The sequence below is a fragment of the Elgaria multicarinata genome, chromosome 20, assembly GCF_023053635.1.
Source record: "Elgaria multicarinata webbii isolate HBS135686 ecotype San Diego chromosome 20, rElgMul1.1.pri, whole genome shotgun sequence".
Taxonomy (NCBI): Eukaryota; Metazoa; Chordata; class Lepidosauria; order Squamata; family Anguidae; genus Elgaria; species Elgaria multicarinata.
The window spans coordinates 19,988,871-20,059,697 of NC_086190.1; the positions used below are offsets into that span (position 1 = coordinate 19,988,871).

Consider the following 70,827-nt stretch of genomic DNA (forward strand, 5'->3'; position numbering starts at 1 on the left):
CCAGATGACTGCCTTAGTCTCTGGCAGGGCTCCTCCACTATTTCAAACAAGAGCCTTTCCCAGCCCTACCCAAAGCTGCCAGGGATCTCACCTAGAGCTGTTGGTTTTTGGCACATGAGGGTGGTGGATGAGAGAAACAGAGAGGTGGGGGACTTTGGGCCGTGCAAAGTGTGTTTAGAAGCAGCCACGGTGATTCCCTTCCTGGATGGAACCGCAAGTCAAGACAGAGGTCCTTGACTAATAATTGATTGAGACTGGTGGTGCCGGATTACATCGTTTCTGTGGTTTTTCTCCTGCATCTGGCACAGTTCTGCTGCTGAATAAAATGTTAAGTGTTAATAACACCCACAATAGGCAGGTTTGAGCCCAGAGGGTGCTAAGCATGGGGGGACGGGACTAATCCTGAGCACTGCAGGAACCTGGTACTGAGTGGCAGGGGCAAAGCACTGGAAGAACTCGGAGAGGAAATATTTCTTTAATTGATATTTATATTGCTTACTATATCTAAAAAAATATCTTGAAGCTGATCTCAAAGGTTGCTCTCACAAAAGACCTTTCATATTTATTTTGTATTTTGCTATACTTTAAAAAATAATAATGGATGTGTGTGTTTTCATTGTATTTCACCCATTTTTCATCGTACCCTGACAAAGAGTATCCACTCGAAATCTGTGCACCTTATGAACAATGCATTTCCAGTGCAGCTTGGAGGCACTCTTGTTTTCATGTACACCTAAACCCCATTGGCATACCTAATGGGCAGAGCAATCCTTCAGCATGAGCCAGGGAGGGTCCGAGGCAGGCAAAATGCCCTTCCTTCCGCCCTGCTGGCAAGGCTGAAGATGGTGGGGGTGGCTTCTTATCTTTCCCTCCCCACTTCAGTTGCCTTGTCCAGCTTTCCCCCCCCCCCAGCCTGCCTCCTCTGAATATCAGTTGCTGTGCTATAAATGCCACCTGCCGTTCTCCCCCTACAAGCCAGTGGCTGAGCCTTTCTAGCTTTGGCTGGCTCAGGAGATCAGAGCGCATCTCTTCCCCAAGTCAGGACAAGCCAGTGTTCCTAAACTCACCCAGAGAATAATTGCCGTTGCTGCCGCTTGGGACTAGCTGCATCCCCTTGCCAAATCCACTGCTTTATCCCAGCAGGGATGAAGCAAAACAGACCCAACAAAGCCTGGGGCTTATTATTTTTAGATTGGGTGCAGGCCCCGAGGGGAGGGTTCAGCCTTGTACACTTCAACCCAAATATTTGTCTTGGCTCCTGTAGCAGGTTCTGTTGAGCCACCTCCTGACAGTGTTGATATGGGAATATGTACCGACGCGGAAGAGCCACGGGCAGCTTGTCATGGCCCTTCCCCAGCAAAGGTGCTCAGTGAGCTTTGGCTATAGGGCTAATCATAAATTGAATAAATTACCCTTTTCATTATCATCAAGAGCTATTAGCCACAATAGTTAAATGGAATTCAGAGATAGTGTACCTCAGACGCTGGGGAGACAGGTACAGCTGCCACCTTCATGTGCCGCTTCTTGGTGGGGTTTCTGTTCTTGTTATGTAATTGACTTCTGAGCTTGTTGCATTTATTATTATTATTATTATTGATTTATTTATATAGCACCATCAATGTACATGGTGCTGTTGCTTTATTGTTGCTTCCCCATGGTTACTGTTGATCTATATGTTTTGCATATTGATGGCTATTCTATCGTTGTAGGCAGCCTTGGGTTCTTTCTTTTTCTTTTTAATAGACAGAATATAGTGGTTCCCCGGAAATGGTTTCCCACTGGCATCTGGTTGGCCACTGTGGGAGGAGAATGCCGGGCAAGATGGACCCATCGTCTGATCCAGCATGGGTCTTACGTCCCTTGGGGAGGGGGGAGTTGTAGTTGGAAATTTACTTTTTGTGTTTAGGAGGCACTGCTGGTTTAAGTATCAGGCGAAATGAAACACCCAGTATGTGTAATGCCCAGTACAGTTTGACCCTGTAAATTCTGCTTTCGGCATGGAGGTAGGAGTGATTTCCACTGGGAGCCATAATGATCTCCCTCCCTGTGCCACAGCTTGTGTTCTGCCTCTCAGATCTTTGTTACAGGATCTGTAATTGCTGATGGCACATGCTTCCTTGGAAGTGGGCATTAAAATGCAAAGGAGCTACTTGCTTGGAGGAAGAGGGACAAAGGAGGTTTTAGAGGGAAATGGGCTGCTGGAGCAACCTTCATGCTGGGATCACAGGACAGTCGGAGAACAATGAAGAGGGGGCCGGAGGGGGAAGGGGGCCCTGGCTGCGGAGGGTGGGGAGAAGATTAAGGGAGGCAGAGGGGGTGGGGAGAGGGGAATTCAATTGAGACATTAACCCTTGTGGTCAAGGAGGGACCTACAAATCTGTAAGAAAAACGTCCGTCCGTCACCAGCCCTGGTGCTGGACTGCGTGGGAATGCTCAGCCCTGGGCAGTTCTTCTAGGAGGTAGATGCCTCACTGAGACCCCAAAGTAAAGGAGAAATGGATATCTCCTCTGACCGCAGGCAGGCAGGCAGGCAGGCAGGCAGGCAGGCAGGCAGGCAGGCGGTGGGGCCTCTCCCCCCTATGTTTTCCAGCTAGCCTGCCAAACCTCTGCCTCTCTTCTGTCCCCTCACTGCTGTTTTTTCATCTCCCCCTTGGGTTGCCTCTCTCAGGAGAGTGAGCCTGGTTCAGTGGAGGCCCCAGCGCCTGCTCTGCATGCAGGAACTCCCAGGTTCAACCCCTGGCCGCAGCTCCAATCATGAGAAGGAAGTGGGAAATGGTGGGAAAGACTCTTCTCTGCCTGAGACTCTGACAACCTGCCGCCAGCCAAAGGCTACAATATCCATTCCCCCGTATGCCTCCAGATTTTGCAATCTCCCAAAATGTGACCTGCCAGCAACTGGGAAAGATAAACCACCTCTTGAAAATCCAGCCAGCCAGCGCAGGACTGGCTCAGCAGGCTCTGCGGAGCCAAGCAGCGTCTTGCTCCTGCTCGGCAGCAAAGACGGGGCGGAGGGGGACACGACAAACGGCCTGACAGGGTTTGCGTTGCTGCCATGCCCCTCCGCGGAGAGGATTTGGAACTAATTTGTAGCTTGGCACTCCGTCCGACATGCATCCACCGCCTCCCTTTATCAGGCCTCCCATCTTTTCCCTTCCAGGGTTGGTGTTCACCGTGAAATTAAAACATTAAAAGTTGTTTCACAACCTTGTACAGACAGGTATTGTCATGCAATGGAGAAGTGTTACTATTGTAACATGACTCACAGGTACTGTACAGAGTGACATTGATCCTCATTGCACATGGGGAAGACAAGAGTGATGGGGTGGGGGGGGAGGAACACGGCAGTGTTAGAGAGTGCTTGAGTACAGCCTCATCTCAGAAGCACCCTCCATGTGGAAAGGTAGTAATGGTCAGGGGAGAAGGTTCCAGCCTTGCTAGTTTTCTGTGTGCAGATTGGGAGGAACATTGAAAGATACAATTCCTCCCTCTTTCTCCTCCTCCCCCCCACTTCCAGAAGGGTTGCACTCCCACATGCTATCTCTGAAAATGGACATCTCCAAGTGCTCTTCTTCTTAGTGTCTTCTCCCCCCTGCCCCCCCCCCCCCATTATTACATTCTGTTCATGATCTAGCAGTCAGAGGGGCCATAGCTCAGAGATAGAACACCTGCTTTCCATGTGGAAGCTCCCAGGTTCAATCTCCAGGTAGAGCTGGAAAAACCCATAACTGAAACTCTGGAGAGCCGCTGCTGCCAGTCAGTGTTGACAGTACTAGGCTAGATAGGCCAAGGGCCTCACTCAGTAGCAGGCAGCTTCCAACGTATTGGGAAGACGCTCTAAGCACAGGCATAGGAAAAAAGCAGAAACTGTGAGTAAGTAAGGAGGTACAGATGGCAGATGAACTTAGGTGAAAGGAAGGAAGAAGAGTGGAGTGATGCTCAGAAAGTTTTTAAATTACAGTTGCCCAGAGGAGTCTATTTTCAAGTCCAAATTAAGGCCTGCCAGTTTCCATGGCTTAAAACCCACAAGGGGGTGGGAATATAAAAGGGAAGATCAGGCTGAGGTGGTCTGGTTACTGGACTAATCCCTTTCATAAAGCCAGTATGGTAGCAAGTTCTGTTTAACTCATTATACGTTGTATGAAGATGCCCTTTCATACCATGGGCCTGAGTCTCTTACCACTCAGTGACCACTCTGAATTCTAGTATTATGGTTACTTGCTACCCCCTGGGAGAGGAAGAAGCCCAAGGCAAGACTTGAACCTAGAACCCTCAAGAAGCTGGTTGTGAGGCCTAACAGTGTCAATCACCTGGCTCCTTAAAAGAAACAAAGTATTTCCACCGTGTTCCCTATAATGCAAGTTTACACAGTAACAAAGAATAAAACATTTTATTAAAGCTAGAGAATATTCATGCACATAAAAAGTAAACTTTTTTTGTTTAAGTTGTGCATGATAATCTTTAACAGCAACAAGTCTGTAGTTTTTTAAAACAATAAATATAAAAAAATAAATTAAAATTAAAAAATGGAAAGCAATAATATGAAGGAAGGACAATTGTCAATAAGTCCAGAGTGCATTTCAGGAACGGGGAGGAGGGGCGGCCGTTGGAAAAGATGAATAAATAGAGGGCAATTGCCATGAATCCGTGGAGCATCATTTTCAGTCATCCTCAGCAAAACCACTTCAAAGCTGGAACTCTCAAATGCCAGAGCGGAGTCTGTGTGAGGCCTCATTTTTCATACAACCAGGTTGGGTTTCTTAAAACTGTTAAGGCAAAGGAATAGCCCTTTGTTGCCTGAACAGAGAAATGCAGACCAAGAGGCTGATGGTCCCATAGTTGCGCCAATGGTTCTGTAATCCCCAAAATCCTAACCAATTCAGGTTTGGCTTTAAATCCAAGCTGTATTTATAGAGTTCTCCCATCTCCATTCTCTTTTAAAAAGCAAAGGACCAAGCCACACCTACAAAAACAGCATGGTGACATTTTTTTGAGCCGGGGGGACTTCTGAATGTGGACATCAGCAGGCCGGTGGACCTAGCAAGCTTCCAAGAGTCGATTTGGGTGCACTGGAAATGAAACGAACAGCTCTGCATTGCTTTGGCCAACTTTGTCCAGGCTGCAAATGGAGGAAGTGAGATGGCGGGGAGTGGGTGGCATTATGCATTCGGCAGCCCCCGGATATATCCAAGCTGGGAGTGAGGCAGGAGCAATGAAATGTGGCTTTTGGCAGTTTTCCTTGGCAGCACATGGCCAGGGGTTGCAGCACCGTCTACCACCTCACCCTGGAGACTTCCAGCACCACAGGGTAGCGGATAAGCGAGAACCGAGACCAAGCAATAAATATGAAGCAATGCTCAGGAAGCGCCGGGGAGGACAGGTGTCCGACTCTTCTTTGTGAGGCAGCACCCTTGGTAAGAGAGGTCACTTGGATTCTGCGCTTCAAGTACGTACCAGGAAGTATTTTTGCCACATGGTTCTTGGCCTGGCCACTGGGCAGTTAAATTGGGCGACAAAGCCACCCACGTGTGGTGAGATTTGTCCACCTCAGATTGGAATGCCAATTGTGCTGACTTGTTCCTTCAGTCCCAGGAGGCTGTAGGCAATTCGCTTTTGGTGTCCTGGTAGACGTACTCCAATTCTCTTGATATCACTGGGAGTGGGAAGAAAGGAAGAGGTGGTGAGATTATATTGTGATTTTAGGAGGGAAAAGTTGGGGTGAGTTTCTCCTCGTTTAACATCCATCCCATCCCCTTTTACTCTCAAAACGCATCTTGACATTCAATGCCTTCAAGTTTACTGTAGAAGAAAAGTATAATGTAAAACGCAGCTCACAGCAAGATATGAGAAGCCACAGCTTGAATGCCACGGAAAGGTTCCCAGCAATCCCCGTGCAGAGAAGGTGCGGACTCCCTTAGCAGTGATCCAAGGAGGCTGGGCACCCCATCTGCATTTAACAAGCCACTCCTGTTTTCCTGGCCCCATAAAGTGGCTTAATTATAGGGTGCATGCTTGGATCAGCCTCTCCCAAGAGGAGAGAACAACAAGAGGGAGAAGAAGACTTTGCCAGTGTCACGTGTTTCTGGGGGAGACCCCCATACGCCCCCAGTAATTGAGAGATGATGCTCCCATGCACAGCCACTTTGAGTTTATTTTCTTAAGAAAAGCAGGACATCAATGTATAAATTGATCTAGATGGAAAACTGAGCCATGCGGGCACAGAATGTTCTCACTAGAAAGCAGAGCAAAGAGGGGCTTCTCTCCTTACTGCAAACAGGGAAGGGATCAAGCCTTCAAAATCTTTTGAAAGAGGACTATGGACTCCAGCCACCTCCTCTCTCAGAGATTTCAAAAGAAGCAGCACAAGACAACAGAAGGAGAAAGCTTGCTCGGCTGGCATGTGGGCAAAACTGGAGGAAGAGCGCGAAAGCTGCCCAGGGCTTCTTATCTGTTAGCCACACTCACTCATTGGTCATCTGCGCCACCTTCTCAATGACATTATACCCAGCGGCCATGAAGTGCTCTGTGTACTGATGCATTTTGATGGACTCCAGCCACTCAGCCACAGTTCGGAAAGGGATCCCCTCTGAGCCACTGGTGCTAGGTAGGCGGATGGAGATCCTTCGAAGACAAAAAAGGGACCCTCAGCTCTTTAGAGACAGGTCTTTTCTCAGTATGGGGGAAAGAGGGCAGGTGGCCGGAGAAAATCCAGGAGGACTGCTAGTTGGAAGCTTATTCCTTGGCCTGTTTCCTTATGTGCTTCCATCTCAGGACATGGAGGAATTGTTCCCAATTACAGAAAGTATGTAAGATTCTGAGAGCAGGGGACACCGCCCTCGGTACATGTGGCAACACCTACCTAGGGTCAAACTCGGCCAAAGACTTGAGAGACTCGGGGGCACGGATAAGCTTGTCCAAGATGCTAACAATATCGTTGAACTTGGGCCGCTGGCTTCTCTCCTGTTGCCAGCACCGCATCATCAGCTGATAGATGGCAGAAGGACAGTCCAAAGGTGCAGGAAGCCGGAAGCCTTCATTAATTGCTTTCATCACCTGTTTGGGAAGGAAAGTACCATAAAATGGTGCAACAGGGAAGGGATTCAGATGGGTGACCCTGGAAAGAGCACCCATCTGTCTCTCACGGTAGCACAAAAAGCACTAGCAAAGGCAGGCAGGAAGTGTTGCAAGCCACGTGCTCCAGCACAAATCTCATGTGAGGGACAGTGACATTCAGCACCCACTTCTCTTTGTAGCTGAGCTTCAACCAGAAGCAAGCTGGATTGATGCACAGAGAACTTTCTAGAAAGACTGATGGACAAACACAATCCATATTACAAGACTGCACACCACGTTTGGTGGGGGTGGGGGGAAATCTCTTCATTAAAATGTGGATCTTTGGATGAATGGACCTGCTGGTACTCTGTTTGCTTTCTGAAACTGGGACCATATTTCCTAGAATTGGTTTTCTTCATAGGCCACAAAAAACCAAAGTAAGGAGATCCAGCAACATTTTGGTCACCAATAGGAACACCATCCATTCCTCAGCCAGCACCCATGCAAGAGCATCCAAGAGCTCACCTCGTGGTTAGAGAGTTCCCAGTAAGGCCGTTCACCATAGGACATCACCTCCCACATAACGATTCCATAGCTCCAGACGTCACTGGCCGAGGTGAACTTGCGATGAGAGATAGCCTCAGGCGCCGTCCATCGGATGGGGATTTTCCCGCCCTGCAGATGACAAACAAATAAAACAAAGCATCAGAACCTCTGGTTCCAGAAGTGGCATCTGACTTGGGGGAGGAAAGTATCTTCAAACTCCTGGGCTCTGTAAATAGGTCTTTCCACTTTCCGGCAATGACTGAAGTGCCTGATAGGGAAACAGTGTTAACAAGGTTTAGCTTACTGGCAGATGTTGATGACTGGAAGTCAGATCCTTCCGGTCCCAGGGCAGAGACTTCTGCCAGCCATCTCAGGAGGCCTGGGAAATGTTCCTTCCTTCCTCCCTCCCTCCCTCCCCTTTCTTCAGGTGTTCCTCAAGTCTGGGTTGGTTCCCATTGGCTCCCTATTATGCTGGGCTCTCAACCAGACTTCCTCCCACTGGAGGATGTGTGATAGCATGCATTCCTTTCATTGATCAGCTGTTGCCAGCTAGTCAAGAGTTCCTTCCTCCCTTCTGGCTTCTCTGTTTCTTTCTCCTATGCTACCGACAGAGCTCCTCCAAATGCCAACCCTGGCACTAATTTATTCAGCCATGGTAACTATCCCATCTCTGAAAAATGGATGGCAAAGATGGATCCCTTTCCCACTCTTCGCAGCTTCCTTGGAAATGCAGGGGCACAATAACAACTTAAGAAGCACAACAGCCTGGTATCACTTACGCTAGTGGTGTAGGTCGCATCAGGGTCATCCTCCAGGACACGGGAGAGGCCGAAGTCAGATACTTTGCAGACCAGTTGGCTGTCGACAAGGATATTGCGGGCTGCCAAATCCCGGTGGACATAGTTCATACTGGCCAAGTACTTCATACCAGATGCAATGCCCCTCAACATGCCCACCAGTTGGATGACGCAAAACTCCCCATCCTTTTCCTGTTGAAGCAAGAAGGGAAGGATTCAGGACCATGCAACTTAAATGTTAGGAGAAGCTTTTTTGAACAGATCAGTTCAATAAGAGAATAAGCTTCCTGACCCCTTTCCAAGGGAATTTTAGGATAAGCTCAGGCAGGCAGGCAGGCAGGCATGTGTCAGGAATACTTTGGGAATTTGGAGCAACTGATCTATTGAGAGACAAAGCCCCTTTTAGCTCACTCTTCTACATGAGAAGAGTGCTGGCAGGCACAAGAATTGCACTTACCCGAAGGAACTTATCCAGAGCACCATTCTCCATGTACTCTGTGATGATCATGAAAGGTTTATCTGGAAAGAGAAAAGAAAGGAGAATCAGCCTGTGGAATCTGAACAGGATTCAGTCAGCACTGTAGTTCCCCAGGAGTTGGTGCCTTGGAACTTGCACAGCCCCAGTAGTGAAAGAGATGAAAGAGGAACCCAGCAATGGCCATCAAGGCCCTTCCATCCCATCTAGTGGTCCTTACATTTGGAAACGACTCCCTCCAAGCGGATGATGTTGTGGTGGCAAAACTGCCCCATGATGCTCGCTTCACTCAGGAAGTCAATGCGCTGCTTCTCAGTGTAGCCTGATTTTAATGTCTTAATGGCCACTGGGATCTCTTTCTTGCCGTTTTTCAAGGTTCCCTTGTAGACTTCCCCAAATTCACCTGTTGGAGGAAAGCAGAAGAACTGAACTAATCTTTTCAAAGAACTACTGGGGGCAGGAGGAGGATTGGAGGTGGCTTCAGCCCAAACGCTCAAGTCAGCACTCTCCATTCCCCTGGAAAGATTTCTCCTTCTTGATCCAAACATAACTGCACCAGGAGAAAACATACACACTCCCTCCCTTCCCATCAGTCAACCACAACATGTGAGGTCATTGGGATGTATCCTACCTGCCCCGATGACTTTCTGCTGGGAGATGCATGAAGGATGGATTTCAGTTGTGAACTTCAAAACAGCCTGGTTGGGATCTTCATAGGTGTGGGGGTCCACATAAGTCTTCAGGGGCTTGAGTTGGTCTATGGAGTGAAAAGAAGACAACATGGAACAATGCAGTTAGGGGAAGCTCTTGGCTTTGTGAACAGAGGCCATTGTAAAGCCAGTCCATTCCCAGTCTCAGCCTCTCAAGTCTCAACCCCTATTGGTTTACTCCATTCCTCTCTGGCACTAGGGATGAAGAAGGATCCCAACAGCATGGAGATATGCTGCGTTAGAGACATGCTTCTCTTTAGCTAATAGTAAACTAACCACCCTATTTTGGCTTTTGGACCCTTCCTGTTCTAGTTAACATCCCAGATTTGGCAAACTCTGCCTGGTGTGCAGAGTGCACTTAACTAGCCAGTGACCATTACTCACCAGACTTCGAGAAGTAAACGTCCTCTGATGTCTGCCGGGCCCTCAGGTTCTTTTTCCTAAATGACAATGAGGGGTGGATTGAGACCCAGTGCAATTCACAGCTCTTCCTGTAGAATACCTCCTTCAAGAGACACAACGTCCCTGCAGCTGACTTGAAGAAGCATCCTTGATAAGTTCTGTCCTACTCCTACTCCATTATCAAAGCCTTCTAAGTCACCAATGTACCATATACACCTTGCAGTTTCTTCTACTTGGCAGGAGTGCTCTTATCAGCCTCAGGTACTTCACAATCTCATCTTAAGTGCCTGCACTCCCCAATTTTGGCACACTGCATCCATTTTGAATGTGCTTGCAGGGATAAGTGAAAAAAATCATTGCTTTAAAAAAATGGCTGGTACAAAGATACTCTGATTCAGCAGCAAGTTTCCCTCCAGCTTTTGATGGCAGGCTTTGCATTTAAACACACAAAAAGGAATTAAACCAATGGAAGCGTTTCCAAAGCCCAAGATATTGGGGCTAGTTTGGCAGTGACCTCAGATAGCTGTTGCTAATAACTGAATGTTACATTTCCATATGCTAAATGAAGAACCATTGCAACCCACCCACCATAATTTTGGTGACATCTCAGCAGAGGAAACCCTCAACAAGAAAGGGGTCAGATTTCCCAGGGGCCATCTGGAAAATACACTGGTTGGAAAGGAGGCTGGGGACAGGAAACAGAAGGCACTTTGGAAGCATGTACACTCATCCCAGTTTTGCTTCTGGAGAAAAGAGGCTGCAATATTATTTCAAAACCGGCAAAGCCTGTTAAGGTTGGAGGCAACAGGGCGACAAGAGTCACCTGTAGACACTCCGTGGGAAACAGAGCTTCTCACAACTTTCAGCTCTTTTACAACTATTTTCCATATCCAGCTTCAGACAAACAGAATTTAAAAATGAAATACATACCTCCGGTAAATGAACAGGACAAGCCCCAGCACTAAGACAGCCATGAAGATGCAGCCAGCAATGGAACCTCCAACGACTGCAGCAGTATTCATGCCATCAGAGCCTGTGGAGGAAAGGGGGAAATGCTGTTTCTAGAAAGACAGAGATCGCCAGTATGCCTAGGTTCTCTTCTGGTGACTTTGCCCCAGGCCCCTCCTCCCTTCATTTTACTTTCCCTAACACTCCCCCCCCTCCGCCCCCATGATAATGTTCAGCACTTCTCCTCCCAAGGACTCACGTTCAGCAAGTGTCTCAAACTCGTGCTCCACACTGTGGGTCCCATGGCCCTCCTGGGTCAGTGCCTGGACGCTCACCACGTACTTGGTACTAGGGGTGAGTTTTGGCAGGATCACAGAGTTACTTTCACAGCGCAGCACCGAGTAGCTGTTTTCATCCTTCTGCAAAAAAAAAACCCGGAACACACAAATCCACATGGCTGAGTTTCCCCTATGAAATGTCAGCACTGGCAGTGGGGGATGTAGACACCCCCCACCTGCCCCCAGCATGCAAGAACCTGGGAAGAAAGAGGAAGGGGACTCGCAAGTGGCTGGACGGAGCGGGAGTGAGGTTGAAGTGCCAAGAAGAGAGAGAGACCAACCTACCTTCTTTTTGTAAGTGACCTGGTATTTCCAAACATGGCTCTGTTGCCGAGGTGGGACTGTCCAGGATAGAGTCAGACTGGTGGCAGTGCGGCTGTCCATGGTCACCGAAGTCACTCGGGGAGGTTCTGAACAATGGAGAAAAAAGGAGAAGAAAGAGGCTTCATGAGGTCAACGTGCAACGGATTAGACCCTCTCTGGCAACGTCATTGCCTTTGCAATGCCTTTGAAATGCTCTGATTACTAGTCAATAACCATAAATCCATGTCACATTTGCAGATTCAAAAGCCTCGCCCTATCTGTAAGGAGGCATCTTAGTCCTTTGAGTGTTTGCTACATTAAATAGATAACCATGGGTAGTGAACATCCATCACTACAATGGGCCATTAGAAGGGTCTCTGAGAGAAGCCACAAGACCACTTTCACACGTCTGCCCCATACTTCTATAGCTTCACCAGCTCGTTGGCTTTCTTTTCTTTTCTTTTTAAAGTCCAATATATCTGCACTGTTATATTGTACGTAACAGCAGCTGTGCTTGATCAGACCAAGGTAAGACCAGCAACCTACCAAGTAGCTCTGGTAAGCCCACAAGCAGGGCATGAAGGCAACAGCCCTGGAAAAGATACAGTTGTACTATATACCATAACTGAACAATAGACATTTACATCCCTATCACTTGGGCAAGGAAGTGGATGTCCTCACCTGTCTGGTTGACGCTAATACTGGTGACACCGTAGCTACGCTGTTTGCTGAAGGAGGACACTCCATTCTGGGCCTGTACAGTGAAGGTGTAGTTAACGTGTGGCTCCAAATCACTGATGGTCACGGAGGTGCTGACGAGTTTTTGGGGGTTATCTGAATACCGGAGAGTGGCATCACAGGGACGGCAGTCCCCTGACTCTGGCCAACACTGTTCACACGACACGCTGTACGTAATGTCCTCACGGCCTCCTGTGTCCCGGGGTGGGGACCAGCGCAGTTGTACCTTAGCGCCCAAACCGATTGCTGTGACACGGTGGGGAGCAGAAGGGGGTTCTGCAGAGCAGGAAGCAAAAAAGGTTAATTTGCAGTCATCACATGCTGCCTTCCCCTGCAATGACTGACTGACACAAGCCAAGCAAGACGGCTATAGCTGTGTCCCGATGCTAGTTTCCAGGATCATTTCAATAAATATTGGCAGACTGCCTCTGGACATGGAGGTTCAGATTCACATCATCAGAGTGAATAAACATCAACAGATTTGCCCTCTGTGGGTATATATTGTCCCTTTGTTTCCCCAGCTGTGAAACCTATATACACTTGTGGTTTCCACAGATGCAGAAGTACTCAAACTAGCTAAACAGTTTGGTTACACAAGAGTTTGGTTAAGCATCTTCAGCTCAGCAGTAGGGAAAAACAGAAAATAACCCTTCGTCATTCCCTGGAACACGGATGACAATGCCACTCAGATCTCCTACTTACGTGTGCATGCCATGGAAACAGGATCACTCAGGGCCCGAAAATAGGACTCTTCACAGGGACATGAAGTAGAGCCTTCAGAAGAGGGCAGCGTGTGCAAAGGGCATTTTGAACAGGCGTTATTGGAGATGTCTTGTTTGAAGAACCCAGGTGAGCAAGCTGCGAGGAGAACAGAAGGGGTAGGTGGGTTAGTTAGTCCTCCTGGGTTTCATAACCACAGCCCACATGAGCAACAGACAATGGAGAAGAGACGGCTCCCATAAAAAAGAGCTGGATTCAAATCAGACTGTAGCCGCTAACTCGTCATTGAACGTGAACAAGCCACTCTCCCTTGGCCTCCACAATGGCTCAAGGAAAAGGCAAGCCCAGAAAGATCACCAAGTGCGTTGAAAATTAAAGACTGCTACTGGGATAAACGTAGGATACACACATGCTCAGAGGCACTCTTGACCTTTGAAAACATATTCTGACCTTTGAAACCAGACGAGAAAAAGGAGGGATCATAGACAAAACTATTTACATTCTCAACTTTTGTTTTATTAATTGAGAAGAGAACTGGGTGTATTTCAACTTGACACATACTCTGTACTTACCAGTTTGTTACTATTCTGTTAAAAACACAAAGGAAAGCATAGTGTGAGGTGAAGTGTGCATGGATCAGAGCCTCTGCTGTGCTGCTGCTTCAGTTTTACAGCATGCATTGTAGGTATATACACATCATGGTGAATGTACATTTGTGAAGGGTGGGAGATGGAAGGAGCCGCAGAGGAAAATCCCATCCTGCTTATGCCGACACCCAAGTCAGCCAGTCATTCATTCATGCTTATTTCCTGGATGAGCGCATTCTTCCATAGGAATCGGATTTGCCCCCCGCCCCCCCGAAGTCCCTCGGAACACATCACTTCCTTGAGGGATTCGCAAAGGAAGAGGTTTCGGAAGCTTCTGGCTTCCATTTGGATCCCACATTCCATAACCCATCTTATGATGTGTTTTTCTCTCTACGCCAAGCAGCACAAGGTCTCCCCTTCAGCTCGCAGCAACACCCTACAAGCAACGCTGCAAATGCAATGGTGGCCTTGGGGAGAAGCTCCATTCTGCTTGGGAACAGGGAAACTAAGAGGCAGTCGACTCAAAAACACTCTTGCCTATAAGATGGAAACATCCCCACTACCCAAGCTGGGCCTTAATGCGGAAGTAAATGAGCCAAGCCACACGCTGCAAGGGGACTTCCCAGTCTAAGTTCACTTGTGAGTCTGGCCTCGGAGGCAATTTCTACCAGATTACCAAGCACATCAGACCCTGAGCATGGAAGGAAAACCCTTGCACAGCCTTCCCAAAAGTAGTTTAATTGGAAGGGAGCCCTGTGCCGCCCCTGTCTGGCTGCAGCAATCACAGTGCCAGGGCATGTGGAGAGAGAGAGAGAGAGAGGCAGGAGGAACACCCTTTCCTGCCACCAGTGAGCCATAACCGAGGCCCCAGAATAGAAGCCACAAAATGTCCTTCGCACAATTTACCCCAGTGAACTTAGCAGCTATAATAATTGGAAACCTTTTTCTGTGTTTCCAGATCCTGCCCCAGCTGGGACTTTATTGCCACTCAGAGATTTACAAGAGCAACATACATCTGGGTTGTTACAAGGGAAGAGAGAGGGTCTGGTTCTTGAAAGCTGCTCCTCCAGAAACGGCATCCCCACCCTGAACCTCGATCCATATCGTGTGTGTGGTCTCCAGCTTGCTTAGAAACAAAGAGAGCAGGCAAACTGTCATGTTACTAAAAGGAGGGAGGGGCTGGTGCTCAGAAAAGGTTCCTGTCCTCGTTTTTCCAAGAGAGAAAAAAGGGTGGTGATGAGAAGGAATCTCTGCAGCTCACTGAAGAAAAGGATTTGCAAAAGGAAACGGCAAATGCCAAATATTTGTGTGAGGCTAGCATCACCAAAGCCAAGCTTTGGAATTGTCAGTTTTTCCATCAGAATTTAGTTCTTGAAATATTTATTTAGAAGATGACTTATACCCCAACTTTTTGCTTACAATGAAATAAGAGTTAGGGTCCCTTGGAACATGTGCAGAGTGCATTTATTTCACTACAATGCCACTTGAAACTCAAAGTAAACTACTTTATACAGCGTCAGACCGCTGGTCCAGCATTACACTGATTAGCAGTGACTCTTCAGGATTCCAAGTAGGAGTCTTTCTCAGTCTTACCTGGAGATGCTGAGGACTGGACCCAGAACCTTCTGCATGCAATGCAGGGGCTCTCCCATTGACCCAAGTCCCCCCACAACTGGAACTGGGGAGGGGGTGGCTTGCTGGTATGCCTGAGCCTCAGGACCACTCTTTATAAAACCCACGCATCTGGTAGGGCTATCATGCTCTTAGGAAACACACAATATGTCATACTAGGGAAGTGTAGCTGTGAGGGAGTTGGAACACTCTCTACCCCCATCCATTAACCATCATCTCAACAAGTCTGGAAATTCCATTCTATTTTAAGAGGTTGAAAGCCCCCACCCACCCCAAAAGATAAACAAAGCCATCCTTGGCCAAGTTTTGCTTCCGTGCCTCAAGGCAGAAGGGACCATGTGCAATTAGCAGGCATGTTGAGGCTCTCCCTGGGGCTTCTACAGGCAGGTGTGCCAGCAGCTGCTTTCCTAGTATTAACTGGCGGTGGCGGTGGTGGTGGTGATGACGATGACGAAGGAACTAGGAAGTTGCCCAGGTGTGCACTACCAGCCACCTGGTCTGCAGAGTTTCCACAGCAATCTGAAACTCATAGAAGTCCAATCCACCCCCACAAAGATTCTTCATTTTAGGAACTTGAATTAGAATGATTCTGTGTCATTTATCAGTTTGGAGTGTTGCATACTGGGACATGTAGTTCCCATATGTTGTATCCCAGCATCTAAGGGGGAACTTTATGGGATGGTGATCCCAGGCTGAATACCTCCCTCGTTTTTATGTGGTGTCTTTCCATGAATAGTCCATGACTGTTTTAAATTATTAACTTGATGGGAACTAAAAACAGGCTGCAACCCAATTAAAGAAAATTGTAATCGGTCATGTGAATCCATTGAATAAATTTGCATATGGGTCAACAGCAAGGCTGTTTTCAGATGATGCACAGGTGTGTATCGTAGCAGCCGATATCTTCCCAGAAGAGGCATTCCCTAGTATTTTTAAAAAATAACCTTTTACTTTAAAAGTAAAAATAACCCAATTAACCAGGGGGGTAGGGGGCTTTTAAAATCAGTTACTACAAGCATACATGCAAAAATGTGCATCCCAATAGCTGGAGTGTTACATGCGAAATGGTGGCTGGCCATATCCCTTGACTCTCTCTGTGCGTAGATATGCCAGTGGGGTTTGACTATTTTCAGTAATTCGCCTTCTGGATATAATGGCACTTGGCTACCAATCAATGGCCAACCTTTTGCTGGCCTTAGGCTCTCTACACAAGTGTGCAACAGAATGGGATGCATGCCAAGGAGCGGGCGGAGGGGGGGGAGTGGCAGAGGAATGGGCCTTCTGAAGGGCTATGCTTGAAAGGAGAATCTTAACACAGCCAGCCTCTGAGTTGCCAAGGGAATAGAATCCCCCTTGGCATCTCTCTTGTTGATGGCCAATGCAGGGAGAGGCAAAATAGGGAGGGAGGGAACGGCTGGTGGCAGTGGAGAACCTGGCAGCAGGAGGCAAAAAGGAGGGGAGGGGGCTGTACACAGGAAGCCAAGAATCTCTGTGTTTATTCCTGGAGATAAACTGCCTTTGTTTCCTGCCCATGGGCCTCCCTTTTCTCAGAGGCCAGAGGGATGGGAGGTCAGAGTATCTTTACTCAAAAGGGCAAATTCCTTTTTCCGCCCCGGCTTCTGCTAGAGGAAGCGGCTGCATCTAACTTAACTGGCTGGGGAGGGAGGACAGTAACAGCCCAACGGCACGCGGCAGGGTGCAGATGGGGTGGGGTGGGTGGGGTGGCCAGGCCAGCAGAAGCCTACCCTCTTTCCCTTGGACATTCGCAGAACACCCTGCCCCAACCGCTGCAATATCCAGACTCTGCGTTTCCCCCTTGCTCCAATGTAATTCTGTCTCTCTTGAAAGCCGTTGGCTCCAGCAGCCTCAAATGCCATTGCTGGCACTGCTTTATTCTGCACTGTGAACAGCACCAAGCATGTTCACAGTGCAGAACAGGCCTCTGCTGGAACGGAAGTACTTTCCAGGAATCCAAGGGGTGGGGGGGAGGAAGGCAACGAGCAACCTTGCCACACAGTCCGGTTGTGAGAGGAGTTCGTCAGCTAGAGGCATTTGTGTACCTCGACCCTGAAATACGGATGTCCTGTTAGGCGCCACTGGGGATCCCTCAGCCTTCCTATGGCACAAGCTACAAGCTCAGCAAGAACCTACAAGCTGGACATGGACTGTACCCTGAAAGGCAACAAGAGAACAGGCAACCATTCTTTTTAAGGCCAGCAAGCTTCACCCAGACCTGCACTCCCAGCAGACTGGAGAGGCACGTTTTCGATGCTCTCATGAGCAATGTTGCTGTTGAAAGCACTGAGTGGGCCAGCTCGTGTTACGTAGCGCTCCTCACCAGGTGAACTACAAGAGTCGTGTGGGTGACAGTTCAACACCAACTGAGGTTGGCTTGTCCCATATTGCATCTAGAGAAACTCGATGTCATGACTCATTTCATGGCCGACGGGGGAGGATCCGAAGGACAGACGAGGATGCTTCTGGACAGCAGAGCAAGTCATTTAAGCAGCCATGAATCAAGGCTGGAGGAGCAAGGAGACAGCCAGGAGAGTGCGGCTGAATGGGACAAAAGGACGTGTCAGCCCTCTCCATTCACAGTCCCAACGGCCTGTCTGGTTTAATGAGGGTGATTATTAGCCAGCGGGGTCCCTATCCAAGCCTCGTAGACACATGCATACACACTCTCTCTCTCGCTCTTATGGACACAATGCCTCCATTTAGACAGGACAGAGAACCAGTGTCTGGGAGACACCCTTGTTAAGGGTCCTGGCTGGAATGGGTGGGGGAGGCTGAGCTATAGAAGCAGGCCACCGTCAACCCCATAGTTCCCCTCCCTGCTTGGCCCCTGGTAACGCAGCGGCACAAGGGAGGGAAGTGCCATAATCGCCTCTATCAGGTAAGCCTGATAGTGAAAAACGTGGGGGCGAGGAGGGAAGAATGCTTGCTCAAGAGGCCTGTATTACTCCGTAACCTTGAAGGCTCTTATCTCTCCCTGCAAAACACAGGCACATTCCTGAAGCAAAGCCGCCGTGCCTTGCCTCCACCCGCCCCCACCACTGGGCTCCCTGCTCAGCAAAGAAGGGGGCTCAGCAAGGAGGTGAGCGAAGGCGCAGTGGTGCGGGTAGAGGGATCTTGCTGCCGTCTCACTCCAATCCAGCAGCGAGCCTCACCTTAGATAAAAAAGGAACCTGTATGGCACCTGGTGTCTTCTATATAGGAATTGTACTGTACCATATGGGCTCGTTTTCCAAGGTCACCCGAACCTCTCCCAATCCCACTCTTCAGGGACAACCCTGAGCCCTTTCCCCCAGGTTTAAGTCCTCTGAGCTGGGGTGGTGGGAGCTGTGTCCCTTCTGTACAGCACCTGGTACACAACAATAGCAGCAGCAACAACAGCAGATAAGCATCAATTCCCCAAGGACGCCTCACTGGGCTCTGCCAGGCGCCTGCAGCACCCAAGGCCTCCCTGCCCTCCTCTTCTTGACAGGCAGGAACTCAGCCAGGAGACGGCACACCCGGGCCGGGAGACGGTGCCTCCCTCCTGCTGCGCCACAGCCAGCGGCTTGAGGGGAAGGAGCTGCATGGAGTTGTGCGGCCTCCCGCAGGGGCCTAGAGAAAGGAAAGCCACAGCACACCTGCTGAGCATCCCAGCACCAGACATCCAGGAATGGCTGTGAGGGGGGCACTGATCCTGCAAAGGGATCTAGCTGCTGAGTTGAAACAACCGACACCCTTGATCTCCAATGGCAGATTGGTCCTATGGTCCTTCCACATCCACACAGGATGCTCCCGAATTTGGAAGTCAGGGGCCCTTCTTCAGTTCAGGCAGTGAGGAGCCTGTGATTTAGAGAAGGCGCACCATAGTGCGCCACCATCACTCATTCGGATCCTCCAGTCGCTTGTCTGCCCATCACTGGCCCTGATCCCCCTGGAATCAAAGGGAGGCAGAAGAGTCCAGCTCCCCGACTGTCCTGTCGTGATGGAATCCACTCCAGCTTACAGAACACACAGAAACTGGAATTGGCTCCCCAGTGCCACTCCCACACCTTTAAGTGCCAGCTTATTAATTGCCTGGGCTCATATCCTCTTTATGGTGTCAACAACATGGCGGAAATGGCATTAATGAGATGACTAGAAATGGCTCTTCTTGCCAAAGCTGAACCTATAAAGGGTCTGGGCATAATAGTGAGTGGGGCAGGAGGAGTGGGGGAAGTGGCATGGAAGCAGTCTTTGCCATTGCCAGATCACTGGGGCACAGAAAAATTCACAGACCAGTTCCCTGTCAATATTTGTCCTCACCCCATGGTCCAATAAGGCAACCTTGGGAAGAAAAAGAGGAGGAAATGAAGACATTCCTCGCCCTGAAAAATGGATCAAACTAAAGTTGGAGCTTGCCCTGAACACTTTCCGGGAACACCAGAAGGTTTGGGGTGGCTTTGAATAGCTAGGATAAAGAAGGTGTGGAGTAGCATTAATGCCACGTTTTCTATCCATTCGTAGTTCATTTACATTGATGGTGCTATATAAATAATAATAATAATAATAATAATAATAATAATAATAATAATAATGGGATCTGGCCTGTTGTTTTGTTTTGAGCCTTGGGGCAAAGACAGGCTAAAGATTCAGCAACAACACAAAAGTAAGATAAAAGTAGCTACCTTTGCAGGTGTCCCCGTCCTTCTCGTACCCCGCATGACAAAGACATTCGCCAATGGGCACCAGCCATTCCCCATCCGAATTGCAGTGCATGAATGGCTCCTCGCTGGCCACTGCATCTGGCACGCAAGTCCCGCGCACCTTGGCCAAGGCCTGCGAATCGGCTCCAGCAATGGTCTCGGGGAAACTTGCCATGTTGCGGAAGACTCCTGGGCACTTCTTGTAGTAGATCCGGACAGACAAGAGAGCCACACAAGCCCCAACATCCTGAAAGGCCAGGTAGAAGCCCTGGCCGGTGAGGGGCCCCACTGAGCGCACCTCCACGTTGATCTTAACATTGCGGGTATCAAAGTCCTCGCGCACAGTGATCTCATCAGGGGCAATGGTGTCAATCTTGAGGAACTGACGCTTCTGGAAGTTGGTGCCATAATCCACATCTGACTCCGCATAGAAGAGATTGAAGGTCTCCTTGCACGTGCCCGTCGCGCTGGGGAAGCTGTTGCAATCTCGGACGGTGAACTTGAGCTCGATGAAGATGCGCTGGGCTTCACTGCGATAGATCCAGTTGGTGCGCAGCCAGTTGTCCTGATCACCATCCATGACGTTGCAGACTGAATAGATGTAGATGAGGGACTCATCCATGACATTCTGGAGAAGATCCCACTGGCGGAAGGAGGAGAGCGGCATCATCGTTAAAGAAACAGTTTCTTTATGCAGTGCACAGATAGCCTGTGGAACTCACTTCCACTAGAAACACTGGTAGGCACTAGCAAAAATGGCTTTAAAGGATAGTTTTATATACCATCACAGTTATGGATAGCAGGCAGCTTCAAATGCCATTTATTTATTACATTTATATCCTGCTTTTCCACCAGAAATGGCACTCGAGGTGGCTAATAGTAAAAAACAGCTTTAAAAACAGAATGTCAATTAAAAATGCCATAAAAACAAGCCAATTGCTAAGACCATCTCATTCAGCATCATGTTTTCAATTATGGCAAGCCGGATACACCCTGGGAAATCAACAAGCAGGATACGAAGGCCATAGAGCTCCCCCGCCAGCCCTCTCAAGCGCCAGTTACTCTGAGATACACTGCCTCTGCACATGGAGGTTTTATTCAGTTATCAAGTTTATATTCTTGACCAGTCCCTAACTATGTCATCACAGGTGGGGGCCGTGGTTCAGAGTTGCTTTTATCAACTACATGTGCTTCATCAAGTTCGCCCCTTTCTGTCAGAGGCTTGCAGTCCAGGCCCTGGTTCTTTCCAGACTGGACTATTGCAACCTGTTGTATACAGGGCTTCCCTTGAAGCAAATCCATCGCCTACACGCTGTACAAAATGCAGCAGCCAGCTTGGTCAAGGGGCTTCCAAAGTGGTCTTCTATCACTTTGGTGCTTCAAGAGCTTCATTGGCTGCCAGTGGCTGCTAGGGTGTGCTACAAGGTCTTGTTAACCATGTATAAAGCCCTGCATTGCTTGGGTCCTGGATACCACCTGAGCACGCCTTTCTCCTGTGTCTCACCATTGGCAGACTTGTTCTCAGGGGTAGGGTGCCCTGATGGTCCGCCGCTACAAATTGGAATGTGTGGGGGCCAGGGTTTTTTCAGTGGCTGGCTCCTGGTTATGGAATAATGTGCTACTGGAGATTAGACAGGCTCCCACTCTCAATTGCTTCAAACGCCTTTGTAAGGCATTTTTATTTTCACAAGTGTTTGGGGAGGGAGTGGTTTAAATTGAGGTTGAGGGCTTTTAATGGTTTGAGGGTGAGGGTTTTAATGGAATTGTTTTATATGTTATTGTAAAGCGCCTCGATGCCAGAAATGGTGAGCCGCCACTATAAAAATGCTTTAAATAAAATAAATAAAGGTTACTTTCCAGTCATGAACCTGTCCTCCACTAATTTTTAAAATCCTTTTAAAAGCTACTTGTGCCACTAATGTGCCAGTACTATCCATTATAACCATTACCATATTTCTTCGATTCTAAGACACACTTTTCCTCTCATATAAACATCTCTAAAAATGGGGTGCGTCTTAGAATCGCAGGTGCGTTTATTATTTCTTAGAATCAAAGCTTTTTTTCTGTTGGTGGTACTGAAATTAGTGTGCGTCTTACAATCAAAGAAATACGATAATCTCAAGTTTGCTAAAAAAAAATTTAGTCCCCCCAACCCCCCTGTTCATTTTGTCTCTGGTTTGAATTTAATATCTGCAGTGGATGCAATAATACCATCTGGATTCCCCACTTTACCTGCCTTTTAATATTTGGGAGTCCTATTAAAAGGGTAGCATATTATCAGTTACATTTTTATGACTGCAGTGATGCAGTTTTGAGTACCTTGGAAAACAACATGTTCTAGGACATCAGTCTTTATTCAAGAACCTGGACTTACCCCTTTGCCGTAGGGATGATTGAGCCAGCCCAGATCTCCCTGTGCCTTAGCAAAGTCTAGCAGGACAACTGGAGAGAGAGAGAGAGAGAGAGAGAGAGAGAGAGAGAGAGAGAGAGAGAGAGAGAAAAGAACACACAATACATAAAAGAGGGTTATTACCCAGCTGGATCCCAATCCCACAAGAGCGCTTCATACTATGGAAAAGAGACAAGATAAACCTTTTGATCTCTGAATGCCATAAAATGAGAGCTTAGGAGGAGGTTAAACATCTCCTGGAACACTTACCAAACAGCTGGGGCTTTCTAATGCCAGAACTGGGCAGCTTTGAAACAAGAACAACACCAAAAGTGGGCATATAAAAAGGTGGCCTTGTGGGGTTTTGGACTAGTGACTCACACAGGAAAATGTGTCTTGTAGCCTTACGCTGTTAGGAAGAAACTTTATTGTGCCAAGAGAAAATAGAACATGCAAGGAATGATTGGAGAGGGGGAAGGAAAGTGGCATGGGGGCAACCCTGGTTTGTGAACTGTTCAGGGAACTCTGGTTGTTGGGTGGCATAGAAATGTGTTCTCTAAAGAAAAAAATAAGCCCTGAACCCTTCAGAATGGAGATCTACTTTCTGACTTGGAGAACCTGCCTCTAGATCCTAAATGACTCAGTTGTGGCAGGGAGCAACTTTGCACATGCTCAGAGATATTGCTCCATGTTACTCTACAAGTCTTTAAAGGGCTTACCTCTTGCCCAAAGTTATCTCATGTCCCAAGTCCCACCCAAGTTCCCTTCACTGCTCCTCCATGAACATCAGGTCCTGGGTATTTGCTTGCCTGGGAGGCCAAGGGCAGGGAGCGCAGGCCTTTGGTGGATCTCAGAGCCAGCTCCTAGGCTTGGAGTCCTGCCCTTCCTCGTGTGGGTGAAGTCAAGTGTTCACGCCTGCACAAAATGGGTGTCAGGCTCCTGGAGCCGCCACTGCCTGATAGGATCCAGGTGCGCATAACTCCCTGTTGTGTCAGGCAAGGCTAAGCGTGCCCCAGGGCGCTGAAAGAGCCCAAATACAATTGAGCAAGTTGACAGGGTTTCTTAATCTCCTGGTGGCTGCTGTGGTGCCCCAACTTGAACAGCTGTGCCAATCATCCAAAGGAGTTCCTAGCTTGCTTTAAGACGGCAGCAAGGTGCAATGGATAGAGCAGCAAGATTCAGCAAAACCAGATGCCACAAGAGGTGCTGAAATGTGCCTTGATAAATTAAGCAGTTCTGCTTACCCACTACTCCAGGAATGAGGAGGCCCCCAGCAGCAGTCCTCCCCAATGGCCGAAAATAAAAGCATCAACAGCCCCCACCCCACCCCCAGGAAGGGAGTAAGGACGCATGAGCATCTCTCCCTAATCTGAGGTGCCTGGGGGAAATCCCAGAAGTACCTCCTTTGCCTAGCAAGCAGGCTTCCATCCCCAGCTAACAGGGTGAAGCAGAGGTTGGGGAAGCAAACGAACCAAGCTACTCCGCCTGATGCAGTTTTTAAATGCTAAGTCTGGGAGTTGTGGTTCAAAGCATCTGGAGGGCACCAGGTTGGGAAAGTCTCATTTAGATAAATGCTCCTGAGCCAGTCAAGCTTCTCCACTCAGCAACACTTTAAACATTCCCGCACTCTGCCAAATCAAGAAACGCTTGTCCTCTAAGCAGTATTGCCTTAACTTTTGGGATACACAGAGATAAGCTTGTTCTTCAGAGATCTGTAATTCCCCAACTGAGTGCTGAGACAGCACTGTAGGATATTAAAAAAATAAATAAATTACAAAATGAATATCTCTTGTGAGTCCTAAAGTCCCACCCAGAGGAGGGTGCCTGCCATTATTATTATTATTATTATTATTATTAATTTATTTATTTATATAGCACCATCAATGTACATGGTGCTGTACAGATTACACAGTAAATAGCAAGACCCTGCCGTATAGGCTTACAATCTAATAAAGTTGTAGTAAACAATAAGGAGGGAAAGAGAATGCAAACAGGCACAGGGTAGGGTAAACAGGCACCGGGTAGGGTGAAACTAACAGTATAGAGTCAGAACAAACTCAATATTTAAAAGCTATAGGGAAAAGAAAAGTTTTTAGCTGAGTTTTAAAATCTGTCTGCATAATGTTCTGCTCCTTATAGGGTGGGAAACCTTGCTATATCTCTGCTCCAGCTGTGATCTCCAGTACGAAGGCACAGCAGGTTTACCCTCCTCAGAGGTGCTGCATGCCTCTTGCCTCAACAGGCCAGTGATTCATGCAGAAACACAGAAGTCAGCCTCTTCCAAGGGCTGTTCTGTTCAACACCATTTGTCTCCTTTTCTGTTAAGCCCTTGTAAGCCACCTGCAATGCCTTCTGGTGTGAGTTTTTGTGAGCAAAGCGTCATGGCGGGAAGCTGCCATGCAAAGTACATCGGACGTCCGGTTATCTTATCTCATAGCCAAGCTCCTTTGGTTTATTGTATATTTGTCCCTGTATCTGAGGAAGAGGAGGAGGTGAGTCACCTGCCAAGGCTGTAAAGCGGAGGCCGGTTGTTTGGGAATAGGGTGGGAGCTCCACCATAGAAGGGCAAAGGGCTCCCCAGAGAGAAAGGGGATGGTCCCCACGGAACGAAAGGCCAGCTTAGCCAAGGGCAGGCAGGCAGGGGCTGCCCCCAGAGGGCAATTCTGCTCAACTGGAGGAGGGTGTGAGGGAGCCAGTGCCTGTGGGACGTGGGGCGGTAGGCGCAACAATCCATGACCTTTGGAGGTCCTTTTAGGCATTAGGAGCTGCTGTGAACAGAGTCAGACCATTGGTGCATCATCTCCAAGGCCCTTTAAGCGGAGGTGCTGCCAGACCTTGATCCAGGCAACCTTCTGCAAGCAAGCAGGTGCTCTGCCCAATGACCTCTGACCTCCCCCACAAGCAGCTGCCTTTCTTCCGGCTCCAGCCATCTAGGCAGCTGGTATTGTTGCCCACAGTCCTTCCATTCCCTGCTCTCCGAGGCCGTACTAATGGGAGAGGCTGCTGAGGACCACAGCAGGACAGTGTTCTGCCCACTGATCTGTGCCCCTCACCTCCTGCTCTACCTGGCCTTGGAAGACATCCTCCTCCTCCTCCTCCTCTTCCTCCTCCTCCTCCTCACTGTTTGGGCCCTTCCCCGCTCGCCCCAGGCAGACACTCTGCCAGCCCCTGGGGTTTATTGTGCCTGCCACTCCACTCTCCAGAGATTCTTTCCCCCCGCAAATCTCTTCCAGACACAATCTTTGGATGGAGCTCCTGGGTTTGGTTGCCAGAGCTCCAAGCCTCTCATTAAAGTCACATCCCAGCACAGAAAACAAGCCGGGCGCATCTCTGAGAGGCGGGGGGGGGGGGGGGAGGCATTGGTGCCACAGACTCCCTACAAAAAGAGAGAGAGATTCTTGCTCTTTCAGGGAGGAGCCCTCCTGCTCTCAGTCACACCTGGCTTGGTTCTTGAACTTTGGATTGGCAGGAAGCTCCTTTTCCCAGGCAGGATCAGTGCGCTCCCCACCCCCCTTGCTGAGAAAACAGCCTTCCTTACAACTCAAAGCAATCTCAGGTTGCTTTAATTTCTAAAACAGGAGGAGATACTAAAGCGCAGGCCTCCCAGAGGAAAAAATACCATGCAGTTCTAAGTAAGGAAGTGTGAATGTGAAGTGAGACACATTGGGGCAAAAAACCAAAACCAAAAAAACACCCATCGTAACTTCTTTGTGTACATGCGGATAATGTCTGAGGTGGCGGAGACTGACGGGGAAAGAGCTCTTGGATTTGTGGTGCACAGCTTCATGAAAATTATGCCTGGGATGGAGAAAGTGGGCAGGGAGCAGTTTTCCTCCCTCTGTTATACTTCTTCCATAGCAATAGTTAAATCATGGAAATAATTACTGTAAGATGTAACAATGACTACTAACTTGGATCGCTTTTTAAAGGGATTAGAGAAGTATGTGGAAGATACGGCTATCTGTGGCTACTAGTCGGGATGGCTATATATCACCTCCAGTATCAGAATTAGTATGCCTATGAATACTAGTTGTTGGGGAACAAACACGAGAAGCTTGGCTTCCCATAAGTATTTGGTTGGTCACTGTGCAAAGAGAGCTCTGGAATCGGTAGGCCTTTGGTGTGACCCAGCACATTAACCCAGAAGTTCTGTGCCCAGAGCACAAGATGCATGGGCTGCCCTCAGTTAATGCACAGGGTGTATTCTCCCCAAGTTTTAAGGCATTTCTGTTTTTACATATTCCAGTGATGAGCACAGGTATTAAAGTGGTCCCGGTAGCTCAAGATTAAGCCCCGAAGTTAAATGAGGATGTCCTCTGGCCTATTCCAAGTCCAGACAGAAAGGAGATACAAAATGGCATTCACAGTGGCTCCGTTGCACCTGTAGAAATGTGCATGTCCCCTTGCCCCTCGCGTTCTCAACAAGGTCCAAGCCAGAACATTTCTGGAAGTGCCATAAAACCCTTTTTATTTGACCCGGGCTCCTGGCAGCAAGATCTCTGCTTTTAAGAGCCACAGACAGCCTGGATTCTGGTTTGCCTCCGTCTTATCTTGATGTGTGTCATTTTTAAATTCTTGCATCCTGCCCCAAGGAATGGGAGAGCCTTGGACAAAGAGCAAAAGGGATGAATAAATGAAATACCAACCAATACTGGAGGAGGGGATACGAAGAATGCACATCCAGGCTACCTGAGAGAACACCAAACCCAGGCATAGGGAGAGGTTTGCATCCTTGAGAGGGACTCCGCACCCCTGGCAGATCCCCTTGCATGGCAGGGCTGGACAGAGGGTGTTCCTTCCACAAGCTCAGTCCGGCCTTGCCCGTTTGCCTCTGGCCAGGGAAGGCTGCTGATGGACCCGTCGCCTGTTCTTTTTCAAAACCCACCACTGGCCTATAAATGCTCAAAGATGAAAGACCAAGATGTCATGTGGGGGGGGGGGGGGGCTCCCCATTTGCTTATTCAGTACGTTTATATCTCGCCTCGCCTCCAACAAGCTCAGGGGGGTGTACATGGCCTTGCAATTTATCCCCAGAACAACCCTGTGAAGCAGGCTGGGGTGGGAGAGCGTGGCTAGCCCAAAGTCACCAAGAGCCCGGGTTCCCCTGGTCCTCGGCTGGCACTCAAACTGCTCCCCAGTCCCAATCATCTTGACACAGGAAAGCGGCTTACCACCATCAGAGCATCTGCAGCTACTTTCCCTGCCCCCCCCAAAAAAAGCCCCAAACCCCACCATCCGCCTGTCCTCCAAGGTTTCCTTGAGTTCTCTACTCAAAATATTTGCAAGCAGCATCTGGAACAGCTTTTCTTTCCCACCAACTTCCAGAGTTAATTTTAAATGTTACCCTCCTCCCTTCTCAGTTTTTTGACTGCCTGTTTTTCAGTCACATGGAAAGCCAGAGGGTGGGTTGGGGGAGGTGGAGAAGAGAAAAAACCACCCCACAATTCTATGCATGACTGAGAGTTTATGACAAAGTGGTTCACAGGAATCAGCCAGCCAGTAATGCTGCGGGATGGAGAGCAGCTGAGCCTGATGACCACAAAGCCCAGAGTCAAAGTTCTGGGTTTAAAACACACACACACTATTACCACCACCACCAGAATCTTCCCCCTAATGGCGAAGGGCCAACAAAAGCATAGGAAAGGACACAAAGAACAGAGCACCTCTGAGCACAAGCAGAAGCCTCTCTCGGCATGGAGAAGCCCTAGTTATCCCCAGACACCTCCCAGAGATTGAGGAGGGAGTTCCTTGTACAAGATTCAACTTCTAGGCTGACTCACGCCCTGGCAGCTCCTATCTGACAAATTAAGTGTTTAAAACACTTTGCACTGATTGTCTTATTTACCCGATCCACGAGGACTCAACACAAACCACAGGAGATCAGTAAAAGCTTACTTTAAAAAGAAAGAAAAGGCTTTTGGGGTCCCAAAATTTAACACACACCCCTCCCAACATTTCTGTACATACGCAAAGTGCTTTTGCCTGACTATCAGTAGACACAACCATTTCCTGCAAATCTAGAGTCAGCAAGAAAGGGTCCAGGAGCAGTTCAAGTGGGCATCAGCCCCAAGACCTCTTGTTTCGAAACAAGCACTGACTGGGCTGCAGAGCCCAGTCACTGAGTTTCCCGCCCCACTGGAAGTTGTGGGCTTGCTGTAGGCCTCAAACCAAACATGGTTAAGCAGGGAGAGAAGCCCAGAGGCACTGAGAGAAGGTTCTGATCAGGGCTGTTGTTGAGACTCAGCTGTTTCATCCTGGCCATACTAAAAAGGCAGGGAAAACATCCTTGACTGGTGAAAAGTACACTCTGTCAATTCCATCAAGGTGGAATACCAACTTGGGATCTGGCCCAAGGTTTAATTAATCCTTTGCGTTTGAAGCCAATTACTTTTAGGAGAAAAAGAGAACACCGCATCACACATGCCTCCATTGCCAGAACTCTGATCTTAATCTCATCTTGGCGTCTCCATTTGAGAGATCAGAATAGAAGGAGTGTTTATGACAAGGTGAGCTGTGAGGAGTGCCATATCAACCTCTCAGCGCAGCGGAGCTGAGTGTTTTGGGGTGCTGCATTGGAAAACTGAGCCCCACAAGGGCCTGTCCTTCAGCTCCAGCATCCATGGTCCGAGGAGCCCACAATTAGTGGGTCTGGAGAGGAACTGCCTACCGGACAGATCCTTCCCCTCCTTCCCCGGTCTCTTTCCCCAGCATAATTAGAGCCCAGGCAGCCATCCGTGCCTCTTCATTAACATTCCTGTCTTCTCCTGCAGCAAGCCAAACAGGGCCTTTTGGCTTTGAGGTTTGGAAGAGGCAGCCCCGTGGGGCTGCAGGGTAAGCCTGACTCAGTCTAGTAGCAGCAGCGCCATTGCCGCTCCCCTCCGCCAGACGGACCGACATGCTCCCACTCCAGTGGCTGTTTTTAAGAAGTTGATGAACGTGCAAAAAAACAGGCAGAACGCAATGCTGCCGCCGCCACTGCCTTTTTAAAGCCAAAGGTGGCTTCTGTACCCAAACCCATAATCCACATTTAACTGGTCGGCAAAACTTCCTCTCCAAAGCGGCCAGCTGGTTAGCCCAATTTTGGCTTCTTTGTGCCCTCCTCTCAACTCAGCTGAAATGGTTTGACTGGAAGAAGAGAGGGAGTGGGGACAGGCTGCTGGCAGAAGGGCCACTTCTCTGGCCTCCATCTTGCTTCAGCTGATCTTCTCAAGCTGTTTCAGTGAAACCCGAGTACCCAAATGGACCAAATTTGGTTCCTAGGTAATAGCTGCTAACCAGACTGCAATAATCTTGGGTTTTAAAGACCTATTAATGCTATTTCTGCATGCACAACACACATGTCACCTCATCTTCCCATTTTGGAGGTCCTAATTCGTGGGCTTCCTGTCACACACTAAAGTGCAAGCCCCTCCTGTGGCCAGATGCGCACCGGAATGCTTTTTATCCAAGCCAGAATTTGAAAGACTTACTACCCTTGCATGCAACAAGACACATCTGTCAGGGGCAGCACCCTGAGCTTTAGGCGAGGGGAACATCCCTTCCCCCTCCTAGTTCTGGACTTGTGTATGTTGGGGGCCCTCCAATCCCCTGTGGAATATTTTCCGTCTGTGAGCGCTGCTGTGGCTGCTTCTACCTTAATTCTGCCCAGGTGGAGAGCAAGTTACTGTGTGCGGTCAGGTGCTTGTTAGAAGATCTACTTGAGACAGGGAAGCACAGAGACTCAGCGAGAGGAAGGCAAGGAGGGGAGCTGTAGCCCACTGGTGTGGGTGGCCATAAGCCCATTCTAACTTCCTAGCCACATCCCAGGAGCACAGCCATCCTGCCCAGGTTTTATAGGACCTGGCTGTATTGACTATAGAAGTAAGAGAGCCTTCTGTGCATGCTCTAGTATGACTAAAATATTAGCATGACTTCACACATTCCAGAGATACCTGCCATTGAGAACAGTCTCTTGGATAACCCCCCCCCCCCCCCGAAATACCAAATCCTGGATTTCAGCTCAATAAACTACACACCCTAGGACATGTCTGGACTTGTCCAACGGAAGGGCTTAACCTAGAAGGCTTTTGCTGCTGGCGGGTCTCCACCCCATGGCTATGCTTGGGCAGGAGGGGGGGGACTGGCCATGCCATGACTTGGCCAAGGATAGAGGCCCATGGGCTGATTCAGCCATGAAGATTCTCATTGTGGCGTAGTGGTGAGAGTGCTGGACTGGGAGATCTGGGTTCTAGTCTCCACTCGGCCATGGAAACCCACTAGGTGACTTTGGGCCAGTCACAGACTCTCAATCCAATCTATCTCACAGGGTTGTTGTTTTGAGGATAAAATGGAGAGGAGGAAGAAAAAAGGCGGGATATAAATGTAATAATAAATAAATAAATCATGGCGTACACTAGTAACCCACCCATCTGACTCAGAGAGAGGGCAGCCCCTTGAAATCTGAAGTTTCAAAACAGGTCGGGGATTTCAGGGTTCTGCCCCCCAGTCCACATATTCCTGAGCACGCAAAAGCAGGCACGGCTTCCCCAGTGCTGTTCAATCAGGCCCCACTTTGGGAAGCGTACACTGAAGGGACTAGAGTGATGTCCCCAATTGCTACGCATCTCCGCTTGATAGGGGAAACAGACATTCTTCACAGAGTCACAGGCCTTGTGGGGAGGGGAAGCCAAATGTTCACCTGTTCCTCATAGCACACTTTAAAAAAAATAAAAAAATCAAAGTGAACGAACAGCCTTCCCAAACAAGTCCAGATTTCTCTCTCTTAAAAAGGGGAGGAACTTCCCATGAAAGAGGGCAAATGAACTGATCACCCCTTCTCCCAGTGTTGATTCAGTGCCCCTCCCTGACTCACCCTTCTTTTGTGGCAACCAGAATATTTGCCTCCATTGCCCAACCTGGCATGAACCATCTCCACAGCAGCAGCAGCTCAGTTGTGTAACCAAGGTGTGTGAATCACACTTCCCGGCCCTGAATCAAAATCCCAATCTGGGCAGCGGCATTTCCTATCCAAGCACAAGTGGTTCGCCCCCAAAGAATGGGAGATTCCTCCTCTTGGGCCATCAACTTTTGAGTGCCAGCTTCCAAGTTCCACAGCATGCTTCTTTAGTCACAGGTCCCTTCACTATCAATTGCTTGATCTCCCCAGAGGAACATCTGTCTGCCTGTAGCCAATTCCACATTCCATAACCACAGAATAAGCCACACAGAAAAAAGCCGCCTCCATTAAACCAGCTCTGGAATTTTCAAAATGCCCTGTAACTATTTGAGCCTTCAACCTGTTCAAAGAGTTATACAAGCTGTCTAGAGGATGCAGCGCCTTCTGCTTAAGGAACGAGAACCGACAGAGAGTCGCCAACACCCCGAGTGCTCAAACTTGCAGAACGACTAACGACCTGACGACACGTCCTCCGGAGGATCCCGGAGCGCAGCGCAGCCACCCAGTCACGCACGCCAGGCCCGGAGGAGGAGGACTCCCGTTCCCAAGAGGAGCCGGCTAGAAATCTGCAGGAAGCTCAGAAGCAGGCCGTGAAGGCGGGCAGCGGTCTCCCTCCTTGCTCCCCGACGAGCGCCGAGAACTGCGGGGTAGAATGCATTCCGGCCTGGAGGCTCCACGGAGCGATCGACAGACCTACCCCACCTCCACCTCCTCCTCCTCCTCCAATCTCCGTCCGACCCATCTCGAGAATGTCAGGAACGAATTCTGCGTTGTCTGCGCAGACATTTCTGCCTGCCGATCCATGTCGCTGGGCAAACCCGAGTCCTGGCAGGATTTAGGCTGCAATCCTAAAAACACGCCTGGGAGTACGTCCCATTGCACTCATGGGGACTTACTTCCGAGAAGTCACACCTCATTGCACTTAGATTCCCATCTCACCCTTCTAGTGCCGAGGCACCCTGGGTGGCTTGAAATCAATGCGAGGGGAGAACCCCTTCCAGACACCCCCAACGCACCCGTGGTCCCACTTACGCACCGCGATTAAACCCGGGCAGTTCTTTCCATGCATTTCAGCCACTGCTTCCCATATACACTGGCCCATGTGAGGGGGGTGGGCGGTGTTAACGAGGTTAAAGGAAATTCGGGGCAACTGCGTGAACTCTTCAGAGGACGGGGCGGCCTCCTCGCTCCTCTCTTATTATTTATATTATTTATTTATATAGCACTATCAATGTACATGGTGCTGTACAGATTACACTCTCCCAAACCGCCCCTCGCCCCCACTCTCCAGCTCCCCATTCTCACTTAGCTGCCGTGCGATGTTACAGAGAACACAACTTTTAACGAACTACGGGGAAACCTCACCACTACCTTCGCATCCGCTTTCCGAAGAGCAAGCGGCGGAGCCCAGAGAAGGTCGCAACTCAAGCCCCTTGGGAAAAGAAGGGCAACTTCGCCCGATGCGGGGCGGGGGAGAGAAGAGGCGCTCTTTCTTTAGAGGGGCTGGGACCCGCGAGGCGGGGGCAATCAAAAAGGGAGGGGTGCGCGCCCCTCTCTTGTCCCATCACGCGTCCGGGCGGGCTCGTCCGAACAGGGCGGCGGGGAGCCAGCAGGTGGCAGAGAGAGGAACGATGCTGCGAGTGGGGAGGGAAGAGCTCCCCCCTTTGCGGGATGGCTTCCAGGCGGTCCTCACTCACCTTCGTGGGTCTGGGCGCCTCGGAGCAGGACCAAAAGGGGGGCGAGGAGAAGGAGGGGACCGCCGGCCCTGCGGAGGCTACCCATACTGCTCCCGGAGCGCCCGGCTGGCTGCTCGCTCGCTCGCTCGCCTTCCTGCCGTCTGGGAATGCAAAAGCAGCCTCGCCTTCGCCGGTCGAAAAGCTCAATGGGAGCTGGTGGGAAAGTTCTCGCCCTGTTCATTCATGCCCCGCACTGACGTCACCTCGACCACGCCCCTCGAGGCAGCGCGGCTCTGGGCTCTCCTACCCCGCCCCCCTCCTTCGCCTGGTGGGGCAGAGAAGAGCAGCAGCCGGTCTCACACGGGTACGCGCACAAATGCGCGCTCAGGCTGGGGCCAATGCCAGCCAGCTGGGCAGCTAGCGGCACCTGGTTGTTGGCCACTGTGGGAAGTGAGGTGCTGGGCGGGAAGGTCCCTCCTACAACCGTTCCTGCAAAGCAGCACGTTGGGGGAGGTTGATCTAGACAGAGGGCAGGACCCCCCAGACTGGTCTCCCCCATGATGCTGTGCTCTAGCACATCAAAGAAGGCTTGTGCAAAAGAACTGATCTTGGTGGATCGTACCCAGATTCAGCACAGATCAAACGCAGCGCTATTACCCAGTGATCCAGACATTTGGTATTGCACTTCCCCCACAACCAGAGACAGAGGGTGTAGGGATCATACCCTTCCCACCACACACCAGGAATTTACATACTGGATGTGTTCGCTGAGGAAAGGGTCCCTCTTGCAGGTCGGATCTTTAGAGTTCCTTTCACCTTCATGCCATGTTCTCAGCTCCCAAGGGGTTGGCTGTGAAGTAACCCACCCACCCCAAACACCTGTATGAAAACCTGGTGGATGTTTGCAAGGAGCCAGATGGAGAGTGGATTAGCTTCCAGGACAAAGGCTGGCTCCACCTACTTCTCATCTAAAACCCTTCACAGGGATGGGTAAAGCAAGAAGTGTTATTTAAGCCATTTCCTTATTTATTTGGATGCTTTGTGATGAGCCAGTCCCCTAGGCATCAGAGAGGGTGTTAGTGTGAGAACATCCACACTGAATATTCAAATCAAAACCAATCTAAATTAAAACATCCTAACAGGCCTGCTTTACCAGGTTGTTGCAAGGATTACTGAGATAATGTAGTGGATTACTTTGAACACTTGAGATATGCTGTTGTCAACGTCACAGATCAGTGGCCAAACATTTACCTGGTTAATTCAAATCAATGTGAAATTCAGGGTGCCCTCTGGATCCTACATGGCAGCTGCACTGCCAACATTCTGTTGCTGGCACTTTCAGTCTGAGCAGTTGGAATGTTTGTGAATGTTCTATGACATCACAGCCCTTCAGCAAATGGCAGAAGAAGCTCTCAGGCAGCAACATCCAGTTTGAGCCTTAAAAATGCCACATCCTGATACCTCCTCAAAAGCCAAGGTCATCTAAGTTGCAATCCTATGCACATTTATTTTATTTATTTATTACATTTATATCCCACCTTTTTTTCTCCAAGGAACCCAAGGCGCCAAACATAATCCTCTTCCTCCTCTCCATTTTATCCTCATAACAACAACCCTGTGAGGTAGGTTGGGCTGAGAGTCTGTGACTGGCCCAAAGTCACCCAGTGGATTTCCATGGCCGAGTGGGGACTAGAACCCGGATCTCCCGACTCCCAGTCCAACACTTTAGCCATTACGCCACACTGGCTCCCAGTCCTAAAACTCTCAGCATTCCCCAGCCAGGATTGCACCCTTCATTTTAAAAATAATATTACAAAGTATAAGCAAAATTACAAATGGCAAGTTAAGTTCCAAACAGTGTAACTATGATAATAATAATAGTAGTAAACTAAACTAGGTTCATCTTATTTAGATCGTATTACTTAATTGTCCTTGGCACTCAGAGGCAAGAATAAAAATGGGCTTCTTTGGTCAGTCTAAGAGATGGCGATGGGTCGCTTTTAGTGAACTCTCTCCCTCACGCAAACAGGAATTCCCCCCCACCCCAATTGCAGCTGGACTCTGCACAAATAGCTCTACACACACACCACACACAGGATGACATCAGTAATCTATTATTCACCTCTAAAAGAACCTATTTCGTTTCTCTTCCTCTTGGGTGATCTAATGCAGAAACCGTTTCCCCAAAGAATTTTGCTAAAGGGAGGTATGGAAAGAATTTTTCACAGCTTCTGTCAAGGTTTGGCTATCAGGCTCCATGTCTTATCTAAGGGGGGAAATGGGTTGAGTTCCAGGAGCAGAACACAGAGACATTTCTGCTCTCCTCAAGCTTTTGGTTTTGACAGAACACTAGGGAGCTAACCAGTTCTGATTGAGGTCATCTAATCTGACCCAGGACAATTTAAATGCTTCTTCTCAGTGATCCCCTGTTTATAAAAGCCCTGCGAGGTAGACCAGTATTGCAGATGTGGCAATTTAAAGCAGGAGTGCTAAACTGGCCTGAGGACCAGTTTCAACTTCAAAGAAGTACTCAGGGGCTGCATTCCAGTGGTGGGCGGAGCCAAATACCCCAAATACCATCCTATTTCAGCTGCAAGTTCTTACTGACAGTCACTGAGCCTCTGGAGACACGCTTCAACCTTTTGGAAGGGGAGGAGGACCTGCACTAAGCCAGGAATCCACCAAACGCGCTGTGTTTGGGGGAAAGGAGTTTGACCATCTGGGAAACCCTGGAGGAGCGGATTGGGACCCTGGGCCTGAGCTTCTCCACCCCTGCCTTATTTACAACTGCTCAGGCTTTTAGCTGCTACGTCTGAAATCAATTCCGCACATGCTCAGAGATGCTCACTCCCACCATTCAAAATAGGTCCCAAGGCTGAAGCAGCCCAGACTAAAATCCATTTTGCTTCCTCTTCCTGGTTTAAAGTACTTTTGATCTTATATGTTTGAAGTACTTGGGCTGATTTAAGAAGTTAAGAACACAGGAAGAGCCCTGACGCAGGTCCATCTGGTCTCACATCTGGCTTCCCACAGTGGTCACAAGGATGCCTCCAGGAAGCCCACTGAATGGCAAGAAGGAGTCAGCCCCCTGCCAGTCAGCCCCCTGAGCAAGGGGTTTTCCATGGTGGAATGCCTCTAAACATGGTGGAACGCCTCATTTAGCTACGATGGGCTAAGAGCTTTTGACACAATTCTCTCTTCCTCTGTGGATTTGATCTGCCTTGAAAATTTATCTAAAAGGTGAGGAATAAATGATGCAATGCAGAGCCAAATTCTATTTTAGATTCTGTGTTGTGTGAAGGAGGACTTCCTTTGGTCTCTCCTGAACCTAATACCAGATCTCCTTTGGATTTACAAGAAGTCAATAAAAACTTTACTTCCTCCACAGCAGGCATAATTTTACAAGCTTCCATCATCTCCACTCCACCCCCTTAAGTTGCTTTTCTCTCTCTTAACAACATATCAAAATACACTTAATGTTACATCACACAACAGTTGAAAGATCTAAGAACATATTTTATTATTATTATTAATTACATTTATATTCCGCCCCGTAGCCGAAGCTCTATCATTTAATTATCCATATAAATAAATTGACGTATTGACGAGACATAAAATTATATACTTGCTGCTTCAACGTTATAATCTTTGCCCTAAATGCTTGAGCCTTTCCTTTCCTCTCACGGAAGGTGCTCCAACTCCCCTGGGTTGCCATGTTCTGGGCATCTATTTAATTCCTTCCCAATATATTTCCCTCCTTTTCATTTCACCGTTTGTCTTCTTACAGGTTGTGTTTAATTATCAGCCCCTGTTCCCTGAGCAGCTGCTATATGCCTTTTAAGAATCATCCATGTCAAATGCAAAGATTCATTGAACTCAAGTCCCATTTGCCTCCTCCTTTGCCTTCATGGAACACTTTGGGGAAATGATTGTTTCTCTTCGGCTCTCTTCCCCGGCCCTTAGGCTCACTTCCCGCCCCCCCTTAAGTTCTAGGTGACCCTTATTAAAATATTAACCAGCCTGGTGTTTTGCCACCATAAACCTTAACGAAGGAGGCACCAGGCCATAAACTTCCAGAGAGGCCCGCAGGCCAAACGCCATCCCAAGAAGACAAAAGCGAGCAAATCGCTCGTAAAAGTTCAGCCATAACTGTAACAGCAATTTGTTTCTACGAGTGCAGATGGCAAGCAAGAGGCGATCAGAGCAAGGTGTGAATGAACGCCAGGGAAGCTCTACAGCTCCCTTTTTCCAGCTGTTGGGGTGGCTTCTGCTGCAAAGAGCAACAGCTGCAGGCCAGAATGTCAGAACCCTTAGATACAGTGGGGTTAAAGTTGTGCCAAATCCCACAGAGTGGCTGCGGGATAATCCCCGAGCTGGGATGACTGAAGGCGTTTTTGTGCCTAGGGCGGAACATCCAAATGATGATGATGATGATGATGATGATGATGATGATGATGATTATCCGGCTGGCAATTTTTCGTCCCAGAAGTTAATATGCATCACAGTCGACAAGGGCATTTTCCTGCTCTGAAATTGATGTAAGATACACGTGAGATGAATCTCCGCCTGGTCAGGCACCTGTCGAGGGGCCCTCCAGCAAGAGCCTCCTGGACTTGCTCCCCATCGCAACCTGCTTCTTCACCAGCCTTTTGTGGTGGGCCTACTTGCTGCCTGCCTCCCTGTCAAGCAAGGAAGTGGTTGCAAAGATGAGAAAGAGGAGGAGGAGGAAGAGCAATGGCAGCTCATGACCATGGCTGCAAGAAGCTAGGTTCCCTGAGGGAGGGGACGGGGCCTTGCCCAAGGGCTTTCCAAAACTTGGAGCCGGCACTGAGCAGCATCCTGATTTGGGGCACCTTTGGTTAATTTCTGTGGGTCACCTTAGCCCCACAGGCTAGATCTGTTTGTCCTCTCTGCAGCCATCCCTTAACAATGCTTGGGGTGAAGCCACCTCTGGGGCCACAATTCCAGATGCACAGGCAGGATATCAAGTCTGCCAGTACTGGACGCCGAGTGAGGCTGGATGTAGTGGCAGAGCAATATATTTCCTGCCGAGGGGTTCCCTGCATGGTAAAATAATTTCAAGGTAGCTGTGTGTGGCGCAATCCATCAAGATGCGCCTGTCACAAGGCGCTTCCTCCTCAGAACTGTTGGGCAACCCTAGAACGAGTTACTCAGGGATGATCTGGAATCTTCTTCCCTGGAAGGAGCCAAAGCAAGTTCCTGCTTGTCTGTGTACTCCAGCTCTTGTGAGGAATTGGACTCCCAAGCACCTTTTGACCCCAGCTGCTCCACAAGGCCGGCCCCAGTTCTCCGGCTGTGAAATGGGTGAGGGGGTTGTGCTTGCTCTACCCAGCATGACTGTTGGGAAGAGCTTCATAAAACCAGGCTTGAAAGGGGTTTGGAGTAGCCCAAAGCCTGCGGTCCCGTTACGCAATTATTACAGCGCCAACATCGTACGTGACAGAATCCAGAGACACATGCCCCTGGCCCCAGAGGGCTTCCCAACCTTGCTAGCATTTCAGAAGTACCTTGAGACCAGCAAATGCTCTTTTCACAGATGCCACCCTCAGCAGCCTCTCTGCGTTTCCTTGAAGATCTCTTCCTTCTGAGCAGAAGGATTTCCTGGAGTTTGCATCAGAAAATAACCAGTTCAGTGTGTTTCTTGGGTCTTAAATCTGGACAGGGTTTAGACCCAGAACCTGTTTAGAATGTTAGAATCATAGAATCATAGAATAGCAGAGTTGGAAGGGGCCTACAAGGCCATCGAGTCCAATCCCCTGCTCAATGCAGGAATCCACCCTAAAGCATCCCTGACAGAGGGTTGTCCAGCTGCCTCTTGAATGCCTCTAGTGTGGGAGAGCCCACCACCTCCCTAGGTAACTGATTCCATTGTCGTACTGCTCTAACAGTCAGGAAGTTTTTCCTGATGTCCAGCTGGAATCTGGCTTCCTTTAACTTGAGCCCATTATTCTGTGTCCTGCACTCTGGGAGGATCGAGAAGAGATCCTGGCCCTCCTCTGTGTGACAACCTTTTAAGTATTTGAAGAGTGCTGTCATGTCTCCCCTCAATCTTCTCTTCTCCAGGCTAAACATGCCCAGTTCTTTCAGTGGACTCCCTTCTGGAGAAATGAAGTAAAAAAGAAGAAGAAGAAGAGGGGGCTTCAGAGCATATATAGAGTGCTCTTTCTATTGCCACTAGGTAACACCTTCCTCCTATGCTCCGGGATCAGAGAACAGAGCATCCAAGGCAGAGGGTGTTTGCCAAGGAGCCTTGAGCCTTGAGATTTGCCTTGAGATGCTCAAGTTCCTGCACATTTCTGCTTAATTTACGACATCCTTCATACCTGCAAGGGGTGATTTCTGCCCTCTTAATAGTTTCTTTTCACATAGCATAACCCTTGGTGAGCCTTCAAGGTGAGCTAAGGGGGGCATTGAGTCCACATGAACAAACATTTGCACAATCTCCTTATGAAGTTGGTTTTTCTGGTTGCAGAATTGTTTGCTTTTAACCTTCCGCCTTTCTAGAGGCCTCCACCAGACTGTTTGTACAAAGGAGGCCCTTCCGTTGGCTCAGAAGTGGCTGCCTGCAAGTGAGGGGCATCTGGGAACAGGTTGGTGTCCATCGTGACGTGTGAAAGTAGGCCACAAGGCAAAAGCCGGATGCATCGGCGGCATAAAGAGATAAATGATCAGTGGTACCAGTTTGTTCCCAAGGCAGGATGGATCTCCCCACCCCATTTCAAAATAGATACAGTGAACAGGAACCACTTAGGTCTAACTGGTGGCTGCTTGATCTCTGGAGGCACCATGCAGGCCGCAGGAGGGTGGGAGGCAGCGATAAACCACTCGGGCAGCACCCTGGGCTCCCCAGCTTGAGAAGGGCCCAGAATGAGCAGAGATGGAGAGCCGGCGACTGTCCCCTTTCACAATCTTCCTGGCCTCTTGGGCAATCCCTCGTTCCTCATCCCTCCCTCGCTTGCCTTCTCCTGCTGCTCCCATGAGTGCTCTCTCCCGTGTATGTATGTGCGCACTGCATGAGCTTGCACCTGTTGAGGGCCTGCACCCCAGCAGGGGCTCACTGACGAGAGCCCTCTGGACTGCTTCTCTTCCCCATCGTTGAGCTCGTCCACCTGGGCAACAGTGGTGGTGGTGGGAAGGAGGAGCAGGAGACGCCCACGGCCTCCTTCCTCCCTGGCTGTCTGCCTGCCTGCCTGCCAGGCAAGCAAGGAGGAGGAAGAGGAAGAAGAGTAATGGCTGCTGGTGACCATGGGGGTGAGGGAGGGTCCTCATGGAGGTCGTCTTGCCAAAGGGTCCTTCGGAACCTGGAGCCAGCACTGCTCCCACCTTGATGGTCAGCTACCTTCCAAGTACCAAGAGGGCCCCAGAGCTTCCAGCAGTCCCTGGGTCCCAACGGCATGCCGACACGGCAAGCTGCCTGCACAGGAGGCGCTGCTTCGCGCCTGGTCCTACATTCACAGCAGCTATCGTCCGGATGTGGAACCTAAAAAGGAGGGTCGAATGAATGTTCTGTTTTAAGCTGGGGGAGGGACTGCGCAGCACCGTTCGCCTTCAGTGGCTCTAGGTGGCCTCCAGGATGCCTCTGGATACCAGTTGCTGGGGAGCAGGAGGAGCAGGAGAGGGCTGTTGTGCTCCTGCCTTCCTTGTGGGCTTCCCATTGGGGCATCTGCTTGGCCAGTAATAAATGCTATGCTGGCGGGGCCGTGGGATGGTCAATCCATTGGCAAGTCGACTGCTTCTCTGTCTCTGTCTCTCTCCTTCCCCCGGAGGGTTTGCAAGCGTCAATGTCCAGAAGGACATGGGGTGGAGGTGGGGGTGGGGGGCGTCTGGCGCAGACACAGATCTTCTTGCCTCTGGTTTCTCTGTCAGCTGAAGGTGCCTTTTTGGCCTGGGTCAAATCTCGTCATACCAAAGGCCACTCTGCGTCACTGGTGTGGCCAGGCCAAGAGGTCACGTGCTTTTTCGGTGCAATCAGCTGCTGCCCAAAGATCAGGTTCCTGGTCCCCTTGGGTGGATTTTGAGCGACATGCCGTTTTTGTTAGCCGGGTGACTAATTTCTGCCGTTCTTCCTAGTGCACAGAGTGCTTTACAATTTCCTCTTCTTAATCCTCACAGCAAGTCTGAGAAAACAGGTTAGTGTAAACAGGCTGTGGCTTGCCCAAAGTTAGCCAGGGAGTCTCTCCTGGATGAGGAAGGATTTGAATCCAAGTCCAGTTATTGCCTCAGTAGAACTGCACCCTTGGTGCTAATGGATGCGACCCCCAGTTTCGGACTGTAAGCAGCTCCAGTTGCAGTGTGTGCTACAGGCTGGCTTGCAGGGATGTGGGCCTAGCGTGGTTTTTGGTCCTGCTCTCATAGTACGACGCATTCCTGTGCGGGACTTTCCCTCGTCTCGTCCCATCACCTCAATGGGAAGCGGGTTCTGAAAGAGTCGAGGCCCCACCAAAAAGGCTGCCTCTCTCTGTGCCTTTGCTCTCCAGAGGTGCTGGCACACAAATGGAGAACCCAGAGGGCCTCCTGGGATCCTGATCAACCAGTAGCTGCTGGCTCCGTCACCGTCCCAGCTGTTTCACCTCAGGCTCCGTCCCCTGACCCTACCAGTACTAACAAACCCCCTGGGCCGCATGAGAGGTCACCAGAGAAAGTGCCAGAATCTTGGGGTCATGGGATGAGTGCATCAGACGTGTCTGGAAGGAAGGGCAGGCTGGTGTGGGACCATCACGGGGGTGTCTTCCTGCAACCTCTTTTTGAGGAGGAGGGCTGGCTGCTCCTGCACTGTGTCTTCCACCTTCCAGCCCTGCAGGGAGGGAGGGGCACCTTGAGTTGGAACTGGTGGTGTCATCCTATGGAATTCACCCTCCAGGCTAGGAAGTTCTTTGCACGGGGGAACTTCAGCCTCTGGAGCATTCCTGGCAGTGCTTGTCACCCCAGCAACAATGCCGTGACCCTTCCCCTGCTCCGGATTGGGGAGCTCACCCTTATAGTAGCCCCCCCCTTCACATTTCCCCGTACACTGCAATGGACTCCCCACTCCTGCCCACCTGTCTCCAACCCAAGGGGGACCTTTGCAGCTTCACTCTCAAAAGGACCCAGAGTGGACGGGGAATGAATGCCACAAAGAGAGCAGGAGTCCTGGCTGTGGGATGCGGCCCTGAGCTCCAGTGCGTCATGCCACACTGGCACAGAACTTGTGAATGTCCCAACGAGATTTCCCAGATGAAGACAGATGGTCTCCTGTGCTTCCGGCTTCCCCAGCCTGGTACTCTCTGGATGCCTCTGGATGACCCATAGCTCTCATCATTCCCAGCAAGCATGGCCACACTGGCTGGGGATTATGGGTGCTGTAGTCCACCACATCTACAGAGCCCCATGCTGGGGAAAGCTGGCTATAACTCCCCTCTTTGAACGTTGCTGCTGCTGCTGCTGCCTGAACCCCCTCCCCTCCACAATGACACATCCTCCTTCTCTCCCTGTGGCACACTAGAGCTCACTTCCCCCCTTCCCCACCCCAAGCATAAAGATATTAAATACACTTTTTAATGCTGAAGGGATCTGGTTGCACGTTTTAATAGAATAGCTGCCGCTGGAACACAGGCAGCACATTCACTTCTCTGGATAGGCCGGTGTGGTGGGAAGGCGTGGCTGGGAAGGAGCCCGCTGGCCCACATTAAAGATCTCTGTGCATGCGCTGACATGGCATGTGCAGTGGGGGGTGAGAAGCCTCCTCCCCCTCCCCCTCCTTTCAAGGATTTAACTGGAGGGGGGAGCTGAAATCCGACTTGCTCTAATGCAGCCTCCTTCAAGGACGTTCCCTCCAAATGTGTTGGACTGCAACTCCCATCATTCCCAGCCAGCTTGGCTCTAACTTATGAATGAGCATCCTGGCAGGATTTTTAAAACGTGCCCCTAGCTTCTCTCCACAGGGGAAACAGGGACTTTAAGCAGGGCAAAAAGAAGGACAGCCCCATCAGAAAAGGAGGACAGCCCCATCAGAAAAGGAGGACAGCCCCATCAGAAAAGGAGGACAGCCCCAGGGAGCAGGGACAGTTGAGGCATGGGAGCAAACTCGTTAGCTCCTGCTCCTGCTCCTGGATGGCTCCCTAGCTTTCCAGACACAATGAATGGGGCTGATTTCACCAGAAATGCTTGAGAGTCACAGATTCACAGCTACGTGATCGCCTGTGGCAATCAAATTCCCCCCTCCCCAATCCGGGCCAACATTGCAAATCTATTCAACCCTCTCCGTCTTTTGTCCTACCCCTCTCCTGCTTCCCACACCTGCATTTGTCAGGGACGGATCCCTCTCCTTGAACATCTGTCTCAAACCCTCATTTTTAATCTCCGCTTGCATCGTTTTTCTTCTGCTTGGAGATGGGCCAAGGAAGGCATTTCTGCCGGGACAACAGGTCTCTCATCAAGAGCCAGATAGAGAACGAAGAGGGCAGAAGGGGGAAGAGAGCAAGGCGAGAAAAGGAGATTCCCCCCTCCCCATGAGACTGAACAACAAAAACAAGAACAAAAATACATTTCCGCAAAATTAATTCCTTTAATTAGAACACCGGGTGTCCCTCGCCCCATTCTTCTCCTCCTCCTCACATTAACTGTACTTAGAGTCAGTGGGGAAGTTGGGAGCCCTTGTGGCCAATGTCTGAGGGACAGCTTCAAAAACGGGGTGCCGTTGAGGGGACTCCCCCTTCCCTCTGCTCATCTGGAGCCCTTTGGGAAAGGCGTGAGGGGCAGGACGACTGGAAAGCACCAGGCTCCCCCAAGAGAGAGAGAGAGAGAGAGAGAGAGAACGTGGTGTCCTCGTGGCCTGCTGGAACCTGGGCAGAGCAGAGGTGGCCAGATCACTCTCCTGGATGCCAGGGGCTCCGGGGGTCACGGCTGGCGGTCCACAGCCCTTTCACAACAATTAGCAATTAAACAGCTTGTTAACCTTTTAAAAAAACCTCCCCTCCCTCAGCTCCAAAATTTAGGGCTCTGGCAAGAGGGAGGCGGTGTGTCCTCTGGGCAGGCCACAGCAGCTGTGCACACACCTCCTGCACTGCAGCAACCCTAAACCAGTTTCAAATCAGTTCAGTGGTTATTAAGGCTGCCTGCTCCATTTCCGCCTTTGGTCACCTTTCGTCGTCGTCGTTTCAGTTCCCCGGCTTAGTGCTGCCCACACTGCCTTGTTTGTTGCTTCACGACGGCTGCTTAACATATTGCCCCCCTACCATTGTTTTGGCAACTTCTTGGGGTGTGAAAAGGAGCACCTCAAATGCCCCCCCCCCCCACTGAGGGTCTCTTAAAAGTGTTTAATTCTTTCAGGGGTGACAGAATGGACAGATGGATGAATGCTGAGGACAGAGAGAATGCCTAATTAGCTGTCCCAGTATGCATTGGGCCGCTCATGCCAGGCTAAACCAAGCAATGCATGCTGGGATAGGCCACCTTCTTGTGGTTCAGCATGGTTTGTTTCATGAACCTGTTGAGATGTGGGAGCGGCTGTCTGGCCCGATGGACATGTTGCCACATTGCTTGCTGCAAAGGGATTGTTCTGAGCTGTGTCGACTGCTTGGCGCATTGATATCGTTAGGTGCACCGGTAAATGGCACCTGGCATTCAATGTGCGTGACAGAGCAGAGGATTGTGGGACACCCCCCTTTTTGTACAATAAAGTCCAGCCACACGGGACGGCAGCCCCTCTGGGGCAACTTTGGATTTCAATCCATCACCCCTCGTACGTAGGGCAGATCATCCATTCTCATTCTGGAGCCCTTTCAGGCCCCGTTCCCTTTCCTCCCCAGTGTGCTTGCTGGTTTCTGCTGGTTATGGGGTGTCAAACTCAGACTTCCCCATGCTAGGATCCTCCAGGAAAGCTGGGCTTCAACTCCTATTATTCCCAGCCTATTTAGCATGATAGGACTTGCAGTCCAATATATCTGGAGGGCCCAAACTTGGGGAAGCCTGGCCTAACTCATACTGGGACCTTCCTCTTCAGTGCTCTGGCTCCCCCCAATGCAGACCCCCCTCCTTGGGGGGCCGGATCTTTCTGCTTCAGCAATAACAAGCCCAACTTTGAAATTCTCCTGTGACAGGGCCTGGGCGGTGAACGTTTTACAAGCGTGGGTTTCTTCAAAAGAAGAAGAAAGCACCCCATCCTCTCGTAAAACCATTAAGGGGGCCCCTTTGAGAAGAGGGAGGCCAGGAAGTGTCCTTATTAATGGCTGGGGGGAGCAAAAAGGCTTGAATGGCTGGGAGGGGGCATGGGCGGGGAGGGGGCTAGAGCATCCCGGCAAAGAAGGCTGTTTCCTTGGTCATTAAACTTCCACAAAGCCACAGCTCTGCTGGAGGGCCAAAGGTGCTATTGGGGAGATGGGCAGGGGGTGGGGTAGATGGGGGCTGCCCCCTCCTGCCCTTTTCACATGCAGATTACCCCCTCCCACTTGCCCCCTCCCACTTGTCCCTTGGATTTACACACACAAACACTAAAGGCAGCACTGTCTCTTAACTGCAGTGCAAATTTTCCTGTGTTGATCTTTGGCCTTATAGAACCAGAGCTTGGGCAAATTTGTTATTTCCAGAGGTCTGTGGCTTTGATGTTTCAGGAAGGGGAGTGTGTGTGTGTGTACACCTCACACACACCCCATGGTTAACTAGGCACTAATTGTTCAAAAAGGGGTTTTCTTTGATGCCTAGCAAAACGATACCGTTCTTCATGACTCCTGTTATCACTGGGGGGAGGGGGTGGTTCCAGCAGAGAATGCCCCCCCCGAATGCCCCCCCCAATCTCATGTTTTCCTTTTCTTTGCACCCATTCTAGGGCTTTCTTACTAAAACATGAGGAGTCTGCCTGTGCTCAGAGGCGCTTTTTGCCATTCTTGCTGCTGTGCATGGACCAGGGCTGAGGGGTATCATGTGCTGGTGCTTCCACTGTTATGACTTACTGACTGCATTTTTATCCCATTCTCCTTGGACAATTCTTTTCTCCTGAATAAAAGAAAGAGGGAAAGCGAGGCAGGTCGTCTGCCATCAAGCCTACCAATGAAAAAGGCCCAGAGAGGCAGGGGAGGGGAAAGGTAGACGAGGGAGATCAGTTCTTGGGGCCCAGCTTGGGCCCAGCAGATCCTTGCTGGCTGGTGTTGTGGCTGGAGTAGCCCTCAGTGTCTCTTTGGCTGAGGGAGGGGCCCAAGCAGCTGGAGCTGAGCGTCCTTTCTGGCAGGGAGGAGGAAGCGAGCCCCTGCAAGGCCTCCTTCTCTGGTGGATGGATGGGCCAGGCTGGCCTCTCCTTCTTGGCTTGGCGTTCTTCCTGGGAAGTCCCGGGTGCAGCCTCCCAGTGGCCCTCAGTCCTGCAGAAGGCATGGTGCGCTTGCTGTCTGCCCTCCAACCCCAGGCTGCTTCCCAGGGACAGGCTAGGGTCCTACGAGTGCTCTGAGGTGCTCTATGAAGGTGCCTGTAGAAGTGTGGAGGGTGGGGACAGGGTCTTTTCAGTGGTGAGCCCACAGTTGTGGAATTCCCACCCCCAGGAAGCTGACCTTGCCCCCCTTTAGGCACCAGGGGACAAAGGCTAGCCTCCAGCACACGGCTGGACTGCTTGCGTTTCGTTTTCTGCTTCAGTGTTGCATCCGCTTGTGCTGGTCTAGTTTTAACTGTTCTGCATGTTATTGTTGAGAGCCGCTTCAGGGGAACCCATGTTGGGCCAAAAAAAGCAGGATGGGAAGGGTCCCAAATCAATCTGAGCGGCTGGGCCGCTCCGTTGCCCAAGAAGGTTGATGCCGAGTGCGACCTGCCTGGAATGGGCCGCCTGTTCCCGCCAGTGCTTCCTGCCCCGGCAGCTACGGAACTCAGCGCTTCCTTCCCGCACTCTGGAATGGAAAAACGGGAGTGAGGCCCTGGGGAGAGGGTGGGCGGGGCTTTGGTCAGCCCAGACTGCTGCTCTGCGCTGCTCTTTCAGGCCAGCTCTTCGGAGTGGCCCAAGCGACCCAGGGAAGGGAGCAGCTGGCTCGCTGGCTGGGGCCCAGCAGGTGCTGAGGCCTCAGCCGGGCTGCATCTTGGCCCCATGGCCTTAATCTCAGATGACAGGAGACGTTGGAACCAGGCTCTTGGCCAGATTCCCCGGTGTGAGTGCCAGGGCTGTGGGCAAAGACACCCCCCCTCAAGCCCAGGCCTGGATCTTTGAAAATAGGATTCGGCTCAGGAGGCCCCAAGAGTCTCCCAGCCCTTCAGGCCTCGTTTCTGACTCGTCCTGCGTTCTTGGCTTTAAATCAGGTGTCACTTCGTTACGGAGATGTGGTGTAAACTCAACCAAAAGCTGATAGCAGGGTGGGGGAGTCATTATCTGTTCGTGGTGTTGGCTACTTTACTGGGCGGAGTAGGCCACTCTGCATATGCTCAGGAACTCTCTGTGCTTTATCATTCCTGGGCTGAACCTTTGCACTAAACCTTGCTCAGGAAGCCTTTGGTCCCACTAAACCCATTATCACTTCAACAGCTCTCTAGTTGCATCCAACTTCTTAGCCCTCAAATCATTTTATTTGCCCAAGTCTGATTTCTGTAAAATAAAGAGATAGCAGCTTTTATGAGTGAGTGTGTGTGTGTGTGTGTGTGTGTGTGTGTCTTTGATGTGCATTTATTTAATATTGCCTTTGCACTGTTTAAATCAACAAAGGACAAATGGATGCTTATTTGGGGCAGTTTTCGCCCCCTTGAGTGTCATGTTTTCCTTGACAACTTCCAACAATTCTTTTAAGGAAAAAAAGTTTATGGTGTATTTTAAAAATTCTTAACTGGGGAAGTGTTGAACATTTCTGCATTAAAATTTAAATAAAATATAACCGCATAAATATAATGGAAAACATTGCATTAAAATTTGATATAAACAAAATTTTATTATTTCATTATTAACATTTATATACTGTCTTATTTGCTAAAAAGCCATCAGAGTGGTGTCGTGCAATTTAAAACCATCAGGCCTTTATTTTGAACATTTGCAATTGCATTTTCATTAGCGGGGCTCATTGTTCCTCCTGGGACTTGCAAGCCGTTTTTGCCAACTCACCGGAGGCCGCCCAGAAACATCTCAAAGGGGCGACAGGAGGCCGGCATTCGCGGGGCAGGGCGAGGCGAGGCGAGCTGAGCAAGCAGGACGCTTCCGGATTGTCTCATCGCTGCCAAACACCAAAGGGATTAGTAAGGCATGAGGAGGGACGAGGCAGGCTCACGCTTATCGCGGTGGGGAAGGAGCAGCCGCCACAAGGCCACGTGGGCAAAAGGCAGGGCGAAAGCACCCGGTTGCCACCTCCCTTTGCCAGCAGGGCTCCTGTGCCGTTAACATGGGAAATCCAACAGGCGCAGTGAACTGGCCCTGGGGCGAAGCTTCATTTATTCAGGCAGCCTAGTACCCTGGCATTTCAGTCTGGATTTTCCAAGTGGGGAGGGGGGCACATTATTTTCCTGGAGTTTCAGCTGCATCATGTCTGAGTGCATTAAAAACATGGGAGCGGGCCCAAGAAGTGGGGAGGGGGGGAGGGAGGCGGGCGACAGAATGATAACGAACTTTGGATCCAGGCATTTAAAGAAAAACAACACTCGGCAGGATGCAAGTTTTCATCTTTTGATAGTTAATTCAAAGTGGGAAAATGTGCCTCAGGATTTCCTCCGGCCCCCTTCCCTGTTTCAACGTTTTGTTTTTTCATTTTTATTTTTATTTTTAAGAAGTATCTTGTCTTTCCCTCCAGGAAAAAGAATGTTGTTTGCTTTAGATAATTATTGCATTGCTGTGTAAAATTATACCAGTGTCCGACGCGGAGAAAACCACTGCTGGGAGAAGGAACACCCCACAAGAGTGAGGATGAAGGAGATGTCATTTTTATCCCATGCCGTGGAGCTCTGCGCTTCCCCCAGCCTGCCTCCCTCCCCTTCTCCTGCACACACAGGCCAAGAATGCCGGCCACATTCCTCCCTGAGGCGTGTCAGGTCCCCAGGGCTGAGCAAGGTGGACTCTGCTTCTGTTGGCAAGAGGCAGCCGGTTGCTAAGGAACGAAGCCAAAGAGGCGGCAGTGTGGTGTGGAGGACTGTGGGGTGAGACAGCCAGACAGGCTTGGCGTGAGTCAACGGGAAGGGCACTGTGTCACCTGCGGAGGATCCTGACAGGGCCCTGCAGGTGCTGGGCGGGGCAGCAGGTAGTGGGAAGGGAACCGAGAGAAGCTGCACCCCGACGATGTCTCAAGCACCCAATCCAATGCCAGAAAAGAGAGACGGTGGTCTGGCACACATAACTCAACAGAAGATCGCTACCGCTTTAACCATCTGAAAGTGTGCCGAACCAGCGGCTGGGATTGGCTCGGCATTAATGAATGGGAAACATTTGATGTTGCGAACACAGCACACAAGTATAATTTATTCCTGCCCTGCTGCGTTAGCAAATGTACAGCAGTTTTGCATAACATCAAGGGGGAAAACTTCAAGGCCTCCCAGACATGCAGGAAAGTGGTGGACGGTGAATTCTGGCAAAACGTCAGGGAGAACTCTCTAACGGAGCAATACTGTGCAGATTTACTCAGATGTATGTCCCACTGCGTGAACAGGGAGAGATCCCCATTGAAGCATGCATAGCATTACATCCGCAGTGTGTGTACATCTATATTCTCAATTTAGCACAGTTTTAAAGCAGTTTTAAAATGTCACAGCATTCAACAAGAGCTTCCGAAATACGGATGAAGAAAGGGTGAAAGCACCGTGCTAGAGATCACAGCTCCCTACCCACAGGGTGGCGGAGGGCTGGCGGAAAACGACCGCCAGAGGAATGGCAGAGAAAGGGCAGGGGAGCTTGGGGAATCCTGCCCTAAGCCAACCTCCTGTTTTTTGTCAAGCTGACAAAGCGTTCAAAGCCGTGGGGGCTTTAGGCCTGAATGGGAGAGCCAGTTCCCAGCACGGCGCTGAGCCAAGGCCGGCAGCGAGTGGCCAGGCTGCATTATCGTCCGGACCTGATGAGCTCGGCACTTCCTTTTCAGCATAGCCCTGGAGACGGGCCTTAGCAACACAAACGGGAAGTTCAGGGGTCGTGGGCCTGAAAACCCCCGCTGCCCCACCAGGCTCCGAATTAAGTTGGCAGGGGAAGGAAGGAGGCAGAACAGCCCCCAACATCTGCTGGAGTTCAGCCCACATGCAGAAAAAGAGGCCCCGGTCCGCTTGGGAGGCAGCCACCTCTGGGGTGGAGCACTGAGGACAGTCATCTGGGCAAGTTTCGAGGAACAAGAGCCCAGTTTTCAAAACAGGTGTGTCTATGATGCATTTGCATTTGGAAAAGACTCAAGGCAGCTCACCGAACTGGCATAACGCAAACACAATACACAACACCAGCGGAGCAATGCCCCCCTTCCCCCCACCCCAAAAGTTACAGGATTCCTCACAGGAGCCCTCAAAACTGGAATTGAGATTTTTTATCAAGGCAAGCAAACGGGGAATAGAGCAGATGTCCTTTGTGAGGGTGGCCCATGGTCCTAGTGGCCTGAGAGGAGCCCCTCGACACTCGTGCCCATGGCCCCGCCCTCTCTACCACCACTGGGCAGGACATACAGAGCAGGGGCTACCCCTGGCACTCTCAGCCATTGGGCAGGTCCACAGGGGAGAAGAGCCTGTTCCATTACGTTTGGGCTGGGGAAGATGAGGCCGAATCTGCCTCCCCACCATGGTCCCAATCCAACCCCTTGGAGCTCCCCAGATAGACCCCCCTCTCTTCCCCTTTGCCTCCAACCACCGATGATCATTGGGTGGCTTCCCAGCATATTGTGTGTGTGTGTGTGTTCCCCCCACCCCTGTTCTCAAAGGCTGAGATCATAGAATCATAGAATAGTAGAGCTGGAAGGGGCCTATAAGGCCATGGAGTCCAACCCCCCTGCTCAATGCAGAAATATTATTATTCCACCTGCATCCCATTAGGAATGTCTCTCCTAAAGCTTAGTTACTGGCAGGAGGCGCTTGAAGCTACAATAGGCTGATATATTGGCCCCACCCATCCTTGATCGCAGTTCTTGGCACGTTTTCCCAAGATCAGTTTGGCCCTCGAGTTGGAAGAGGCTCCTCACTCCCCCCCCCACCCCTATATTAGCTTCTGCATCGAGATCCACAGATGATCTTCGATGAGCAACTTGGTCAGACTCAGTCCAACCCCCAAATTCTCAAGATGGGGATAATCGTTGTGGCCCGCCCTGCAGGACTGTTGTCAGGATGTATGGAAACGTGTGCTCATGCCTTGCTCAGCTGGTGCGAGAGAGCCTGCCCATGGATCATGCCCCACGTCCCCTGCCGGAAAGGAGCAACGGGGGTCTACTGGGGTTTCTGCCTCAGGCAGCAAAATGCTCCATGCTGGCCTTGCTGGAACTTGCCGGCTGCAGGGCTCACGAAGGCCGACTCCAGGGAAGAGAAATGCAGCAGCACGGCAGAAGAAAAGCTCATGGCCAACCGCTCAAGGGGAGACGGGGGTTGTACAGAGCTGGGGTGGCAGGACAGGGCGCTGCATTGCAGGTGCCCAAGCTTCCTCAGAGGCTGGAGCGCATCGCCCTGAGAGCAGGACAACCGTGGAGCCCAAGTGAATCACGTTCCACGAGTTCTGCCTCCGGAACAGAATGTGCCAAAGAAGAAACTGGGCAGAGGTTTGCCTAACGGAGCGTGATTCCGCCAGCCAAGGAGAGTCAGACAGAAGCAAACCAAGAAGTGCTGGGGCATAACCATCAGTCAGGCCACCCCGAAAGCCAACTCACGGCCATCAGGGCAGGCTGTGGTGACACTGTGTGGGAGAAAAGACTGCAAGCACCTCCCTAGGCAAGATTGGCTCCCTTGGCTGTGACTTTGTAAAGCCCCGAGCCGGGTGCTACATAAATAAGGCTGTTCAGAAGTGTTCTCCTCATGGTTTATTATTATCGATGAAAGTTGTCAGCCACTTCCCAGTTGGTACTATCACACCCATGAAGCACACAGCCAGGCCAGTCAAGGACCCCTGCTGTGAGAACACTGCGTGGGCAGGGCCAGCAACTCTGCTTAATGTGGCACTACTAGTCCTGATAGTTCTAGGCTACCTGCAGTAGCAGAGGCAATAAGCCGATGTGCATCTGCTGCTGGGGAACATGGGTGGGAAGGTGCTGTTGCATTTACGTCCTGCTTGTGGGTTTCTCCATTGGCATCTGCTAGGACGGTGTAAACAGAGCGATGGGCTGGGCGGACCCTTGGACTGATCATCTTTTAAATTGGTTCCTCTTCTTCGTGTGTTTAGGACACCAGAAATGTGAAGTAACACAACTGCTGAGAGTTCCTCTGAGCATGCGTAGTAAGCATCTCCCTCACTGCCGAGTAACCCCAACTAGGTCCTACACATCTGGAGTGGAGGGCCTGAGCAACCGCCTTTGGGGGCTCCCTGCGAGATGTGAGGAGCCCACATCCAGAGGCGCTTGCTCTGTGCCCTGGCTGAGGTGGGTGATGCGTGCGTCTCCCAAATGGGCTGTTTCCCCCACTGAAGAGCCAGGGGAATTCCTCCTCCGAGCAGGTGCCAGGAACTAAGCCCCACAGCCCTGAGCCCCGGATAGACCAGGATTACAGCAGCTGCTGGCGCTGGGACCTCTTTCCGGGTGGGGCTAACAAGCAGGTGTCCCGTGTGCGGATGTGGCCCAGGCCCTGCGGGGGAAGCCTTTCTGACCTCTTCAGCCCTCTTGGCCGCTGGCAGCCCTGCTCCCTCCTCCACAAGGCAGCCGAGCCAACCGCCACAAAACAGGCATTAACATTCAACAGATATTTTAAAACAAGAGCTGTCACCCACTGGTAGTGTTTTTATTTGGATCCCCACCCGCCTCTTAAAGGATTAACTGATCTACGCTTTGATTAAAACTAAAATGTACCTTTTAACATCACCGCAGTCAGTGTAGGTACCATTTTGACATACAGAAGGGAGAGATCAATTTAGAATTCAGTAAGCAAAATATATACAAAACAAATAAATATATTATTATTATTATATCATCACTTACTCTCCCCCCCCCTTTTCTTTAAAAAAACAACATTCACTGTTATTTTGCAGGTGATATTGCAGCAACACACCAGAACCAAAGTAGCTCCAGATTTAGCCCCTGGGCCTGAAGTTCTGCACCCCTGGATTAAACCCCTCATTAGCACATCAACAATACTAACACACACACACCCCTCTGGCAGTATCAGCAGCCTAAAGAGAGCTTCAGCTATGGGGTGGTATAGAAAAGAAATGGATAAGGAAATAAATAAGAACATAAAGAGAAGCCCTGCTCTCCCTCTCATAAAGGGAAGTCCTATTCACTTTAATGAGAGCTTCCCGTGGGTTGTGCCCAACCCCGGGCCAGATCTGCTTCTGTCTGATCGCCTCCTGAAACAGGGTGCTTCTTCCTTAAGAGAACCTTGTTAGCCAAGCTCACTCTGTGATTGATTATTACATGATATCCTGCCTTTTCCCCCTCTTGCAAGGGACCCAAGGTGGCTTACAAGGTCTTCCATTTTATCATCACAACAAGGAGGATAAGTTTAGATCTGGAGGGCAGATGGCTGATGCACAGCTGTAGTCCCTGGTGAAGGAAAGATGGCACTCTGTACATGCTTAGAGGTGCTTCTTTGGAAGTCCATTGCAGGTCATTGGCTGTGAGATCCCTGCTGATACATATCAGGCTCAAGTGGCTAACCTGCTTAGGTGTCAAATTGTGCACAAGTCTTCGGAGTATGTGTCTCACCCACACACACCTGGTGTCACTTCGTGTTCCTGGGAGAGAGGAGAACGGGGGAGCCAGGCTGGTAGACGGACGAGGCTGCAGCCTGTGTGTTTGAGGTTGAAATCCAGCCTCCCTCGGCCATCCCCCCACCCGGGCCTACTGGCAAGGGACTAAAGGGGAGGACGAGCTGGGTGGCTGCCAAGGCTTTTGTGGTGGTTCTTGCCGTCTAGGATTGCCAGATCTGCATTTCACAAAGGAAAAAACGTTTTGGAGCAACAAGCCCCTTCAAGGGTGTGAGTGAGTGGGGGTGGGGTCCAATAAGCTCTGCAGGATAGCTTTGGGGAGAGGGCCCTTCTTTGGACAGATCATCTGTTACCAGCCCATGGATGCCATCTCAAGGGAGAGGTCCCCCTTCCACCACTTTCTCCCTGCAAAAACCCAGCCTGGATGATGCCCATGCACTCTTGTTCCTCTTGGGTTCCCCCCCCCCCCGACTGATTCTCCTTCCCATCAGTTAGGCCTGCTGCCTTTCTCACCCTTTCGAGGAAGGCCACACAGGAGGGAAGGCGACACGCTACCCACTGCTCGGGGGAGTGGCCCGCTCCGCGAGCCAAGATTGGGAAATGCGTCTATTACCAAAACAGGAGAGGAAGGCAACCCGTTTCACAAAGCAGCACTCCTAGATCATCACCGCACCTTGCTGTAAAATTAATATCTAGCAATTAAGGCTGAAGGAGGAGGATCCCTCTCCTGGGGAGGGAACGGCAATGTCTTGTTCCTCTAGGTGGGGAGCAGAAAGCCACCCCGTGTGCTTTCGGATCTGGGGGCACAGAATTAAAGATGAATTGGGTATCGGAAGCCCACCCTGTCTAACCATAGCCAGAGCCCACAAGGGCTACCAACCTGTTAACTGCCTTTCACATCCCCCTTGATCTGCTGGCATTCGTAGGTGATGCTTCATATATCTCCATGCCTCAGCCCCGGCTTTGTACATATCAAAGTTGCTGTTTTAAAGGCACAAGAGCAGACCAAGGTGGATATTTCAGATCAGTTGGCAGCCCTAGGCCCAGGCCCACTCCATGCCAGCCCCAGCACAAACTGCTCCGTTCAGTCCTCGGCAACTAGTGCTCTGTAGGAAGCTTCTTGAAGTGTAAAATATCTCAAGCCAAACTTGGGGATACTTGTGAAAATGATGCACAAATGCACAGAACCTGTCTGTGTGCACATGCCTGGGTGTGTGTCTCGCGGTAATGTGTGGGGGTGGTGGAGGAACTCATATATTTATATATTTATTTATTTATTTAAGGATTTTTATGCCGCCATTCAGCCAAAAAAGGCTCTCACGGCGGCTTACAAAAGTATTTCCTGACAGTCCCTGCCCACAGGCTTACAATCTAAAAGACATGACACAAAAGGAAAGGGGATTGGGAAGGAGGAGGAGGAGGGGGAAATGGAAAGCAAACTCAGGCACTACAATCTTAGTTGGAAAGTTCAGCAGTTACAGTTGGTAGCAGGAGGGAGGGGGCTCTCAGCTGGAGCTGGACCCAGGCACGGTGGAGAGGTGCCTGGCTGCTGCTTCCTCCCTCACTGGTGCCCTCTGCAGTTATAGTTGGTAGCAGGAGGGAGGGGGCTCTCAGCTGGAGCTGGACCCAGGCACGGTGGAGAGGTGCCTGGCTGCTGCTTCCTCCCTCTGTACCTAAGCCCCAAATACATGATTGGTTGGAGGCTGAGCATCAGCAAAATAACATGGAGAAAAGGGCTTCTCAGAAGGAAAGAGGAGAAACTCAAGGAAGAAAAGGATATTGTATGTCAGTCATCCCCAAGCTGATGACTCCCAGGCGTGGGTGTCAGACTGCAATTCCCATCATTCCGAGACAACATGGCCAATGTCTGGGTTTGAAGAGAAGGCTGCCGGGTCTTAAAACTATCGAGGGTCCCTTTCAACTTCTTCTTCCTGCCACACGCACACACTTTAACACAGAGAACAGCTCAAAATTGCACATTTCATCTGTCAAGATAACATCTCAGTCCACTCATGTTTCTCACACACACACAAAAAAGGACAGATAAGTTACCTGGTAAGGGGGGAGAGACTGACTCTCCTAGCATAACAAGGAAGAAAAAAACCCGAACATGGCCTGCTCAGCCCCAAGGAAGTCAGAATCTTGCCACATCCCACCAGGTCTGTCCTGACTTTCGCAGGTATGTTCTGGAGGGTGAAATAGACCAGACCAGGCCATGTATTTGCAGGAGGGGGTGAGAACTGTGCGTGGGGTGTGTGTGCAAGTTGGCTCTAAGCTAGAAATACCACTGTGAATACGTGTTATCTCACCCACCCACCCACCCCACCCACCCACCCCCGCTGCCGTGGTAAACATACCACAGATACCAAGGTTTGTCTTCCTGTCCTCCCTTCCTCTAGAAGAATCTGCCGTGTCCTTCCAGAGTTTGATAGGACACAATCAATCATGATGTTACTGAACATGGAGCCTCCACATTTAGGGGCAGTTTACCAGAGTGGCCAAGTAACTCTGGGGACAGTCTTGGCCGCTGCGCTCTGTTGCCTGTGGCTAGCCAGCTGCTGAGGACAGGGTGCGGGATGAAACAGACCTTGGATTAATCTATCAGGATTATTCATGTGTCCTTAGGAATTTGTTTTTGTACTAATTTATAACCCTATTTGAAACTCCAGCAAATATGTGTCTGCCCTATCGTGGAAGTCAGCTGCAGAGGGCCATCCCTATGTGCCCTTCTAAGAGAACCTTGTGGTGGTAGGGAGTTTGGGAAGAGGCCTTTTTTGTGACAGCTCTGCTTTGATGGAACCAACCCTCTCCCTGAAGAATTTCTTTTGGCACCAGGCAAAGGCTTTTTGTGGTGGGAAGCAATGCATACATTTAATAATAATGAATAATTGATTTCTTTTTACCAGTCCAGATTGGTCAGTAAGTGTCCTTATGCAGCTTGGCTTGCTTGCATGAGCCATCTAAAAAAAATTGCCCTGCAAGCACCCCCTCCGTAACTTTTTCTCACCTGCTCTCTGGTGATGGCAACATTCCTGTGGCCCAGACTGGAGCAGAAATGGTTCTGAGGGGCGGGGGCTGTTTCTCATAGGGCCCATCCGAGGGCTTTGGCCTGCTGCCAGTTCCTCTTTCAAGATCAAAGTCAGGGCTCTTTGTCTCCCCCGTAAAAAATCAAAGGCGCATCCGTTGTTGGTCTGCCACATTCCTTCCACTTGTCAGCCAGAACAACTGTTGCAATTATCTTGCAGAGAAATGTGACCAAGATGGATGGGAGACTTAAGGAAGCCGTTCCTCCAACGGACGATTCATTCCCAACGGGGACAGGAGGGCGGGGGATGCTTGCTCAGCAGCAAAATATGTGTGGCAAAGAGCCACGGGAACACTCGGCCTCCGGTGCCTCGAAGGAACCCTGGCCACGTCAAAAGGCAGCCTCTGATCCCTAACCTGAAGGGAACCCGTTGGCTTTCCACCCCCCACCCCCAGGAAGGACAAAAAGGAGCGGTCCTGTCAGCTGGACAGGGCAACCTTCTCATCCAGCTCCCGGCTGAGCCAGAGAGCGTTAAGCAGCAAGCCGGTGGGTGTGCAAGAGAGCCAGCCAACCAGCAGCCCGGCCCCCTTTTACTGCCGCCCTTGTTAATTTTTTTAAAAAAGACTGAGAATTAAATATAATTAGAGGAGAGCTGTAAATACAGGTGTGGAGAAATACAGGCATTATGCAAGGGTGGCCGGGGGGTGGGGGGGATAATGATGGAATGCCCAGCGATGGTATGTGATCTTGCTGAAAGGTGGCCTGTCTCCAGGGGGTCTCCCTTGCCCACCTCCAGCACCTGTGCTCGACCCTGCTGGCTTCCTGTCAGCCGGGCTGTCAACGTATAACCAGATATAAATCCTAGCATCTCTATTTGAAGCAACTGCACCACAGCCAGAGATGCTGTTCCTACAGGGAATTCAAAATGAACCAAAACAGGGTGCTGCTGCCCCCCAGTGGTCAGGAAAGGGAGAGCAAACGCACGGTGACAAACTCATTCTGCAATTACATAGAAACTGGCCTCTTACAGCACGGCCCATTCAAGATTGCAGCTGCCCTTTAAGATGTCTTGCTTTGTGGGCGGCACCTAAACCAAGGGGAACTATGAAAGTGTGGAGTTCCACAACACTATGCATAATCTAGCGTTCTGTGAAACCTGAAAGCTTGCGTACTCGCTGCGCCACTTTACTCTGGACGAGGGATAGGGATGAATTTCATTCTCTAATTCTTTATTCCCAAGCCAATACAACAACTGAAATGCAGTTATACTTCATTTGCCCTTTTCTGAATTTTTCAATGAATTTTGCTTATCAAAAAATGCAGTAAAATGGGTATACTAAGGAAAACAGAAAAACATGTAATTAGCAGGTTTGTTTACAAAAATATGTATATTAGGAAAAGTAAGCATGAAAATGTGCATGAATTTTATGTGGACTTAAAAAGCAAATGCAAAGTGATATGGAAACAGTGTGAAACAAGCTTATGGTTAGAAAAATGAGAAACTGAGCAGAACCTCCGTCCCAACCTTGGACTAATGGGAGTCCATTGCCGAGTGCTGTCCTCTAGAACTAAGCACCTTTTGCCAAGGGGGAAATATTACTGTATTAATTGTTAGAAAAGGGAAGGATGTTCCTTGAAAATGGGCTAAGGCGGGCATACCTATCTGAAGGGCCAAGCAGCGTACTTAAGAGGGGAATTTTGCTTCCATCCTATCTTCTTGTGGCTGTTCTACCTCCTTAGCTTCAGTGTCTCTTTCCCACCTCTGGGCCCAAGGCAACGGGATCCCATGCTACCAACTTGAAGAAGACAAGTGGACACCTTTAACAACATGGCTGATATTTTATTTTTAAGCAAGGATAGGGTGGGGGAAGTAGAGACAGAGCCTCACAGTGCAGAGGCAACAGATCCGGGAGACAGAAACAGCCCACCCACCCCACCCCAACCCTCTGTTTCAGGACCGGTTCTGTGGTTGGTCCACTCCCAAGTACAGGTAAAACCAACGTGCCTGCAATGAGACAGGATTTTAAAATGTTATTTTGTCACAGTGGAGACGTAGACAAAATAGCTTTAAAGTCTGTTTCAGACCTATTTAACCCTCCTGACTCCCAGCTTTTAGTTTTGTTCAATACAGGGGGTTGTAAGGAAGTTTTAAAAAGTGCACCCTCCAAGAACGACCAAGGTCCTTTTTAGGGGTGTGCAGAGAGAAGAAGGAGGTTGAGACAGTTTCCAAGCTAGACTGCGTGTTCCAAAAGCAGCCCATAGATAGATCAACCTCACATGCAAAAAGAGGCGGCGCAGCCATTTGGTAGCATGGGCACATATGTGTGTGAAGAGAGACAGCACCGAGTACAGGGGAAGATGGCAGAGAAGGCACAGCCTCCGTTCTAGCCCCTGCAAGTCCTGCAGTTTCTATGACATCATTTTGGACACATGGTCTGGATCTCAAGAGATGGCAAGACTAATGCAATGCAATGCAATGCAATGCAATGCAGGGCAAGGAGACGGGCACGACCACCGGGCATCACCGGAAGAGGAAGCCGTGAGCTTTCCCAAGACCTCCTCTTACGCAAGCCCCTCGATCACGTGGTTGCACCAGTGCTAGAGCCCTCGTCTTCCACCCCCACATACAGACATCTCCCAAAGCATGCATTCCTGGCTCCTATGAAGAGAAGGTGGAAGAATTAGAACCCTTTCCCCCCCCCTTTCATTGGGCAAATGCATTAGCTGTGGAGTGGGCAAAGACAGAGATGGGGTGCAGTCAACAACAGGGTCTTGATTGCAGGACAGGAAGAGGAGACCCCTCTTTCCAGTGAGGAGCGTGTGTTTAGAAACCAAACCTACTTCTGCTCCTCAACTAGAGAAGACAATGCACTCAAGGCCCGTACCTCCTCTATTGCCAGCCAGCCAGCCAGCCAGCCAGCCACGCACAGTTAGCCTGCTTCCATTTATAGTACCTCAGGATGGAAGGGGAAAGCCCCCTAGACAGCCCCACCAGAAGGCTCCCAAATGGAGCACCAGAACCAATCTGGGGCTCCAACATCCAGTGCACCGAAGTAGGACTCTGATCACATCTCCTGGGGAAGATTCCCCCATCATGGCCTCTGGAAGCTCAGTTGCCTGCTAGCAGAGAGATCCACTCCTGTCTTTGGGCCCTAGGGAAAGCAGAGGAAAGAGTCACACACTGGGTTGCACTCACACAGGACTAGAACCTTCAGCCAGTTTAACCCAAAATTAAGTTCAGCAGCCATAGACAGCATCATGGGGATTAAACTTTGCACCAAGATGAAGAATGCTGCCATTTGAGAAGACACTCTAGCCAACTCTTCTGATAAGGAGGACCAAAACAATTAAGAATATGAGAACATCAGAAGAGCCCAGAGGCTGGATCAGATCAAAGGCCTGTCGATTCCAGCATTCCGTCCAGATAGTGGCCAAGCAGCTGCTCCAACGGGAAACCCTCCAGCAGGACAAGAGTGCAATAACACTGCTGCAACTGGTCTACGAAGGCATACTGCCTCTGATATTGGAGGCAGCACACAGCCATCAGGACTAGTAGCCACTGATCGCTTCCTCCTCCAGGAATTTATCCACACCCCACACCCCGTTGGGTGACTCTGTGTGAATGCAATGGTGGCAGGTAAGTGCAGTCTCTTTGCTGCCTCCATTGCCATGGAGCAGGCTTTCAAATGAGCTTTAGCTCGTGTTTGATCGGACTTCTTCTGACCTCGATCTAGTCGATGTCCCACTCATTTCATGGCCCACAGTGCCCTGGAAAACCAGGGGACAATTTGGCTCCACTCCTTGGGAGAAGACATGAACTACCTGAGCCGTTCCTCCATTCCAGAGATCAGTCAAGGGTTTGACAGAATAATTTGCCAAGCTGACAGGAAAATCCCCAAGAGCTATCAGAAAGCCATCCGGATCCATCAGTCTCCTGGGGTTGAGCCTATGGATCGGTCCCTGCCCCTGCAGGGGCTCTGAGTCCCAGCAAGGCTAAACCCACCATGACAATGGAACTATAGAAAATCCCTCCCCTCCAGATCTCCATCACCCCCCTGCTATGCAGAAGACCAGATCCAAAGTGTGCCCTGCTGAATGAATGTGGCCAGATACTAATTGGGCAGACCCATGGCTGCAGCGGAGGCCATGAAGTCCTGAGCCACTCCCGGGAAGGTGGCCTCAGCGTGTACGTTGACGTTCCCCAGCACAGCAAGCTGCGGAGATTCCAGCACCAACCCCAAGGCCAGCTCAGGAAGAGAGGCTGTTGGGCAGCGGGGCGGGCGGGACATCCACACAATCCCTACTCTGTCCCAGACACCCACCTTCAGATGCACACACCCCATACCTTTTCACTGCCAAGCCAGCAAGGAAGTCAGCTCTGGCACCTCCTGCTCCTCCTCCTCTCCACCACCATTGCCTGGGCCAGAGTAAGAGGCAGGTGAACAAGCAGGCTGCAATGGGGAGGAGGAGGAGGAGGAGGAGCAGCAACTCCTGGGACTCTTGCCAGCGGGGTGGGGGGCTGCAGGGGGTGGGCCCTGAGCAGGTGCCTGACCTTAACGCTGGTGCTGGATAGCGGTTCTCCAAGCCCAAGACACTCACTCGCTGGCTGCTTTGAGGACCAGCTCTGTGCTGCCCCCCGTGTGGTTCTGGGAGAGGGCGAGGCGGAAGGTCCAGCCTGCCAGCCCCGAGGGCGCTGCTTTAAATTGCTCGGCCTTGACATGAGCTGTCTGGGCATAGTCCTTCACCAAGAAGCGGCCGTCCCTGTGGGGGGAGAAAGGCGAAGGTAGTTTAACATTCCCAGCGGCATTAGATGCCATCTTCCCCAGCAGCAGACGGTATGCTCTTGGCATTCTGGTCCCCAAGTCTTCAGTTGAAACAAACTCAGCCTCCACCCAACTAAGTGGGGCAGGCTCCTGTTGTTTTGGACTACAACTCCCATTAACCCCAGCTAATATGGCCAGTGGTTGGGGTGATGGGGGTTGTAGTCATAACACACCTGGAGGTTTCCAGGTTGGAGAAGGCTGTAGTAGGGTGAGAATTTTAGCTTGCTGCCACTAGCCATCAGTGCTCATTTCAGCATTCGGCTGGGCCCCTACCTGCCCTTTGTCACACAACTCCAGAGCGGTACATGCAACACTTACAACATAAAAAGGCAGTACAACACAACAGTGAAGTGGCCGGCTGCCCCAAGGGGCCAACTCTAGGCTTGTGTCCCAGCACCTTCGGCAGGTGGAGAAGGGGCACTTACTCCTTGCGTTGGGAGAGCAGCAGCAAGTCAGTGAAGAGGTGCAGATGGAGGGGCTTGACACTGGCCCGGAGCCGGTAGCTGAGCCCTGCTTCAGGGGCCAGGACCTGAGAGAGCTCTCCTTCCCGCACCAGCCAGCGGCCCCGGCTGATCAGAGGCAGGGCCTGGAGACAGAAAGGACAGGTGGTTAGTATCCTCCAGAAAGACTGGTAAGGGTGTGTGTGTGTGTGTGTGTGTGTGTGTAAGGGTCAGCCCTATGGCACCCTTGAGGGCCCCTGAAGAAGCCCCTTGTCCTCTAGAGAGAGGCAGATCCTGGGTCATCTAGCAAGCCTTTACTTATTTTTTATTTAAAATGTTTCTTGGCTGCCTTTCAGGACAGGAGCCGTCCCAAGGCAGCTCACAACAGTAAAATGCATATAATAAAAACTATATGGTTACAACAGAGCCAAGGTCCCTAAAAACAGCAAACACCAGCATAATAGAAAACCCACAGCACAATGGCAGCTATAACCCAAACAATCTGGTAAACCGTGATCAGGGTACAGAAGCCTTCAGAGCCTTCCTAAAAGCCTGCAATGATGGGGCCTGATGCAGCCCATTCCAAAGGTGAGGGGCCACTGCGGAAAAGGCCCTGTTTCTTAACTACCTAGCCTGATAAGGCTGGCAGGAGCTCTCCAGGGTGTCAGGCAGAGAAGGGGCTTCTCCATCACCTGCGACTTGGTCCTTTTTTAACTGGAGATGTTGCTGGGGGACTGCATGCAAAGCAGGGGCCTCCACCACGGAGCTAGGGGTCTCGCCCGACCACAAAAGCCTGCTCTCCAGGAGGGAAAGGCCTCGGAATATCCACACAAACTCCTTGCCAGAAGCCTTTTGGAGATCAAAATACTTCGCCAAGTATCCGACCCCTGGCTTGGAGGGGTGATGGATGGAAACGCAACACATCTCACTGGGACCAGCAGCTCCATTGCCTCTCGCCACAGAGCAGACAGGTAAGCATCAGAATGCCAAAGAGCAGGAGGACAAGACTGCCGTTGCCACCTCGTCCTGCGTCCCACCGTGGCGAAACAGACACTTCCGGGAAGCCCAGGAGGAGGACATGGAAGAGGCAGCCCTCCTCCTGCCCCAGTGTTTGAGAAATGGAGATAGACTGTTCCTGAACATGGAGGCACCATTCACCTCCCGTGGCTGTTCTCTTCCTCGGTTTTCTCCAATCCCTTAGTTCTAGCATTATGAGAGAGGAAGAAAAATACCTGCCCACACTCCCTGCACTGCGCATAACATTATGAATGTAGCCTTATTCCTCTGGGGCTTCACCTGACAAACCCTTGGGCATGGGGGGAGGGCAGAGACACCTTATGCGAAGCCTGAACGGGAGGGGAGGGTGGGAGGAGGCCTCCTGACTCACCTTGACCCTGGCAAAGTCCATCAGTTTCTCCAGCATCACCAGCTCCTCCGTCTGTTGCATGAGCCGGACGTTCTCGTTGCACCGGCACACGATCTGGGGAAGGAGAAGGTGTGTGTTCGTGAGGAGGGGGGTCTCTTCAGGGGCACAGCAAGAGGGTGGAATTAAGCCCCCCGTCCATAAACAAAGGTGCCTCTGCAGCGTGCTGTACTGAGGGAGAAGAGAGGGGCAGGGGAGGCAGGGCCATCCCACCAGCCCTGCTGGAAGACTTGAATTTCCCCCTCCTCCTTTCCCCTCCCCATCCGTTTCCCCTTTCGCATTTGATGGCACGTCTGTGGGCAGGGACTGATTGTTTTACTGATTGCATGCAAGCCTTTTTGGCTGAGAAGCGGGACAGAATACTTAAGCAAGAAAGATAAGTAGGAGAAGCCACCACCACCACCACCACCACCCAATCACTGGGGGATGCAGACATGGTTGTCTGTGAGGGTGGGGGTGGGGGGGAGCTCTTGGGCCCTGCCTGCAGACTGTGGCACTTACCTCCCCCACAGCCTTGTGGGCCAATTCGATCGCGTTGGCCAGATCAGAATCGCCTGGCGCCAATTTCAGGATGTTCTGGAATGGCAAGAAAAGCAGAGAAAGGGAGTTGTGGGGTGGGCATTTCCCAGGGAGGGGTCCTGTGCCCCAGTTAAACCCCAGACACGTCCCCACCACACACACACACACACACACTGCTGCCCACCTGCAGCAAGATCTTGAGCCGGGTGATCCTCTGGAAAGGCAGCACCAGGAAGGACTTCAGGGGCTGCCGCTGGCAGATGGGTTGCTCCTCCAGCTGGCGCAAGACCTGAAGGAAGCAGCTGTTCTCCTGCCTGGTCGGCGCAGGGGAAGAAGGGCAGAGCAAAGGGAGAAGGGCTGGAGTTGGGCACTCCCAGAGGCGGCCCCTCATGCTGCGGAACAGGGGCGCAGAGCCTGAGGCCTGGAGGACAAACGTGGCCCTCCAGGGAGGCCTCTGGACAGCCCCGCCCATCTCTTTGAATCACCAGCTGTTTGGTGGCTTCCTGTCTCTTGCTCAGTGCCCCTTTCCCCCATTCTCAAAGATGGAAATGCCTCTCCTAAGGCTGAGTTACTGGCAGGAAAACCTTGAGACTAAAATAGGCTGGGATGTTTGGCCTCTTGCCCCGCCCTCTTTGCCTCTGGCCCCGCCCACTACTGGAATGTGAGAGCTTCTCCAGAATGGAACTCGGCCCTCAGGATGAAAGACGTTAAGACACCCCTGCTCTAGAACAAGAAATCAAACCATCCTGTGCTGCAGGAAAGCTTGGCTATCTATGTGCATCAATTAGGCATGGAGCTGGACAGAAGACGAGCCCTGCAAGACCAGGCTGAAAGGTCCAGCTAATCCAGCTTCCACCACAGTCCACCAGTTGCCTCCAGGAAGCCCACAAGTGGGACACGATTCTTTTTGACCCAGTGTTGGGTTCTCTGAGGTATCCTGCCCTTGAAGGCGGAGGCTTTCCATTCATAGCTACCCATCCCCACTGGTAGGCCTATCCAGCTTCATGGCATTGGTTCCCCAGCACTTCCAGCCCTGGTTTTGCTTCCTCCCTTGCAGCCCTTCAACCCGCCCCAACACAAGTCGGATGCCCCTCACATCAGCTGCTGCAGGAGCTGCTCCTGGTACATCTGATTGGTGACGTAAGGGATGTAGGCGCGGTGGAAAGCAGGGCAGTGCCTCAGCACCACGTCCCCCAGTCCTGGCAGGAAGACGTCCTGGTCCAGATGCTCCTCCAGCTCCAGGAGAAACCTGCAGGGGGGAAGGGGAAGAGAGTGGGGGCGTGCAGGTCCGCCATGGACTGAAAGTCCCTGCTCCTAGAATTCCCAGCGCCTTGAACTTCTCCACCAGGAGGGCTTCATGGTGGTCAGGGCAAGGTTACCTCTCGCTGACATCCTTGACTTGTGGCAGGTTGGAGAAGAGCCGGTGCAGTTCAGCCATGCTGAGCATCCTCTGCAGCACTGGAGAATTCTGGAAGTGGAGAACAGCCACCAGGAGGCTGCGCAGATAGGAGGCCTCCGAGGTGATCATCTCAAACATGGCCTGCCGCGGAGACAAAGGCAAACGAACCCTCAGAGGGGGATCCAGACCATGTGGAAGCAGAGAGGCCCCCTGCCAGGTCAGGCCAACCCCCCCCCCCACCTGACCCCCGGGGCAAAAGCAGACTGATTGACCATGGGAAGTGACACGCCCGAGAGCCAAGCTGGCCAGACTGAAGCAGAGCATGTCAGAAGCCACGCTCACGTTAACACCTATGGATATACAAACTGCGTAGCAGCTCGGGGGGGGGGGGGAGAGTTTGCAAGCCAAAACATCTTCAGGCAATGCCCAGTTTGCTCCCTTCCTATCAAGCTACGCAGGAGGTGCCTAAACTATAATTTACCAGCGAAACTGAGTAATATTTCCATGGGCTGCTTAGCCTTAAAAGCAGGTCGTGCAACATTTAAAATACATAGCGCTTGAACATCCAAGAGTTTGGTGCCTTCTGCTCTGGATCCTGACTGGAAACCAGTTTGGAGCCCTCTGAATTCCCACAGCCTCACAGAACTGCAATTCCCAAGTTTCTAGTTGAGAGAGGAAGCCGTGGCCATTATGCCACAGGATATTGCGCCGTCGGCAGGTGGCGCACACCCACACCCGGAAGTACACTGCAACAGCAGCACTGATACAGATGTGGCCAGATGTGGCGACCTGGCTCTGCAAGCAAGTTGCACAGATGCCCACAGTGGAACAAGACCCTAGTCTCCAGCCCCCCAGGGTCACTAAGCTTAGGGATAAGCAAATGCAGAACCTTCTTTGATCTACCTTTGTCTCTGTCCCCCCCCCACCCATTTCTCTGTTCTGTCACCTGTGGCAATTTGCAGATGGTGAGCTCCGTGGAGCAAGGACATGACCACTTGCACTGTGCAAAGCACCATGCATTTAGCCTCGATGGCATGGGACGTGTTGCACAAACACACACACACGCCCATCTTGCAAGTACCTCCTGCAAATGGCGCTGCCGTGGCGCGATCCCCTCCAGCAGACCTCTGGTCTTCACCTCCGGGAGCTCCTGCCAGAAGGCAAAGCTGTAATCGCGCTGGGAGGCATGCGAGGCGGCGCTCAGCAGGGAGGAGGAGAGGAGCCCAGCCACAGAGAGGCTGGCGTCTACCCGGAAGGCCTGGTCCCGGGGCTTGTGCTGCACCGCCTTCAGCCGCTTCCCCCAGTAGTCTTGGTAGAGGGGCTCTGGTCAAGAAGAGGAGAATGGAGCAGTAAGAGTAGATGTGGGACCCCGAGTCTGGGAACTCAAAGGCTTGGATCCAGGTTTAGACAGAGGTAGAGTAGACCGACTGGCATCCATAGGACTTGAGTTAGTCACTCAAGACCCCGTTATTTCAGTGGGTCTAGCTATGGCTCAATCTGGATCCAACCCCACATTCATAGCGATTCATTTGTAATCGCGGTTCCCAACAATGTGCCCTCTAGGTGTACGTGTGCAGGTCATATGTCCAGAAGAGGGAACACCACCGCTCAGCTTATTCTAAAGCAAGAAATGGGGGCGGGGGGCGGGAAGGCTTCTATGCTTTAGCCCGCAGAAAAACCCTCAGGGAGCCGAGAGACTTTACTGATTTATTTCTTTGCCGAAAATAACAGCTTGGCCAAGGCTTGGATGCCCAGAATTCATTTCTGCCCAAAATAGGTTCTCACAAAGTGGACGCACGATGCCGTTTAGGGCGAGGAACCTCCCTCCTGCCCCCGAGGAGCCCTATGGAGAACACCTACAGACTGCGCTGGCTACAGATTCTGGAGGGCCTTTGGGCGAGACTCCCTCCGTGGGGGCCCTCCCACAATGTATCCAGCTTCTCACTGCTGCCCTTGCTGCTCCTCGTCATTGCTCCCACTTGCTTGCTTGACTGGCACACAGAGCCAGGGAGCAAGGCGGCCGTGGGCATCTCCTCCTCCTCCTCCTCCTCCTCCTCCTCCTCCTCCTCCTCCTCCTCCTCCTCCTCAGCTGCACCCTTCCCTGGGCCAGAGCCAGAGGCAGGTGGACAAGCAGGTTGCCATGGGGAAGCAGAGGAGCAGCTCTCAGGGGCTTTTGTCAGTAGGCCCTTGCTGGGGGTGTGGGCCCTCGATAAGCGCCCGGCCATGCCTGCTCTTGGCACTAGCCCCAGGAATGCCATTTTTACACACTCACGGGTCTGGACATATTTTGACTCCTTCCGCCGCTGGTCTGCTGCTTTCATCCCTTTCCCAAAGGTTCTCCAGAACATTCTAGAAGCAAAGGAGAGAAGACTTTGGGGGTCTCACATGGGGCGTTATGCACCCCCCACTGGAGAGGTCTACCGACTGCACTGGGAGCCCAGCATGACCAAGAGACACACGGCTGAATTGGTGCTTGCATCTGGATTGCGATGGCTTCAGGAAGAACACTCTGCTTCTCAAGGCATACTTTGAAGCCTGGCTGATCAGTATGAAGGCAAATGCTGAAATACTAACCTGGCAAAATAGAAGTGCCCAGCGCAGCCAGAAATTTGTACATGGGTTGTGGGGAGGAAGCGGAGGGGAGAAACGAGAAAGATGAAACATTCAGATGTTTGCGAGCCAAGCTGAGCCAGAGAAGAGGCTTGAAGAGGATATCCCCCAAATGAGTTTCCAGAGGGCAGTGGGGTCGGTCATTTGCAGCAAAAACAACGCAGCTTGCGGCACTGTAAATGTGTTCGCTTTTCAGGTGCCACAAGACTCTTGGTTGTTTCCCCCCCAAACTAGTTTGTGGCCTAAGCAAGCCCAGAAGAGCCGTGGGGACTTGTTCCAATCAGAAAGGAGGCCCGTGCGGTTACCTGGGCTCTTGTGGCAGCGGTGGCACAGCCCCAGCTGTGGGCAGGCATTCGATGGAGGCGTGGAGGGCCAGCTTCTTGTGGGGCAGCAGCTGTGGTTCCATCATGGGCTCCGAGGGGCCTGGCAGCCGGGTGCTGGCAGAGAGGGAGGCTTTCTCCTTTGAAGGCTCCTCCAGAGCAGCAGGGTCAGCTGCAGCCAGCTCAGGAGGGGACAGCGACGGAAGGGACTGGGCACGGAGGGGGATCGAGGCCTCCTGGACGGCTCCTACAGTGAGGGCAGAAGGAGCAGCCTGTGTCACGGAAAGAGCCTGACTAGGAGGACGAAGCTCGCCCTGTTGCCAAAACACAAAGCCCTGCGAGATGCCTCTCTTGCCTCCGCTGAGCTCATCCACTCTCTCAGCAACGGAGCGCCAGGAGGCCACCAGCTCGCCCCCGGGGGCAGGGGAAGAAGAGAGGCTGCATCTGCTTTTATCGGCCCCTTGAGAAGGCACCACAGCGGAAAGGCATGTGGAGGAAGGAGGGCGGCACCCTCAAGAGGCAGGAAAGGAAAGCATTCGAGAAACCCATCGCAGGCATCGCACGCTTCCTCTCATCCCAGTCAAGGAGGGTTCCCAGCACCCAACAGCATGTGACCTTCCCCTGCCCAAAGGGGCAGGTGTGTTGGGAGGGCACCCTTTGGCATTCCCAGTTAAGCCTTTTGCATACTGCCCAAGCCCCAATGGGGAGTGGCTCAGGGTGGTCAGTGACCATCAGATCCAGTTGGGCTTGGGATTCCCTGGAGCAGCTTGACTTGCTTACTCAAGTCACCTAGAGTCACCAAACTCACAAGCAGCCCCCAGACCTGCTCCCAAGCGCCTTTGAATGGAGACACTGCTAAGGATCGAGACAAGGCCCTTCTACCTGCAAAGGAGCTGCTCTGCTGGAGAACCAATGGGTGCTCACCAAAGGTCTTCCCCCCCCCCCCGAAGAAGCCAGCTCTGAGCTTGCCATCCAGATTGAGGGGCAGCCCTGTTTCTGGCTTTGAACTCTTCTAACTCTGAGCCTGAGCCACTGCTGGGGTTCAAATTACCTGCATCTGGCCTCGTTCTTACCTGCCACTGGAAAGGGTGGCTTCTCTGCTTTTCCTTCTGCCTGGTTCCTGGAGCCACCACCAATAAGTCCCCCTGGGACTCTGGAAGGAGCCTTCTTCAACTTCTTTGGCCGGAACAACTCTGCTAAAAGGTGGCCTGTGTCATGCCGCCTCTTGGCTCTGGCCTCTCGTGGCTTTGGGGCAAGGGGACAGGAGGCATGTCTCCTCACAGGGGCACCCAGCTTGGGTGGGGAGCTGGAGCATGCATGTTTTCTGCTGAAGAGATCCATGGAGAATGATGCAAACAGCTGGGCCTCTCAGAGATCTATAAACGGAGGGGGAGGACAAGAACAAGACTGATTCCAGGTCACCACTCAGCAAAATACACCCGTAGCGGGCATTTGCCTTTTGCTTGGGGTGAGTAGAGGGGTTTGCAGGTCTCCAGGCAAGATGGAAAGAGAAGAATGTGAGGCTACCCTACCCCAAGGGCACTGAATTCCAGTGAGCTGTAGTGCTGGTCTTGGACTGTTATCAGCCTTGGAAATCACAAGTGCCATTTTTAAAACGTCACCTATAACCTGGCCTGTTTTATATATAAACACCTAAAATATTGCTCCTTTTGCAAATTTGCCTGATAAAGAATGCTGTGAAGCTCAGAAGCCTGCATACTTCTCCTGCAGAATCAAAGGTCTCAATGGACCTGTTCTGTCCTCCAGTCTTTTGAGATCCCCACTTTCTCAACTGTGGTTCTTATTCCCAATTTCTACAGCACTTCAAGTATCCAAACCAACAGTCACTTCAAAAGTTCCAGCATCCGGATAGAAAACCTGGAGTAGCATTCCATGAAATGGGTGCAATGTTTGAAATGTCTGGGGAAACATCCACTCCTTCTATCGAGAGCTTTTGGCTTTTATTCAAAGCATGTTCTGCACACAGGAGAGTTGCCCTCTTGAAACCAGGGAGTTGCTTTTTACTGAGTTGGAGAGAAAAGTTTGGGAGACCAGTCACCAGAAACTGCAGCGCACACGTGCAGTGGCTGAGCATGGGTTTCTGAAGAGGTGATCCCCAAAGCATCTGAAAGTAGCAGAGAGAGAGACTCTCTGAGCTTACGCAGAGTGCCTTTCCCATACAAACCCTCACCTCCCACCTCTCTCTAAGAATTGCCTAGAGAGCTTGGGGTAGTCTTCCCCAGCCTCGTGCCCTTCAGATGTTTTGGACTTCTAATTTCTATCAGCCCCAGCCAGCATGGCCAGTGGTCATGAGTACTAGGAGTTGTAGTCCAAAACATCTTGAGGGCACCAGGTTGGGGAAGGCTGGTTTAAGTTTTCATAAAAAAACCACGAAAGTAGGTTTTGCTTGTTATATCAGGATTGTAAACTGCCAATCTCCTGGAGGAAGAATTGTAAAATGAGTTGCTTTTTAAAAATACAATAAAAAACTTTCCAGGGCACATTTGCCCAACAGAGGCATATGTGACAAGGACATTTTCTTTCTGTTAATAAGGTCGATGGATTTAGATTAAACCCATATCTCCCCCTCACCCCAC

At 50.9% G+C, this 70,827-nt stretch overlaps 1 protein-coding gene across 1 annotated transcript; it reads right to left on the reverse strand.

The window, feature by feature from the left end:
* Positions 1–5,386: 5,386 nt before the first annotated feature.
* EPHA2 (EPH receptor A2) lies at positions 5,387–33,119 on the reverse strand. Its single transcript, XM_063145360.1, has 17 exons — positions 32,947–33,119; positions 22,300–22,367; positions 19,908–20,568; positions 13,010–13,165; positions 12,251–12,583; positions 11,552–11,676; positions 11,188–11,347; positions 10,911–11,013; positions 9,963–10,018; positions 9,500–9,625; positions 9,089–9,271; positions 8,851–8,912; positions 8,376–8,585; positions 7,576–7,725; positions 6,857–7,050; positions 6,463–6,618; positions 5,387–5,650 (listed from the first exon to the last, which is right to left on the reverse strand). Exons 1-17 carry the CDS (start codon positions 33,029–33,031, stop codon positions 5,545–5,547), a joined length of 2,934 nt encoding a protein of 977 aa, XP_063001430.1. The 5' UTR covers positions 33,032–33,119; the 3' UTR covers positions 5,387–5,544.
* Positions 33,120–70,827: the final 37,708 nt, after the last annotated feature.

Bases quoted from the DNA above. Each gene is read 5' to 3' on its own strand.
- EPHA2 (XM_063145360.1), bottom strand. From the start codon at position 33,031: ATGGGTAGCCTCCGCAGGGCCGGCGGTCCCCTCCTTCTCCTCGCCCCC. The intron at 10,019-10,910 runs GTATGTATTTCA...ATTGTCATTTAG, and splicing joins GTCCTGTTCATTTACCGGAG to GAAAAAGAACCTGAGGGCCC. The intron at 6,619-6,856 runs GTAGGTGTTGCC...TTGTCTTCGAAG, and splicing joins TTGGCCGAGTTTGACCCTAG to GATCTCCATCCGCCTACCTA.